The sequence below is a fragment of the Mercenaria mercenaria genome, chromosome 18 (assembly GCF_021730395.1).
Source record: "Mercenaria mercenaria strain notata chromosome 18, MADL_Memer_1, whole genome shotgun sequence".
NCBI classification, from domain to species: domain Eukaryota; kingdom Metazoa; phylum Mollusca; class Bivalvia; order Venerida; family Veneridae; genus Mercenaria; species Mercenaria mercenaria.
In genome coordinates this window covers 32,223,992-32,296,080 of record NC_069378.1, presented here as the reverse complement: position 1 = coordinate 32,296,080, position 72,089 = coordinate 32,223,992, and the positions used below count along the sequence as shown (strand labels likewise).

Sequence of the window (72,089 nt, the reverse complement as noted above, 5' to 3'; positions counted from 1 at the left end):
AATGTTTCATATTCATAACAAAACAAATATGACAGTCATATTACAAAACAATACAATAGAAGTAAGGGCTCAACGTGTATTTCTTACAAACTTATCTCTGTCGAATTTCTTCACTACATTTCTCCGTGCCCATACTCATAAGTTAGTTAAATCTTAAAGGGATACAAAGTCAGAATAGTGAACGAATAGTACAAATCTTTATAAATATTGGGAAATTGATATTTCTTATATGAGCCGCACAATGAGAAAACCAACATAGTGCGTTTGCGACCAGCATGGATCCAGACCCGCAGTCTGGTCAGGATCCATGCTGTCCGCTAACAGTTTCTCTAATTGCAGTAGGCTTTGAAAGCCAAAAGAATGGATCCTGACCAGACTGTGTGGATGCGCAGGTTGGTCTGGATCCATGCTGGTCGCGAACGCACTATGTTGGTTTTCTCAAGGTGCGGCTCATATATTACTGACATACTTTATAAAGATAGAATGATTATTTCTTACTTTCATGACATAAATGCGCAGTTTTCAAAATTTTGCTTAGTTAATACCTAATCTACGTATGTCAGGTTAGAAAAGTACATGAACATTGCTATAAAATGTCATATTTCACTTTTTTTAAAGAATGGAAACCATTTTTACAACAGACAAATTCAAATTATTTTCAGTTAATGATTGGACAATTTATCAAAAGGTAAAGCGACTTGAAATATATCCTTAAGTGACTATTAAATCATAATTTGAAACAGCTTTCTGTTCCTTTAATAGGAAACTATGTCTTGAAAAATTTCCCGTGCATCCCATTAAGACATTATTTTACAAGTTGGGAACATCAAATTTCTATGAATTAAATGTATTTTCTGTCAAAAAGAATACGTCGATGTTCAGTAATTTTCTATTTAATTAAGGTATATTAAGCTAAATGGTTCATTCAAATTAAATTTGAATAAAACGAAATCGAAATCTTCAACAAAAATTCTGGTTTTAGTTTTTTTTTCCTAAGAAGTAGGCTCGGAAAGTCGCAATGGTAAAAGTGCTGCGAGCATGTACATTTCAAATAATTGCATTATTTAACTGAAGGAACAAGAAGTACTTTCAAAATTGCAAAATGCTGCTACAATTCAAATAAGATGTCGGTTATTAGTTTTTTACATGGAGTAATTAGACATGCTAGAAAAAATATGTTATAGTTTGTATTATGAAATGCAGATTAATGCTGCTATAACACGGCAACATATCTAGAAAGTCTCTTCTACCTTTTCCTGAACAATTTAATTTAGTTCATAATAACTTATTTAGCGCGATTGTATTGAAAGCTTCAAACTTATTTGAACTACTCTCGAGTCCGTCTCCTGGAAAAACTAGTACTGGTGTCATATTAGAATGCGTGGTCGTGGTCGTGACCCCTGAATAAGTTTGAATATATTCTGAAGAGAAATGGTCAAATTACTTTTAACCTTATATTTGAAACGTTTTTACAAATCCCTATCAATAATACCATTAGAATATTTGCAAGCGTTGTGGAAATATATCTTTGACTGGTTTGAACAAGTTACGACCGAGAGGGAACCATTATAGGAACGCAGTTTCTATGGCTAACTTCAATGGGAAGGTTGTAACATGCCCGTCTTCATTTGTCTTTTCTACACACTTTGACAAAAGCTACGCCCTATCGTTGACACAGTTGCAGTGTACAAGATAGCAGCCCAGTATGTTTGCTTTCAAGAGGTATTGGGTATAACAATGCATATGTATCTTTAAATTATATATGACGATCTGACTTTACACCAAATGCTGGCAGCGCGACAATCGCGGTAACCAGAATCGCCCCTTATGATATTCGACTAATAAAACATCGAAGCTCGGAATCTCGATTTATATATGAATTTCTTACTACAGATAACTGCTGCATTTCTCGGGTTTACGTGGGTGTTATTGCTTTATCGTAGGCAATTTAACGATTAGACGTTTAAATCTTGTTCTTGCTTTAACATAAATGAAATGGATGCAGGTTAAATATAATACAAAATTTCATGTTATTGAACTTTTTAGATATCGCATTCCAATAAAATTTTCAAGTAGACTGATTATTCCCCTGTATTGTTTTCATTTGAACAAATAACAGAAATCTAATATCACTCTATGCAATCGTGGTTTTAAGACAATATTTTATCTTAAAATATCTTAAGTTGTCTGTTTATCTTATAAACATTTCAAATTGTTTCCCGTTCAAAAACAATTAGTATATCATCAGTCGATCTTAAAATACATGTGAGCCGTGCCATGAGAAAACCAACACAGTGGCTTTGCGACCAGCAAGGATCCAGACCAGCCTGCGCATCCGCGCAGTCTGGTCAAGATCCATGCTGTTCGCTAACAGTTTCTCTAATTCCAATAGGCTCTGAAAGCGAACAGCATGGATCCTGACCAGACTGCGCGGATGTGCAGGCTGGTCTGGATCCATGCTGGTCGCAAAGCCACTATGTTGGTTTTCTCATGGCGTGGCTCATGTAATAAAAATCGCTAATAAAACCTTTAATGTTTATACACAGTGTAAGTGTTATAAACTATAATGAGTGATATTGTAATACTTCATTATTCAAAAATGCTTTGCATTTGGAATCTGATTGACGACACCCGATTTCAATTCTTTTATTGATTATTCAAATTACTAAATTTCACGGAAATACTTAACAGTACAGCTGCGTGATCTTACTAATATACTCCCGTAATGTTTCGAAATTACTTGCACCCCACAGCGACAAGAAGTAAACGTTTACGATGAATTATTTCAACAATGGTGACACAATTCAAAGGAACATATCATCATTTTATAAAAATATAATAAAAGTTAACATGAAATTGAGGCCTATGAAAAATGTTTGTATTTATTGTTATCTAATAAAAAGAATATTCAGTTTTACGCCCCGGTTTGTTTGATGAGCCAAACTAAAAATATCATTTTTACAAAATATGCATATCCGTATTTTTCAATATCGAAATAATTGAAACGTCTACAAAGTTTGACTCTATACGGTCTGTTTACAAATGATTATTACTGATTTTACAACCCGCAAGCTTCCTTACTTTGCAATAGAAAAGTAATGTCAACGCATTTTGCAATTGCATAATTTGGTTACGGATTCGCAGACTCAGAGTAACGGTATGATACGTTTTTGGCATTTAAATCGATCGTTTCAACGTCATGGGGAATCTATGGACAGGTGTACAAACATTCTTGGAGTGTCATGTCCGTAAGTTTCCTATTTCGTACTAAAATTGCTTCACTGAGCCGCTAGATTGATTTCCAGTTCTGGTCGTTTGAATGTTTAGGACGCCTAATATTTGGAACTTTGTCCGAAGACATAGGAAATTAATTTATATAAATCCATTTTTTTTTTCAGATGTATAAAACTAAAATTTCAAATAACGTCATGAAAGTAGATTGCAAAATCTATTATTCTCTTTTGATAATTAACAATTCCATTGATGTTGCCATAGTTAAGAAATTATAGAATATAGACTTACATCTTTTGTCATATTTTCACTATTTGGCACATTCTACCAAAGGCATAAACTCAAATGTCAGTCTGATTCAAAAGGATCTAAACCAAATATTTGAATGGCATTTACGTCTTCTCAAAATTCGGTATAATATTTCCAAATATTATATCTATTTTATCACTTTTGTAGAGCTACTCAGTTCTTAGCATTTACTTTTTTTCTCTTTGTGAAGTAATAACACCAAGAATATGACTGTAGTGTGTTATTTATTTCGAAATATTACAAGGAAATAGTAATAATTTAGCGCGGCGGAACAAAATTCAATTTCTCTGAAAGCATTTATTTCTACCGATGTTTTATATATAAAACATGGCGCGTCCTGTTGGATATAGTTACCTCTTAGGCGTGTTTTTAGCAACAGAGAGCTTTTGCTGCTTTCTGTTGCGTATGGTTGAAAAGATATTTGTATAAAATTTTAAGGTCTTCAAGAGCATTTTCTTAGTAAATTAGATATTTTATACTGGTCTACGGTGTTAAGATAAACAAATACTATATATCAGAAAGGATTCCGCAGGCAATCGGTCAGGAAAATAATAGACATAGAATATGTTAGCAAGTCGGAATTCAGACTGAAAATCCGCCTGAGTAAAATCTTTGTTCAAAATCGAAATTTCAAATAAATGCTGACTTTGAAGCTTGCTAGGTGAAATATTTTTTCTACAAAGCGCGGTAAGGTGTAACATAGGAGCCGAAATGCCTGTATGCAATATTGGAACATCCTACAAGAATTTGCCTTATAAAAGTGTACATACAAGTGCAATTAACAAACCTTATAACAAAACACTTAATGTATTGCCAGTATATGTTACAAGATGCACATTGTTGACAGTTGGTAAACGTTAAGACAATAATCTTGTGATGTCACAGAGAAATTTCATAAATATCTCAGCCATCTTATAATTGACTCATTTTATAACTACGCCCCATTTTTAAAACGTCACAATAAAACACATAATGTTTAAAATTTCTAAACAATTAGATTTAACTTTTACACAAAGACAAATCACATAGCATACAATAACACCGTTAAAACTAGAAAGAAAATTATTTTTAGCATATTTTTGCATCATATAAATCTATTACCTACAAGTCTGTGTCCGTTCAAAATAAAAGTTTGCTTATTTCTCCTACACGCACTCACTTTCGTTTACTGTTGTAAAAAAAATCGTCAAAAGCATGCATTGAAAAATGACAAAAGAAATGATATCCCGTGATAATTACTTGTCAGACATACGCAGATGTTCATTTTATTTATCTTTCCAATAGTGTTTATGGAAGAGTTATCCTACTTTCGAAATATTAAATCCTCAACAGGTTAAAAAATCAGAAGTTCATGTCGAAATACAATAACTCGGATATCACTTTCAAAGATAAAAGATATCTCAAATTTATCACAAATATACCGAAACAAATTATTCATATTTTGTTGTTGTTTTTTTTTTTTCGAAATGGGCAGAGGTATTAAGATAAATCAAATTATTTGATCGTATTAATCAGTTTTGCTTTGACATGTTATTGACAATTGATCTTTTTAAAATGTGCTTAAAACTTCAAAAGTGTTGATTCAGTTATTTAAAAGATATTGGTTGCGTTAGAAGATTTGCTAAGTGTATATTACAGCTCTTGACTCAATGAGCGATGAGACTGTGACTCCAAGAGGGGTAGCAGTCTTCATGCCATCGTTTGCTATTACAAACCTTAATTATCGGTGTGCAGAATTTTGCATTATCGATAGTTTCAACTGCATCCCCATCCTTTGTAACAATTCATACCTTTGATCAAATTTATTTCAAATTCGCTAAAAGCATTGACATTTCAAACGGCAAAGGTTGTTGGTATTAAACTGATCCTTGAAGGAATCAATAGTTATGAATTCAGCCGAATTCGGTGCGGCAAAATGCGTTGAAATGGTGTATATGTTTTGTTTAGGGTCCTAGAATGGGATGATTTTTTTGCTGAAATACGGCAATGTAAATCATGTTGATTTCTATATCGGCAGACTAGTCTGTAAATTGAACTCTCAAACGTAATAATCAAACTAATACTATGGTACGGAATCCTGTTGGGGCCATTTATAATGTCGCCGTCGCGTTTGTGGGATCGACACACGACAACGCGAAGTGACATAGCGACATTACGAAGTGACTCCCGACAATCGCAAACGACGGCGACAATCCGAAACGACAATGTCGCGATATCCACTTTGATATGTCGCCTTTCAAAAGCACGATATATCGCGATGTCACTTCGCGTTGTCGAGCGTCATATCGCATTGTCGCTATGTCACTTCGTAATGTCGCGATGTCACTTCGCGTTGTCGTGTGTCGATTCTGCAAACGCGACGTTGGCATTATCAAACGACATACGATAATCTCAAACGAGGCTCGACAACACGAAGCGACATCTTCTAATGTCGTATCGTATGTCGCGTGTCGCGGGTTTGGGTTAGGGTCGACGCGCGACAACTCCAAACGATACACGACACGCGAAGTGACACTCGACAATACGAAGCGACATTTTCATAATGTCGTATCGCATGTCGCCCGTCTACCGATGAAAAGGTAAAATATTTCCGTACTTTTCCGTACGGAAAATGTCCGTGTTTTTCATTAACTTCAAATAATTGTAGAATGTTCCAAACACAAGATATTTTAATGTAATAACTTTTATATATTAAATTCAAACATTGTCTAAACGGATATGTAACTTGTATAATTTTACCGCCGGCGGTTTCGTCGGAGGACCGTCTCAAAATGTATCAGTTTTCCTCAAAATATGCATACTTCTTCATATATTAAATAGAGGGGTGGTTCTTGTCTTAGAAGCCATATCTTCATAACCTGATGTCCGATTTTAATAAATGATACCTTGTTGCAAAGGACAAGTCATTACCTAGAGCAAAGAGGCCACGTCAGGTTCGAACCCGGTCGGCTAGGGGTCAAGGTCATAGGTCAAATTCCGGTAATATTCTCAAAATATGAACTTGTCAGAGCAGTCAAGATGGTCCTGAAAACCCAAGCACTACATTCACTGTGTCCAATGACACCATTGGAGCAATTCTCACGGCTCCCTTGGTCGGGTCAGCTTAGTCTTGGCCAGCACCCTACCGCATATAACAAGTTAAATCATTTTCTGATACCTGTCCTAAGCTCTGATGGCATCATATGTAAGTAGCTTAAATGTAAAGCCAAGTCATCTACGAACATATTCATATATATATATAGTATAGGTAGGTACCTGGGGTGTAGAGACTCGAACAAGGGTCAAAATCTAACAAAGTGTCATTATCAACTGAAATTCAGTATATATTACAATAATGATAATTTAAAAAAATAGGGCAGGTATCAGAAAATGATCACGGTGGCCAAGACTAAGCTGACCCGGGCCGGGGAGCCGTGAGAATTACTTTAATGGTGTCATTGGTACTTGCTTCTTTAATTTCTAAAGCGTCTAAAATGTTGTGTTGTAATTAAGAAATAATTTATTGCAAAAGAGTGTTTTAACACTATTTATGCACGATGGGCAGTTATACGTCGGGTGTAATAATAAAACGAGGGCGCAGCCCGAGTGAAATTATTTGTACGACGTATTACCGCCCGAGCGTATAAATAGTGTTAAAACACGCCTTTGCTATGAATTATTTTAATTCTAATATGCCCTTAATCTAAAGCAGTAGATAAAATATAGTAGCGCTTTTTCTTGGTCGCAACAAAAACTTTGACGTCATCACACGTTAACGTGACGTCATTCTAGCGTAAGTGTGCTAATCAAATTACTCCCGCTCTGACTGGGCGCGACCTGATGTTTTCCAACCACTTTTTAAAATGCGCGATAGTACCAATTTTGTCTAGGTCAGTGTTAAAATTGTTATTTTTTTAATCAGCCTTTCTAACACGACCAGCAAATAATCTACATACACATAGAAGAAACTCAATCCACGGTTATTTTGCGATAACCCATGCGCGTGCAAACGATTGTTTTGGCTGTTCCGTATACCGCTAAATCCGCGCGTGCAATTCTTTTTATGAGTGAAAGTCAAGTCACGTTTGTAAATACAAGCGTTAAAATCGTGGTATACGCGTACAACAACAACAACAAAGTTCGGCTGCAAAATGGCACAAACGACTAATCTGTTGCATACGGGAACAATCTGCGAGATTCGTCTGGAGGATAATTGACGAAAGGTTTGATGGCCATGTTACACAATGATTTATTGCAATCCTTAAGCAATGGGGAGAATATATGGAGGAAAATTCAACAGCCAAATCCAGGTGCGTAGCACGAAGTGTAGTTCATGTCGTAAATAGTTCCATACTTTAACAGACGCTTGCAGTTTATGGATTATCAAAGCAACCCGCTTATTCTTTTGAACTGTGAATAACAATGTAAAAGAGTGTTTGATAATAAAAATAATTGCCCGATATATTTCCTATGTAGAAAAAACATGCATAAATTTCAATGTACGCCGCCGAAACTGAAATTTTTATCTATACATATGTTTATAGAAGCTGTGACGTCACTGTTCCTCTATAGCCTAATGGTAAGTGTTCTCGCTTCACATTCAAGAGGTCGGGAGTTCAAGCCCTAATGGAATATTTAACTTTTTTAATTTCACCAGTTTTACTTTTTTATGAATCTAACCATGATGAATTTTGCAAATATTGCCAAAAAATCATTTGTGCGAAAACTTGAAAAGGATTTGTTTTGATGTCAGATTCAAAGGTACTTCCTGTACAGTAGTCTGAGTACATCAAACTATAAAAAGGGGTCCAAATTAACAGGCGTGGAATTTTTGAATATATCCTTCTCCTTTCGCATATATTGCACGCATAAATCTTAGAAATCATTGACCAGTGTTTTACACTTGGGATAAAATTGTTGGCTATACAAATGAGAATTAGCACCGAATTTTATATTAATTTAAGTTAAAAAGTTAAGTATTTTGAAATATAAAACGAGTACTAATACAGACACTGAGTCAGGGGACAAAAAGACGCGATCATTTTACTGGAAGCCGCCATATTGGAAGGGAGCTTGAACTTGTTGCATTATCCTAAGACCGGGCATAATTTGCAGTGCGGCACTGTCGCCTGTTTCGCACAGATCTTCTAAAAGATGAATTTCATTTTCAGGCAGAATCTTGATTTTCTTTACAGAAATACATATTTATTTATTTAGCAAAGTTGGTCAGGCGTTATTTCTATTTTCTGATGGTCGCGTCAGTTTACTTTAGAGAGATCCGTAACCGCACATAAACTCTCTGAAGCTGAAATTGTATTGTACTTGCATTGAATGTCTAAAATTAGTAACAGTATTTCTGTGTTAGTTATATAACCTGTATAAAGCTTGTGTTTTGCATTGTACTCGCACTGAATGTCTAAAGAGTAACAAATATTTTTTTATAAAATTTCTAAAATAAGCCACGTCACGAGAAAACCTACATTCTGCATTTTTAAGGTCACTGATTTAACTATAAATAACATCTCTGATAGACGGAAGATGGGAGCCTAGCACTGGTGTTTCCCAGGAATGATGTTTCGGTAAACTGTCTGTCTGTGAAAATAGCTGAAATATTGTTGAAATCTAAAAGTAAACCAAAAATAAAACATATAAAACTAGAAAATTTGTTGCAGGCTATGGTTGGTTAATCTGGTGAACATGATAGGCCCATCATCGATCTTCCGTAAAGTCGCGAACATTCCAAATGTAATAGTATTTTATACCTTTTTAAGTTTAATACATTTAAAATTTAACTGTTACTCGGACCAAAAACATAGTCTCACATCTGATGCGCAATATTCAAGATGACGTCTTGTGATTAATCACAGTATTTTTGTGTTAGTTTGCTATTATATAACCTGTACATTGTTGATATTTTTGTTTTTCACTTGCACTGAATGGGGGTGGTCATATTGGCCAAATTTCCGATTGAATCTTGTTTCATATTGCCCTACAAAGAAGCATGGGCCCTTTATTCCATTTCTTAATAGTTAACCGACGAACCCGTTGAAACTTGATATTTATTATATGATTATTGAATCACTGTGATTTTCATATAGGTCATATAGGTCATCAAAGTTAGTTCGAAATTCAAAGTCACACGGTTGCCTTGATATTAAAAACGATTCTCAACCGCTAGCTTAGTATAGCGTTTTTCTTTCACGATTTGTCCGCAGATGAGTCTTGCATATATGTGTTTTACATAGAGGATATTACATCTGTGTCTTATCATACTGAATTTATTAAACGAGTTAAATAAAATATAAATAGAATATAAAGCCTCCTAGTGAAACCTTTATTCCAGAATACAACAGTCTTTCCCTTGTGTCTATGGTGTCTAGTGATGAAGCAAAAAAAATCCTACTGTGCAGCATTTCTGAGACGACACCACATGATAAAAGCAAGAACATGACACTTGTACTGCAGAAAATGGAAACAATGTTGAAATTAACCTTTATATGCCACTTGTGCACCACCAGAAAACAATGCAAACGAAGGCTTACTGTACTTCATCTAATTGTTAAAATGAGCCCTAGTGTGACTTTTGGTAATCATTTACTTGTTTAACGCCAATGTTCAGTTTTGCTCTGTTTGGTTTGACACTTTTCAGGACAACCATCCTGCAATGCTTTCAGCGCTTTGATTTCTAACACTGTTGTTTTCAAGTATGTCGTGTTAGAATCGAAATAACAAGTTCCCAAGTGTGATTTATCGTAGAATAACCCTATGCGAATAACCTTATGCGAAACAATATATCACTCAGGCCTATAGCCTTCAGGATATAGTCTTACGCATAAGAACTCAAAACACGAGCTATACTACGATAAACCACACTTGGTATTATTTCTTAAATAACCGAGTATCAGCTACTCCTCATTTTTACCTGTAAGTATGTAGCTTATGTAAACGTAGGGTTTGACTTTTGGTAATCATTTACTTGTTTAACGCCAATGTTCAGTTTTGCTCTGTTTGGTTTGACACTTTTCAGGACAACCGTCCTGCAGTGCTTTCAGCGCTTTGATTTCTAACACTGTTGTTTCAAGTATGTCCCGTTAGAATCGAAATAAAAAGTTCCCAAATGTGATTTAATGTAGAATAACCCTATGCGAAACAATATCTCACTCAGGCCTACAGCCTTCGTGATATATTCTTAAACCACACTTGGTATTATTTCTTAAATAACCGAGTATCAGCTACTCCTCCTTTTTACCTGTAAGTATGTAGCTTATGTAAACATGGGGTTTGACTGTGTGAAGCCATCTCAAACAGTTTGTGGACCTACTTAACTTCTCACAATTTCTGAACAATATCCATCTATGACTGATTATTTCATTCGCAGAATGGTTTATATACAGCTTTGATTATGGAATATGATATGTCCAATAACATTGGACATAGGGCTTTATACAGTGCAAATAAAATAATGATAATACCTGTTTATAATTAATTTCTGTGGTATTTGGAAATGTGTTCATAGTCTCATTTGATTAAAAGAATGGCCATATAGCATTTTAAATATTGTATGTGATATGCATTTAATCTGTAAGCATATGGATGCGACTTTAATAAAAAAAAATATTTAAAAACTCTAGGCACCTTCGATGCAATTAAAGCGTTAGAATTACTTGATATAAGAGTTCTTTTATAACAGTACCTTTTAGATTGGGGCGTCACTATCTCCTTAGGTTATCAACTTATCAACACTTCATGGTCAAGTACTTTGAATGTAAGATATAGAACATTACAAGGTGAAAACTTCTTTAACCATTTTATCAAACGCTGAAATGTCAGTCAGTTCCAAATTGATGTGTTTGTTGTTATACACGAGGTCGTAGTGTAGTGTCCAAAATAATTTCAATGTGAGCGGTACAAAACATAAATGCTGTGTTCTGAAACTTTTGTCAAAGCATTATTAACAATAATTTTACCCGTATACAATATATGCATATATTAAGAAAAGTGTAAAAGTACATGAGAAAAAGATACTGTCTCATTGTAACAACGTTGATTTAAGAAATAATTTATAGTAAAACCTTGTTTTAACACTATTTATGCACGACAGGTGGTTATACGTCGGGCGTAAAAATTTCACGAGGGTGCAGTGAAATTATTTGTACGACGTGTTACCGCCCGAGTGTATAAAAAGTGTTAAAACACGGTTTTGCTATAAATTATTTCGATTCTAATATGCCCTTAATCTAAAACAGTAGATAACATAGTAGTGCTCTTTCTTGGCAGCAACAAAAACATTGACGTCTCCGCACGTTAACGTGACGTCATTCTAGCGTAAGAGTGTTTTAATAGAGAAAAGCATATTAGAATTCACTTTAAACTATTATCATGGAATTAATATGGCTTCCAATAATGAAAGGCAACATCTTTGCAATAAATCTGTAAATGTTGCAAAGAATTTGCATAGTTCATATTTTTATTATTCAGTCATCCCAAAAACAATTATTATTGCTTGAAAATTTGTTTTTGAAGTATACATTTAACATGCACTCAAGGACTTTTAAAAAAACGCCCCATCTATGCATTTGGAAAATTTGATCCAAAAAGATGTTCGTAGTGCATATATATTAATGAAATATGCATAATCGATTAGGATATTAATATGTTAATTTGTCTGTGCTTAACGGAGCGTGATAACAACTCATGAAACTCATATTTGGGTAATTTTTATTCGGATAGACAGAAATTCAGTTGTCGACGCTGGATAAGAACCGTTAGAAGATAAACATATTGGCCAGTTTACGCAATGATAAAAGGATAAAAGGAAATTTACGTTGAAACACGCGAACGTAGGGGACGTTGAAGTATTTAAAACAATTTACCAAAAACCACCGTTATCGGATCAAATGTAATGAATTATAAATAGTGAATATAACAATACATACACATGTATACAATGATCGGGGCAGCTGGATATTAAACCGATTGGGCTTAGACCCTCGTGTTCAAATGTCTTCCCATCTTAATTCTGAACCGCTGTATATCAGACACTAACCACATGAATGTCTTGATCCTTTAATTAAAAGCTGCTTTAATCGAGACAGTCTCGATCAGTGTTACATATTAATATATCAAATTGAATGTTTTATAAACGATCGTAATATTTCGCTACACACCTGTGGAGTATCAAATTAAATGCAATTTTGTACTTTCTGCTTACGTTTGCTGATATTATTTTATTCAGTAAATCCTACACAAAGTAATTTAAAACCCACATGAAGTGCTTATATTAAACGAAAATATCTGTAGCCTCGTAACCAAGATGTTATATAAAATACTAATTACAGTTTGAAGTATGTCTTGATTTCATTTTGACCCAGTGTATTACTGCTTTTATTTAGAACTTTACAATCTACAGGTACTTAGTTACGGTAAACTTGTTAAACACAATAGCGCCTTAGAAACAAAGAGAACGGATCGAATAATAATGCATTTTATCATGTGCTATATGCTATATAAATTCTATTTTCACAAGAAAATACATACTGGCAGAAAACAATCCGTATTGTACCTTTTGTATTGTATGTTGCTGGACTGCTTCCATTTAATATGCATGACCTGACCTGTATATACACAGAAACTACATTAAGTTCTACTCTAACATCAATTCGTTTGATAACAAAACAACAAACAAAACGGTGACGGTATATAATAAAAGGGTCATTATTATGGTAGATAGATCTGGGATGCTGTATTCGCCTCTCGTGGATTTTTCCAGGTCGGATCTAATCTGGCAAAATCCGCTCGAGCCGAATACAGCATCCCAGATAAAGTTACTATTATAATAACCTTATTATCTCATTGGCCAATATTATTGGTTTGATTGACAGGTCGGATCCATATTCAATACAAATGTATTGGAATCTAAAGAAAGCTATTTGCTTCTTGTTTATGTCCATCTCGACATGGATCTGTCTCGAGCAAAGGCGCGTTGCATAAAAAAGTGATTTTGCAATGCAAGCCAAATGGAAACGTTTACCATTTTCGTTAAACGACAATGATAAATATAAGGAATAAATAAATTATTAAAATAAACAAAAGTAGAAAAACCTTGAACTTTATTTTTGCATTTTTTGTTATCTAACGATGATGTATCACTGGAGAATCGTTTTTGAAAATATACGTGTTAATGTCTGGTTTGCTTCTTATAATAGCCAATCAAAAGAAAAACAGCCCGTGTCAAAGGTAAAACAATAGGGATTGTCAATTAAGACTGTACTATATAATTAATGAGATGTCGGAGACGACCGAGAATGACCGAATAATGACAACCGTAAAAAGACAAGAGGTATGTATCAACCAATCGAAATTCGCCTAATACGTGCCACGTTGGAAAGCCTCTACTTGCCTTATCTTTAAATGTGCACCATATGTTGAGTAGCTTAATATTGTCAATTATAAACCTTATAGTAAGCCAATAATGTCTAATATTTTATTTCTTTCTTTATTGGTTGCTATAGCAGCCGTTGTTGTTAACTGTGAAGATGGAGAGCTTAAAGTTGAAGTGGTTCATGCCGTAGAAAAATGTGACAGAAAAACGAAAAAGCATGATCTTGTGACTATGCACTACGCTGGATTCCTTGAAAATGGTACACAGTTCGACAGCAGGTGAGTGAACTTTTCTTCTTTTTAAAAGGAAACCAGTTATAGCAGTTTAATATAAATACTTCATTATTTTAGTTAAACGTCGATGAGAGCTTAAGGCATATTTAAGTCGTAAATCGCCGCTAGGTGCAAATCAGTAGCCTATTATTCATATAAAATAATTCTGAAGAAAGGTTAAAACTTGCAATATATACATTTAGTGATTCATTTGATGCACATGTACATCATTCATATAGAAAATATGCAAGGAAATATACTCTTGCGTTATTAACATGTATGCAACGTACCGCTTAATCGTTGTCACGTGATTTACGTTTAAAATACTACGGAATACAACCTGTAACGTGGCATGTCGTTACTGTATAGTAAGTTGAAATAGCATAAATCTTCTTGCTCATCACATCCAGATTATTGTACAAAGGTAGCTTGATGTTTCTTTTGCAAAATGTAGGTTGAGAGTATATGGAATGGTTTATATAGTGTTCGTTTCAGTTAACGCAATACAATACGATACGATACGATACGATACGATACGATACGATACAATACAATACAATACAATACATTACCATACGATACGATACGATACAGACACGATACGATACTATTCGATACGATACGATACGATAAGATCAAACACGGTCCAATCCGATACGATCAGAGACGATACGATACAGTAGAAGTGTACTGCATTAAACATTTTAAACTGCTTATGGCATATAAGTACAACATTATCGGGCTAGTAATAATCATAACTTCAAAAGATGCAATATTTCATCTTCTGTGTACAGTTTATTACAGTATTCAAACTTATCAAAATTGTCATTGATAAAAAAAGAGATTTGAAGGTCAATCGGTAGTAACGTAACAATTAATACTGAGATGCGACATGCTGGCTTTAATGAGATAAGGCGATTATCAATTAACCGCTATACGAAGATTAGATATCAATATCGGGCCAACAATAACAGCTGTGAACACTCTCATAACGCTATAACAAAGGGTTATTGGAGAAGTTAAGGTTTTCATTGTTTAATAAGGATGGCATTTCAATCGTCCTACCGTCCAATTATTTCCTCTATAAAACGATTGTTCCGTGCGCCTTTAGATGTATAGAGTTTTTACTAAATTGTAATATATATCATCTAAGGCTTTCGTTTCCTAATAGTGTTATCATTTCAGCGGTAGTCCTGAATGAAATGATTCTATCAGGTCTTAGACTGATTCAGAATTATTACAAAAGATGAATGCCCAGCGTGCAAAATTCTGAATTCAAAACATAAAAAAGAGGTTATGGAAAGGTCTCCTTTGTAGATAATCACCTATAACGCTCCCATTGTTCCTCTATACAACACGATTGTGATCTTCCGTCAGGCTGATACAGCTTCATCAAAAGACCTACATCAGGCCAAAGTGCATATAAATGATGCAAGCGGTTTTCTTTATCTGTAACTATCCCCTCCCCTCCCCTTGGTCCCCACCCTATCCTCCACCCTCCTCCACGAAGGACCGTATTTTTCGCTGAACGCATTCTTCACATTAGAAAAATACGCGTTTGCCTAATGTGCAGTTGTTATAATGCGTTCGTTTTAATTAATAAGCCTATTTTTGACATAAATCTGCATCTCCACAGCAAGGTCTTATGATAACTTAAGGATTGTTTTGTTGTTGTTGTGTAGGTTTTTTCACTACCATCTGTGACTGGGTTGGGTTGTATGTTCCTAGCTGGATTATCAGATAATAAATAGATAATGCACCCAGAGGGGTTGGAAAAAAGATGTTAGCAACCCCGAGAATAATTACCGAAACTGTTAATTGCTATAGGTACAAGGCATAATTTTAAAGCTCTTTTTCATGAAAAAAACTCTTTGCAACCGTTACGTTCCCTCAGCTAAACGCAGCCAAAGCGGACGTTCCATTCCCATGACACTTAATCGTTGGTCCTACTTACTCATTCAAACGCCTATATGAGCCCCGCAGGACGGTTCACTTTGCAAGAGGAGCATATGCAATACTATAGCTTTAAGATAAATTGGAGACCAGTCTCAGAAAACAGCATTGCTATTGGTCAGATTCAGAATTGTATTAAGAAACAACCAATCAGACGCTTGAACGCTTTGAACGCTTGAATGTTTATGGACTGTGTTCCAGTTTCAGTTTCATAACTTTGGACCCAGGCGTTATTTCTCGTAAAGCGGTTGCAAACATTCTGAATACGTTTAACTGGAATCTTTGATGCTGTAACGATACTGAATTGAATAAGGGCTATCATTAATAAGGGTAAGATTTAATATATGTCCCATCAGACAAAGGATGGTACAAATTAATTGACATATTCTGAAACCTTATAGGCTATTATATTTGTACAAAAGATTGCGTAATTGCGAAATATGCTTTCTTCTTTCCTTTGATGTCTGCATTCTGCTTTCGCATGAAATAAAATAATATATATATATATTTGGTGTAATCAACACCTATTTACAGAAAAAATGTGAACACCAGAATCATCCATCCTGAAGATTGCGTAATAACATAATGTTCTTAATTCTTTTTGATCTGTCTTTTGTTTCTCTTATTTAAGTTTACATATGAAAATGAAATGATGCCATATACTAGTAATTAGTACTTAAGAATTCTCTTTATTATATGACATCTGAAATAATGTTCGCAGGTTTGTTTAATTGTTGACTTATAAGCAAAGTAACAAACTTTGGACTTGCAATTTTTTATGTTACGGGTTATTTAATAAACGATGTTAATACACTGGCGTTCCTCGAATCTTGATGTCTCCAACAAAGCACATTGGTGTTTTGTAGATTGCTTGTCTTCTTCTTCATTATGGGTAAATCCGGTGAAATTAGGACAAATAATAAACTTGGACAATCATTTGTATGTCACTGAGTTTTGATCAACTTTACCTGTACAAAAAACTTTTTACCTAATTTTTGCGCATACTCTACGAAAATATGTAAAAAGACGCGGTGAAAAATTGCTTTTCACAAAATCAAATCGTGCAAATCTTTTTGCAAATAGTCTCTTAAAACAGGTGTTTTTCTGGTTCACAAAGGTATTCAAACAATAAATGTTCAAATGAAGAAAATAATGAAATACTACAGTTTAGCAAGTGTATTTTGATGGGCGAGCTATAGTGTATCTACTTCTCCATTAGTTTTAATTACTGAATTCAATTTTGTTTGGGTCGCTCGAAACCATGGATAACTCGAGCATTTTGCTCATCCCCTAGCGCCCTCAAGCGAGCGTTGTTTTACTGTAATTACTGAAACTTGGTCATAATGTATAACGACCAGTTGGATGTAGATATTTCATTTGCTTGTCTTCGCCACAGCATCACTGAATAACATATTCCTGTTGCGTAAAATCCCTCCGTTAACATGTTAAAAAGATGATTTTAAAAATGTTTGCCGCCTCGACAACGTGATTAGTCGTATGTTGTTGTTGTTGTTGTTTTTTTTTTTTCACAAACTAATTTTTACTGACATATGAGCCGTGCCATGAGAAACTCAACATAGTGGGTTTGCGACCAGCATGCATCCGCGCAGTCTGGTCAGGATCCATGCTGTTCGCTAACAGTTTCTCTATTTGCAATAGGCTTTGAAAGCGAACAGCATGGATCCTGACCAGACTGCGCAGGATGGTCTGGATCCATGCTGGTCGCAAAGTCACTATGTTGGTTTTCCCATGACACGGCTCATATAACTGTTTTCCAGTTTAGCAACTAAGAGGATCACGGAGACAAATCTTGTGAAATAAGAATTATTGCATAATCTACTAATATTTATCAAGCATTTTAAAAAGCGTAAGCCAAAAGGTCAAACACACAGTTAATGGATAGTTTGCCGAACGTTGAGTATAATAAATTTAAGAATGTTCAGCACCGAATATGAAAGTTTGGATGCTGAGGGGAAACACTAGTCTAGGAAATGAAAATATGAATCAAATTGTACAGTTAATATAGCGGTTCTGCTGCGATTCTAGTTACCTCCCCTGACGCTCCGATCTCAGGGCCACAAGCAACGGCTATAACTGATGTACTGCGTTCGACTTGAAGATTTTTTTTTTTCGAACAGGAATTTAAATGAAAGTGATAATTGTACAATAGTTGTACAAGCAAAACTGGTTCCTAAACGATATACGTATAGTACGGCAAAATAACGCGACACGACAAAAACGATGTCAACAAAAGCCATTGAAGTGTAACAATGAAACAGTTGGTTAAAACATCTTAAATTCTTTTTATCTTTGCTGTCCAACTGTAACAGCAACAAGATATTTAACAGACGATTGACAACGTTTGAGACGTAACGCCTAGGGGCAACGTTTGCGTGTTACAACGTTGTAGTATGCTGTAAATTATTACATGCTCGTCTACTATTCTCGGATACGCTTCGGATAAAACCAAGCGTTTTTATATCCCATCTTTCACATTCGATAGACGCTTATCTGAAAAACTCCGTTTGCAACTATTTCGTTCAGTGTCATTCCTTGGAACTGCACATGTACACTTAATACACACCATCTGCGGGTCGTCTGAAATCAAAGAAATAATTGCGCTCTTACTGAAAACTTTCTTACACTGTTAATGAGTAGAAATGTTTAAAAACAGCTGTGACCCAGTGTAAGATTCTCACATACATTACTTGTGAGAAACAGTTTCGGAACTTCAACGCTTTTTAGTCGGTGTTGGCATTTACACAATAACTAAAATTAAACATCCCTGACAAGACCGTTGGGTGCCTCAAGATATCAAACCAATATTATATCAACTTTTTGACAAATCTTATTGACATTGTCATCAGTCATTATAACATGCCCCCTTTTTATGTCAGTCTGGAGGCGACATGAGAACATATTTTTTCAAAGTCATATATAGACTATTTCTTGTATGCACGGTATTATAGCAGTCGTGCATAAATGAGAACGCACGACGCACAGTGCTTCTAAAAATTGCTCATGTCACCTCAAACGCTCCGTACCTTTCTACAGTGATCACTAGCAGAATATATCTTTTGAGTTTAACACAATTACTGCAGAAGTGTGGTCAAGTGTGTATGATTTCAGCAACTTGGTTCGGTTGTCTTGGGTTCAATAAAATAATATAATAAATAATAAAATCATCAAGCCACACTTAGATCTAGGTCTTGACACATTGTATATTACTTGTACATATATTTTGTATACAATGTGTCTTATTTATTTTTAAATGTATTGTATGATTCAAATGCTCTTCACTTATGGAGGAAAGAGAGATATTTATCTCATATGATTTAAGTACGGGGTCCGATGCTAAAAGATTGAATTTTAGTGAGTGAGTGAATTGGATTTTACGGCGAATCGACACAAAGGGCATATATCGCCGAGAAGAAGTTAATATGAAAACGTAAGATTGAATTTTAGGACCACGCAGTCACAAAATGCATCTGTGTAACTGGTCAATTAGCCTGCGCCCAAAACCATCCAATCAGATGCTGGAACTTTGAGACTCTCTGTAGTTTTAATGAAATATTAAAGATATTCAATACGTAACTTTCATTTTATCTACTAACTTTGATTGTGGGAAATTCTTATCAAACAAATTCAACTTGACTAAATATAAACAAACTGTGTTCATAAATCTACTTTCACAGTTAAATGTCATGTGAAACGGTCATTTCTTAAAAGAACTTCCGGTATATTTAGTTGCTTAGCTATAGATCGATGATAGGGTGTTTAATATTCTAAACGTAACTCGCGCAGTCCTGTTTACACACAAATTGTCTATTTAACGTTTACAGAGGCAATGCGATTTCTTTGTTCATATTTTCTAATATGAATTAAGAATGTAATAAATCTTTAATAAAAAATCAAACTTTCGATATAACATTTTGTGATAACGAACTGTGATTTCAGTCAAACGAAATAAAATTCTTTTAAAACGAATAAGTATTTTAAGAAACGATTTCAGTAATAATTCATTATGTCGTGAACTTCGATTTATAGAATTGATAACCATTTCGTTAATATTTCGTACATTTCATTAGAACGATTTAAGATCTATGAACAAACGAGTTGATATTTCGTTCTAACAAAATAGAATCATAAAAAAGAATGAAATCAGAGTTCTCAATAAAAGATAGAAATGAGATTTTGAAGTAGCAAACAAATAAGATTTCGTTGTAAACGAAATAAGAAAAAAGGGTCTCCCCCAGAAAACACTTGTATAGTGTGTTGTCCTGTAAAAAAAGCAACATTGTTTTGTGCTTTGCTTGGAATAAAATGTTTGCATTTTATGATTAAAACACTTAATTTAATTGCCATAGAGCGGCTACTACAAAATTGTCCAATTTAAAAGAAATTTTAATTTATTAAATGCTTTTATCGGATTTATATCGTTGATATGATATTCTGTAACACGGTTATCTTTCATATTTCACCGGATGACCTATAAATTATTCAAAGCACTTAAAGCCATATAAAACGCTCCGGTGAAATTAACACATTTTATAAATTTAATTTTTAAGTAGGAGTAAAAACGTTAACACCGGCAGAAAACTTTTAGAATATTTGATCTTAATAATACAAAGAAGTATTCAATTATATGATATTAATTCCGTACGTTTTTGAATTCAGATTTGCGCAAGCCCAATTTATATTCAATCAGTTTAGGGAAACTGCAAAGTAATCTGTTTATTGTTGTTTTTTTTAACGATTTTTTATTCTAATTAAGTGGCTTTTCACTTTGGTATAAGGGAAACAGGTCATATGTTAATAAACGTGTATTCTTATTGACCCTATAAAAGTCCATAGAGCTGTTGTTATTGGCCCTAGGACGCAAGACGTAAAATTCACACGTTGTGAGAACCAAAATTGGGCCGTGCAATTCGACTGTTAAATAAAGCGCAAGTTGTTTATAATGATGCACATGATGTGCAATTTAGCCTTTTTACAGCATATTCATTAAAATTACGCAGACAAGTTCGGAAATTACACACTAGACCAAAGGGGAACAAATCTTACAAGATAATTTTACTTTGTCCAAACTAGTCTTGCACAATTCTTGCTATCTATGCGAAGTAATTTGAATGTAAAGTCAAACCTGTCTTATCCTTGAGAATACCTTAGAATAAAGACTGTCTCTGAAAAAAGGACCACTTTGCTCTTTAAACCAGCAGTTTTACCGATTTAAATTATTGCCGCGCATCTAACATGAAGATTTTAAACCACCTTATTTCAATACCATTTTTCACGGTCTCAGGAGTGATCCTTATATAGAGGTTTAACTGTATCATCGGCGTGGTTAACGTTTGTCCTATTTCGTATATTTCAGTTTAGAAAGGAATCAGCCGTTCCAGTTTCAGCTCGGTATCGGTCAAGTCATCAAAGGTTGGGAAGACGGGCTGCTGGACATGTGCCCTGGGGAAAAAAGGAAATTGACAATCCCACCAAATCTTGCTTACGGTGATAAAGGAGCAGGTAAGATGAACCTTTTAAGGTGTTCTGCACATTCGGAACATATTTGTTCTTCAGTTCCACCCTCATAATATTCCTGTAATTTAAAAAATCATTTAATTACTATAAATGAATAGAGTTCTTGCTTTCATGATAGACATATTCTCTAAACAAGTTTCGTAACGGGAGTGTATGGGAAAAACACAGTTTTGAGAACAAATTCAAATATAGAAAAGAAATTCTGCAACCAAGATTTTTAGAAACTTCTCACAGTTGTAAATTTGCTTATTTTCTCAAATGACCAATTAAATGTATAGGTGCTTGTCCAGTTTTGAGATATTTACCCATGCTGTAAGAAAAACATTAATTTGAAGGTGATTTAATAACATTTTCTGGAATCATTTCTCGTGCAGTCAGTTTTGTCATTAGAATAATAATAACATTACTAGATTTAGCAGTTAAGGTAGTGGACTCCTAATGCAATTCGGAAATTTTCGTTCGTTTACGTATTCTGTTTCGGCATTTTACGGCAGCAAATGTAGTTCATACGAGCAACGCGTTTCGACGAATGCCGAAACGCACGAGATATTACGTAATCGTCGGAAGTGCCGAATGCCACAGACCACACCTAAACAACAAGGTTTTGCCGTTTATCGTTTCCTAGTTTTATATGCTAGATTATCCGATAAAAACGAAATTCAACCCCCATGTACGGACTCAAATTTTAATAAAATTTAGTCTAGTTTCTAACCAATTTATTAAAAAATATGTTAAGTTATTTATATTTTGATCTTTAAACTACGAATGAGAATCATATTTATGTTAAATTATATAAAAACGAATCAAAATCATCTTTATCTGAAATCATATAAAAAGAATATGTATAAGTTAGATAATACATAAAAGTGTGTTACCGGCTGGTATCATCATGCGCGGGGAATCTCAGAACATTTTGGTAGCAAACAGCTCGTAGAGCAGTTTGCATCAAATTACGTTCCTGAGATCTCCCAAGCATGATGATACTCGCCGTAACACCGCGTATGTATTGTCTAAGATTTATTGCATGATTAAAAACAGTAAACTGAACACATTTTTTTAAATCTTAAATTTAAAATTTTAAAAATATTTCCCTCTTGAGCCTCCCCTAGAAACATTTCAGGGTAAACCCCCACTCCATATAAAAGCCAAAGATTGCGCTTGCAGGCTTTATATAAATTATGCATGCTTCACATCAGATCCTGTTTTCAAATTTTAAAAAACTACTGAAAAAAAAAAGTATAAAAAAGTGCATAAGTACCATGAAACATTCTATACGGTGTAATTGTTTTCAAAACAATAGTTGAAATAGAGTTTCAAAAATAATTTAAACTAACTGTAAAAATTTGAATTTGCGGAGGGGGGGGGGTGGGGGGAGGGGTGGGAGGGGTGGAGCCTAACGAGGTCATGAACCCTAGAGAAATAGGTAATGTAAACAACCCACGTGGCTAATTTTATCAACAAACGTTTCATGTATCGATGAAATTAACACCTAGGCATATTGTAAGCTATGCCTAACGTAATTGAATTTTTAAACTGAAGAATATCATAATCATATTGCAGTTAATTTTTATGTTATTAAAAATCAAGTTTTAATAAAGATGTAAGAACTAAACTACAGAAATACAGTAATAATTATTTCAAATAGCTTATCATTTTCAATACCTTATCAAAAAGCAACACTTGCTAATTTTGTGTATTGTTTTACACCCAGACAGAGAAAACATACGATACTGTGTGTAACGAATTTAGACAGCTAACGTGCGATACCAGAATTTAGAAAACACAAAACTTCAAAGGAAAATGCCGCAGTCATGCAATAATTCTGAAAAGACACTATTCAAAGTGAACGTACAATCATATCTTTGTTGTTTTTAACGTTTTTGAGGTATGATGTTATCAATGTAAACGTTGTGAGTGTTTTATATTCTATCTTGCTTGCACGAATAGAAAATTCGAACTTGCGTATGATTTCAATAACTTCATTTTCACTGACATCCGATATAACTAGTATATGCACGTGATATATTGAAACGTCATGGAGCTCACCATCTTATAATTACAATTTTAGGTGACGCAATTCCTGCAGGTGCTACTCTGGTATTTGAGGTCGAACTTGTCCATACAGCTGACGGTCCAGTACCACCAAATGTTTTCAAGCAGATAGACAAAGATGAGGATGGAGTTTTAACTCATGACGAGGTAAATATGTCAACCCCATAACACAATAGCATGATAAATTGCAGCAAGTTGGCAGTGTGTACATTTGTACTAGTTTAATTGCCTTTGTTTGTTCTTTTTTCATGGTAATCGTTGCAACCCATAGATTTAGATTTCACTAACGCTGATCTGTCTGAGGTGTGCAGTGCCCATTTTTAATGAACAAAACGTCTACGATTTACATTTTTAAAAATATTTCTAGAACTTAAATACAAATCAAGCATATCTTTAATCAAATTGACACTCTTCAAAAAGCAACTCAAAAATAAGGTCCCAATTATAATTTGCAATGGTGGTGTAACACTGACTTAACGTTCCATCTTGGATTCTCGTCATGTACATTTAAGTGCAATTATTGTATGATCTTGAAAAAAGTCTGCCAAATTATCAGACACAAAATGTCAAGTATAGCCATACTATGAACCGGATAAAAGAAAGATAATGCATTGGAATTAAGGAAAATTGCTGTCTTGCAATAAAGAAAGAGCTGTTTTAATCCTCCGGTATTGCGGCGACGTGCTCATTTTTCGCGCATGTAAATATTTAGTGTCGGTATACCGATATAAGTTTTCATTCGATTGTCGCCATCTGTCATGGAGGGCCAACTTAACCAATTTAAAATATAATGATACAGATTTTCTGTTAAACCTGTTCATACAGCCCATCTTTAATAAAAAAAAGATCTTTCATGTTTTGCAGATGTTTTTTTTTTTTTTGTTTGTTGAAGGTTAAAAACACTTCAGTAGTTTAACTAGTTATCTAAGGAACAATATAGACTCTGCCCAAAGTTGGTCGTCAGCACAGGTTAGACTGTAATGTAATGTTTATTTTTACATTAGCAGTCACAGACACTAGCTTATGATATACCTCAATTTCTTTCTTCAGGTATCTGACTATTTAATCGCACAAGCTCAGGAACATGGACAACCGACCGACAAAGATTCTCAGGAACATAAGGAAATGGTACAGACAATTTTTGACCACGAGGATAAAGACAAAGATGGAGTTATCTCCCATAATGAGTTTAGCGGACCTAAACATGACGAGTTATAATACTTGATAAAAGTAGTGCTTTTTTTGAATTTCCATTTTGATAACTTGTATGCTTTTTTATACTATATAACATAAACATTTAAGAAATCAACACTGTTTATGTTTAATAAGCTATTAATTCGCGGACAAATTCACATCTTAAACCTTTTTGGTGACCGAAGATATTTATTCAAAGATAGAAATTAAAATATCTGACATTTGCAAATGGTGCCATTGTATTTAATAAATGCAATGTCTCTCATAACTGTAAATTTCAGCATTTTCAATTTCGTTTTGTCATTAAGAGATATTAATACGCTAGTGCTTTCCTGTTTGTTTACTTAAAGTTATACTATGCTGAATGTGCATAAATGTAATCAACTCATAACATACATATTCTACTTAAAAGACACCGCTTTAGAGTTGTGTAATTTATTGATGCATATCTTTATTTGTTTACTATGAAATCAAAAGCAATAAATTATACAATGTATGCTGTTTGACACTATATTTGCAATTTATCAACACTGACATACAATATATAAACACGAATACATCTGTCATTTATGTGACATAAAAGTTGATGGATTTGAAAAATGTCGTTTCCGTAACAAAACACCCATTGCGGTTAGAATCGTAAACTGCCAATTCTTGATGAAATATTGTTTCTAGATGTGTTCGATAAGTGCTTTTATTAACACGCTGTCATGGTTGGATGTTATTGTCACAATTGTTCTTGTAAAAAATATATATTCATGTCTTTGTATTTCGGGGAAAATGTGTGAGTGTGAAAACCTAGTCAATTACACAAGTTCATTTGTGTATGTACAGTTTTTTATGTTGAAAATGTTGAAAATATGATTTAAATTTGGTTAGCAGATATTTTCAAAAATAAAAAGAAAATACACGTTATATCGTGCCTAGTTATATTATAAAAAGAATATCTAAGATGCTGATTTCTCCTCCTCCTGTCCACCTCCTTTTCTTCTTTCACGGAAGAATGCTGCTACTGCAACTGTTGCTGTTGTTCCTGCTGTTGCTAAGGATGATGATGATGACGACAATTATTATTATTATTATCAACATCATTGTTATCATTATTGTTATTAAATTTCTTATTGTGATCTTCATATGTTTTCGCCTTAACCAAATGATTAACAGTTTCAAGATGGTCTTCGTGGAAAAACAGCTAGTTCTCTTTACGAAAATTAACACTATAGTCTGCTATGTACCAAACAACTGAATTTTATTCATCCCCGACTCAGTCATTTTTTCCACCCTTGACACAGTCATTTTCAACATTCCTAATCATGTAAGAGCCTTTGCTAATTTTATTTTTAATACAAAGATGCTCTGTTAACAGGGATTTAATGTTGTATGTGGGTTTCCACTTGTTACTGCTTTTTATTTTATCGTGTGGAAACCTCTATACTGTAGGTAAACGACTAATACTCATGCCAGATTGGAACAGTTTCAAATCCCGAAGCCAGTTGGCCAACAATTTGCCAGTTATTAAGTGGCCGTCACAGACATGTTTTCTGTAAATTCTTGATCAGATATAAGTAAGCATACATTTCTGTCCTTCTCTTTGGCCACCAGTGAAGTTAAAAAGAACAGAGAAGACATAAATATAAGACGAGTTTCTTTATAGGCAAACGTCTTCTGTGTAATGCACTTTCTTCCCACTAACATTACTAACAATCTGGAGGAGTGACCCATATGGCTTACGTACCGATGGTGACTATAAATAAGCTCAAGAACAGACAAACATGGCTTGCATTTCTTAATTGTTTGGATTTTTTTTTTTGAGGCATTCAAATATCTTAATCACAATTTCAACTTTACAATGCAAGACAGGAGGCAAGTTTAAACACTGCTTAGTAGTAGTTATCTGTAAAAAAACGAAACGATTTTAAAGCTTTTATGAACAATATAAAAACAAAATATATTTGTGTACATGGATATCACATTCAGTGGTATTAATTATAATTATTAATGATGTTCGAGCGGAGCGAGCAGATAAACTTGCATGCCTTTAAATAGTAATTGCGTAGAAAAAAGATGTAAAAAGTATGCCTGATTGACTGAAGTGAGGGAAAACCTTGTTACGCAAAAGGTGGATTCATTTAGATATTAAGGAACGCTTTTTAAGATACCCGAGGAAGGAAAACCAATTACAGAATTATGAAAATATGAAACTTTTTCATATATTTGAATAATTATAACCTTCACTCATTCTTTTTTATGTATGCATCACTTTTGTAATGTCCCGTGCGTTGCAGTTTAGAAAAATGATATATTTCTGAATATACAGTAATATTTTGTAATAATACATATAACCGCTCTGGACAGCAAGGAAAAAGAAAGAAATAAAATCAATTAAATCCTATACTGTACATACCTAATGCACACAAACTATTTCATTTTCATTTTTTTTTTCATTTTGTTTTCTTCTTCGATAATGGCAAGCAGTCATAACTGACTATAACAGCCATGCGTGTGGGGTTAAAAAGAGATAGACTGTCAAGTCTCCCAAGCTACTCAGTCCACCCAGGAGTACAATGACAGTTGTGATAAAAAAATGAGTGCAAAAACCTAAATTAGCCTTAAATTGCCTACATCTGTGCAGCACACTATGTATAAGTTCAAGGAAAAAAGAGTGTTAGTACAGTTAAAAGATAAATGCTCTGTGTATGTCTAAGGGATATGTGGCAATGTAGCCAGTGCTGTCCTAAATGCTGTGGCATTGTCAGCACTGACAACATATACCGGTAGCGAGTTCCAATTAACTATTGTTCTTGGAAACAATGAGTACTTAATTGATGTAATCTGTTGGTGAGTGTAGTATTTGGTATGCAATATGGTGGTAATGGCGTAACTGGCTAGTGTAAGGGATTAAGTAGTGTGTAGATGTAATATCTACAAGCTCATAATGAATTTTATAGAAAACAAGAAATATCTTTAAAAAAAGATGGTCGGCGTGATGTAACTGAAGCACAAGTTATATATGGGCAGAAACCTGTATTTTAAATCTTTTGGCAATGTTGAAAGGGGCCTCTGTGAAGTTTTGTATAAATGAGGACAGTAGTTCTGAAGAAGACTGTGTTTAGAAATTGTGGAGGGACACACGACGGACACCAAACAATCACAAAAGCTCACTTTGTGCCTTTGGTGCTAAAAAGATGGTAACAGTAAGCAAACAATATTGAAATACGTTCTATACTTTATTTCTGGAATTGTTGGAAGCAACATGAACCCTTACCCTACTTCAGCTTATTATCAAATTTGTCTATCATTCAGAATATGTACAGTACTGTTTTCACCGAAAAGATTAATTTAAGATTTAGAGTCTAAAATTTAACAGTATCGGACATGTTGTTGCAGGTTAGTAATGATTTGCACTGGTAAGAAATTGTTCCTGTAATGCAGGGTAAGAGTTAATGACTGTATAAAACAAATAACCTTTTTGTATAAACAAAACCTTATGGAAAGGAAACTTAACAAAACAGAAATAACTTAACAAGAAAACTTAACAAAACAGAAATATGTCCGGATGAGCTCTGTTCAAGTGGTACGCATACAACCCGATGGTGCTGTACTTATAGAGGTAATAGATGACGAACGCGTTGTCATTTCACTCAATGTCACACATGACTCAGAGTGAAGCATTTTCAGCCTTTCCTCCAATCAGCGCCACTCTTACAAAATCTCTCATTACGGCTGAAAATACCGAGAATACCTTACCAAGCAATCCGATTGGTACATTATTCAGGCGGCATAAGGTCATACGAGGTCATAAAATCGTGCTTAATACGGTACGCCGAAAAAGTAAGACGAAAAATGTGTCTTCTACGTTCATATGATTCCCAATGCAGCCGGTTAAAGTATATTTGAACACTTTCTAATTTCTGGATATCTGATACGTGAAGTGGATCCCACACCGATGAGCCGTATATTCCAATTGAAGTCTTACTAGGGTTTTGTGTGCTGCTGCTTTCATTTCAGGCTTTGCCGAATGGAAATTACTCCTCAAAAATCCTAAAGTTTGGCTGGCTTTATAGTTATCTTATTTATATGAGGTGACCAAGAAAGATTTGAAGAGAGTTCTAGTAGGCCAAGATAGGCAGCTTGTTGAACAACAGACAGGGGACTACCATGAATTAAGAGAGTAATTACCCAGTGGGCACAACAACGTTGAAACAACGTCATACTTCAACGTTGAAACAACGTTGAAATATAGTTGGATTTGAAAGGTGAAATGACGTTGAAATTTCAATGTTGAAACAACGTCAGGATTTCAACCATATTTCAACGTTGAAATATGGTTGAAATCCTGACGGTTGGTGGTTGAAATATGGTTGAAATCCCGACGGTTTTTCAAATTTGAAATATGACGCATCATAAAAGACATGTTTGTGATGCATTATAATGATGTCTTTACGACAAGAAAAAATAAGGCATTTATGTCTGTTTTAAATGTGAATTCCAACCATAATCCAACGAATATAAAAGAACTGGTATTTTAGGCATTGTTTTTTTATTTGTCTAGCACTTGTACCCAGTAAACACCTGACGTCGTACCGACGTTGGTTAGACGTTGGATTTTGGTCGCGACGTCGGCGACCTGAATCCAACGTCTAACCAACGTCATATCCACGACGTCTAATAGACGTCAGACTTAGACGTCTAGAAGACGTTGGAATTAGGTTGGATAGAAAGTCTGATAAATGTTTTTAGTTATAAAACTAACTGGTATAATTTTGCTAGTATAGTTTAAAGATATATTTACTTGTTTTCATAAAGGCCTGGACATGCGCTTATTAATAATAATTCATTCTCACAACAAACATTATATTAATTATGTTACGATATCGCATGAGATTGTCTATTTTCAGAGACGGATTTTTTCACGAACTTTAAACTGTTCAAGATAAAATTGCATTCTATACACATGTATAAATTATTCTAAATTCACATAGATCTCTTCTACACATGTTGTCTATTAGTCACACATTCGCGAGATAAGCCTGCATCGGTTTACACAGTCTTCCTGTAATTTGATATTTATTGGAGTAAGATGGAGCAAGTTTATAAATACTTTACACAAAGGGAAGGATCCGCAACGTGAGTAACAGACTTTTAAAAATTATACTTATTTTAAAAGTTATACTGATTTATATTCCGTATTTTTTTAAAAAATGACTTATTTTTGTTTGTTACTTTAAAAATCAATTGCATTTAATTACATTTTACGAAGTTATAGAAAATTTTTACATAGAATTTAAAATATTACATATTTGTTTGGCACGTATTAATTATGCTCTTAGTAATAGCACTAGTATATTTGTATATGTTAAATAATGAAACTGTCAAATTTTATACATTTCAGGTGGAAATGTTGGCGGAGTTGAAGAATCATACAAAAATGACGAAACTTGAAAGTTTCAATTACTGCATTACTTTTTGGACTTACGTCGCCATAATATGAAATAAAGATGATAAAATACATGTGTTGATTACTTGTTTGATTGCAAATTACGTTGAAAATTTGGTCAGATTTTGGTTGAAAAGTGGTTAGATTTAGGTTGGAAAATGGTCGGATTGCGACGTCTAGCCAACGTCAGGATCCGACGTCTAAACGGTTTGCAAATCCAACCAAAATCCAACGTTAATCCGACGTCGGGGTCCGACGTCTATACGACGTCTAACCGACGTCAAATGCCTACTGGGTAATCAGCATGTATATTTTCTGATCTTTATTTCATAGATCTGCGATCGTCTTTTAACTAAATAACATAGTAAGTCCATTAATAGCTTAGTTCTCAAAATCTTCATCACGGCAAAACAACTGGACCTGGTATCACCTGAAATGTATTAAAGGATTTGAGTGTTTTACAATTATCATTTAAAATTTTCATGTAAATTAAATAAAAATGCAAAAACAGTGATGATGAATAAAGTGCTGATAAAACAATTAATGGATGCATTTAAAATATTATTAACATTTTCTGATTAAGCTATATCCCTTCCAAGTTTTTAAGTATGAGTCGATTTTAAAGAAAAATGCAGATTAAAAAAAAACTACTGATATTAAAGTACATACACGTCAGTTTTTTAAATATAATATTATTGATGAATATAATTACTAAGTTATAATAATGTTTAAAGTATTGTACTCACTTCCTCTGCACCACCCTTTTGTACATGATGTATAAACAGCTAGCTTAAACCTCTATCAGACTAACTGAATTAATGTGTAAACTAATACCAGGAAACAGGCGTGACTAATAGATAATATGTGTAGAGAGAGATGGACCTTTGGTTACCATGGTTACAAACGTGTTATAAATTTTCCCAACAAATCCCAGTATAATTATCCCGAATATTTTAAAATGTATGAATATTATTATTAAAAGTAATTAAACCATTTCGAAAAGAGCTAGACAACACCCAAATTACAATAACAATGAGGAACATTTTTCGGGAAGTGCAAAAATATCATCTACAAGTTTTAGTCCATTTTCATCAATTTTGGAACGCTAATAAATACATTGTATTAAATACAATAAAAAAATTGTTTACCTGTTCTATAATGAATTAAGGAAATTATCAAACTTTTGAACCAACATATCTATCTAATTTCATATTTTTTCCCCAACATTTAGATACATGTTCATTTTTTCGTGGAAAATTAAGGTAGATTTCTTATACTACATAGGTATTTGTAGGTGCTATTTGAATTATGTTTTGTTTCAAACAAAAAGAATCGGCAAGACAATGCACATATATATAGCTTATATCTCTGACATTGGACAGATATCAACGATTTTTCAACGTTGAAACAACGTCGTAATTTCGACCATATTTCGACGTTGAAAGATCAACCTTATTTCAACGTTGAAACAACGTTGATTTTCGACAATATCTCTTCGTTGAGAGTTCGACGTTGAATCAACGTTGGATCAACGTTGTTTTATGACCTGACCATATTTCAACGTTGAAATGACGTTGTGTGCCCGCTGGGTAGTTAGGACTGCCTGCTTAGATTTTGTAATGTGCATAATGTGGCACTTGTCTACATTAAAGGACATCCTCCATCTCCTCTCCCACTATTCTAAACTATTCAGATCATCTTGTAATATCTGAGTGTCTATGACTGATTGAATCTCACGAAATACTACGCAGTCATCAGCAAAACGTCGGACACTAGAACGTATTCCTCTTTCTCGTAATTCCAAGCCTTCTCATTGATCTGAGCCTTTGGAAAATTTGCACTTGCAGCTATTTCCTGTTTCTAAATTGTATGCATGTTGTGGCAAATCATGTGACCGTTAAACAAGAATAAAAAGAAAATAGTATTACTCACATTAAAATAGAAATATACACAACAGAAAATTTGCTTATCTAAAATCACGGGGGTAATATCATAACCTTCTTATAGGAAACAGAACCCACTTAGTGTAAAATTTTTTTGTCTGCAAACACAGAATTATATAGTATTATATATATAAAATTTTAAAAAGGAACTTAATTTAGTTTTTGAGAGCTATTACAAATGACCACAAGTCTCGGTTCAACGAGAAAGCATCACTCTTTTGAAACTCATTCTCATTCATCAGATGTTTCAGATGTTCGACATGGTACCCGAGACGAACCGGGGTACCATGGTAGACATCTGGTTTGCGAGAATGTTGAAACTTAACCCTTACCAAAATGAAAACTTAGCGGCGATCTTTCGGCAAACGTTTCGGTGACTTTGCAAACTCACCACATACTTTACTGAATGAAGAGTTTGCCATAACATCGCCAGAAACTTTATCACATGATTTATTAGGTTTGCCGCAAATTTGCCGCAAACTTCATTTGCATAAATTGTTTGCGTCAAATTTAGGCCTACCGCAAACTAATTTTGATGGTAAACGTTTGCCAAAAGAAAGTTTGCGGCAAATTCACCAAAACGTTTGCCGCAATGTCCGCCGGAAGACTGATATTTTGGTAAGGGAAATCTGTTACAGACAAGAACTGTTCAAAATACCGGTTAATGGGCTCCGAATAACGAGAAAAGGGCATACAGTGGTAGGGAGACCATTTATTTTTACAGCGCCTTTCAGCACTTTGTTCAAGTAAATTCACCTACAAAATTTGTATTTTAAGGATAACAAATCGACTATAGACTACACTCTTCCACGCGTTTATACTACATATTAACTCGGTATTGCTAGACAGATCGGTGTAACGGACTAAAATCGGCTACATAGAGAGACACGATTACAACGATGACTTGTATCCAAACGTATTTGTTTTAGACTTACGTCATTTCTATTTCTTGTTACTATAAATAGCCTGACGGGGTTCCAGAGAAAACACCGAAATGAACTGGAAATTTAGCTTTTTCGTTATTTTTACGGTTTTAGTTGTTCTGGGTAATTGAGAAAAATATGTGATTTTTATTTAGTAAATAGCACTTTTAATTAATCATTTTTATACCAGCAATAATTTATAGCAAGATACCCTCTGGCCTGGGCACAGAAATCAGCTGATAGTGATAATTTTTCACAAAATTTGTTACATAGAGAGTATGAGAGCATACTGGATGATTGTTAATACATACAATAGTGCAGATTGGAGTTTTTCAATTTTTTAAACTGCTTTTATCTGTAAATCCTTGTTTTTTTAACACTATCGACTATTTCGTACATTTTTATAGACCTACCTGTATGATAAAAGTATTTGATCACCAAAACTGGAGTAACCGAAGCGAAGACATAGAGGATGTAACCTGAGTAACCAAAGGGATTGAAGGAGTTACAAATGAATGCCTTTGTGCAGAAGTGCACATTCCTGGCCATATCTAATTTCATGGGTGCAAAATTATACACATTGTGAATACAATACAATACAATAAATTTTATTTAAAGTCGGCAAGACATCATAACAGAAAACATAATGTAATAATAATAAACATACTGGTACTGATGATAAACCCGAACAGAAAATGAGGTTTTTTACCTGTAACTTTTTTATTTCTGCAAATTGTAATCAATGGTCGGTATCGAAATAAAGCTTAACCTTTGCTGAAAACTTTACATAATTCAAATTTATATTTATTAAGCAAACTCGCACGAAGTGAGGCCCCGAAAGGGGTATGTAAAATGGGGACTGTATGAACGTTGGCTGATGATAAATTCAAACACTGTCATTTACAAAATTTTCTTGGTATTATTATATTGAAACTTTCCCCAAAAAGCAGCAACTGTCATTCCTGATCAAGTAATGAAAAGTTACCAAATGTCAGGCCTTCATGTTTCAACAGTGAGCATGCGCAAAAAACACCCTCTTCCCCAGTAATTTTGGATAACTATTTTTTATACAAATAAATGTAAGTCATTTATTTATACAGAATATTTACCAATTTTGTTTTTGTTTACACCAGTTGGTGTTGTAAGTGGAAACTATTAGATGGTGTGTTCAATTTTATAAATATTAATATTATTAATATTAAATAACCGATTGGTGTTGTAAGTGGAAACTATTAGATGGTGTGTTAAATTTTATAAATATTAATATTATTAATATTAAATAACCGATTGCAATCGAATATTTCCAAGGTGGTCGACTTTATCATCTGTCCGGGTTTATCATCAATACCAGTATGTGTATTACTTTTATTCTCCTGTCCATTCTACTTTTAAACTTCTTGGCGTGGTGCTGCATGTAACACTCGAAAAGAGGCGTGATGCAGTATATATAGATAGATATAGATAGAAAATATTAAAGCATCTGGATGGTTTGCTTTAGGCATAAAACTTGAAATAACTAAGGAAGTTTCTGTTTGTATGTTCGTATGGTCCCGTCACCTGCGGGCTATTTCACTATTCCTAGGGGAGAGCCGTAGAAGACCCACTTCCATGCAGGTGCCATGCATATTTGTAAGACTGCCGCAAGCCTGTCGTAAGAATTCACAAAACGTTCTTGTGGCCACCCTATGACATGCAGGATTTTGCAAGACAGCTGTATGAATGCCTTAAGTCAGGTGACTATCTGCTCAAGTCAGATTGAAATGAGCCGCGCCATGAGAAAATCAATATAGTGCATTTGCGACCAGCATGGATCCAGACCAGCCTGCGCATCAGCGCAGTCTGGTCAGGATCCATACTGTTCGCTTTCAAACCCTGTTGCAATTAGAGAAACCGTTAGCGAACAGTATGGATCCTGACCAGACTGCGCGAATGCTGGTCGCAAATGCACTATGTTGGTTTTCTCATGGTGCGGCTCAAATTACCAGTAGATGTCAACATGTCAATTTGGGTAGTTGAAGCTAACTTCCTGCTGTAGATAAATGGCTGCTTAATACAGATGGCAGCTAAGGCAACTTTCACTGTTTAGGATCTTGTTTTTAACATTTCTATTTGACATTGTATGGATTATGTCAGTAAATTATCAGCATTTGAATAATTCATAACACTAGATAATATTACTTGCAACAATGTGGAGGATATTGATATTTATCGTCACAAATCAACCATTTTCTGCAAAAGAATACTACTTTGTTTTACAAATGCATCTGTCTGCTAAAAGCATATATGCCATTGAACTTTTCAGGAAATGTCTAGACTTTACGTTTAAGCATGTAAACAAAATTGCTGTAAAACAAAATACGCTTTCACAAGTAAAACAGATTAGTTTTCTGGAGGTCCTGATATGTATATTCAAGGTACAGGTTAATATAGGTAGCTAATGATTCTGGATCCATGAGACAATTTTGCAAAAAAAAACGCAATGTTAAGGTCTGTATAATTTGAATCAAATCAACCTGCAATATGTCCAGTGATTTATAGGGGGCCTCTGTGGTTGAGTGGTTAAGATCGCTGGCTTCAAATTACTTGCCTCTCACCAATGTGGGTTCGAGCCTCACTTGGGGTGTTGAATTCTTCATGTGAGGAAGCCATCCAGCTGGCTTATGGAAGGTTGGTGGTTCTACCAAAGTGCACGCCGGTGAAATACTGCACGGAGGGGCACCTGGGGACTTCCTCCACTGCTAAAGCTGGAAAGTAGCCATATAACCTATAATTGTGTTGGTGCAACATTAAACCCCCGCCCCCCCCCCCCCCCCCAAAAAAAAATGTGATTTGTATAACAAGCTAACGTTTTGAATTGTTACAATGCTAATGTTGCAGAAGACTATTAAATCCAGGAAGAAAAGGTTATACAAAAATGTCTATAGTCGATATTTAATGTATGTACTTGCGAAACTACATTATGTAAACACTTAATTATTAGGGTGCTATTCTTGTAACAGATAGTCCTGTATGTTGACTATATACATCCATCACAAAATATTGTGCAATGCTAAGGGATGTGCGGTATTACCGATATACATGTCTTATGAATTTAGATAGTATACTACATACAAAATTTCCAAAGTGATACACCACGATACAATAGTATTCCCATTCATGTATGCAAAGGTTGTAAAATGCACACATTGAAATGGGGGAAAAATCACTCTGAATCTTAGAATATCACAGACTCTATGTCACGGCTATTTTAAACAGGTTGCATAAATGCTCCACCATTTGACCAGTTTTGTTGCTGTAAATATATGTACTTGTAGTATTTACTGATATAAAACAGTACTTTCAAAGACTGCTAAAAACAGTACATAAAGGACTGTATATGTTATGCAACGTGTGTTTACGTCAAACTGGCAGTTGGAAGAAAAACCATGTTTACGAACAAAACATCGGTAATATTATAAAATTTCATTGCCGGTATTACAGCTGCATTTGTACAGTCTTGAGAGCAAACACTGCATAGTGTGATGTTGTTTGATGCATTACTGAATATTAGGATGTTTGCAACTATAATTCTGTCTTATTATAATTTATAAGGTAGCTATAGTTCAATGGATATTTGTTGTAAATTCCATGTTTATTTGATAGTCTTATACTCTTAGACTAAGCTTAAAATTTAGAATACAATGCTATGGTGCTGATATACCAGACAGACAGAAACTTGTACATTGTTACTTTACTTTGGAGATTATCACTTTTCAGGTAATAATGATATGAGCCGCGCCATGAGAAAACCAACATAGTGGCTTTGCGATCAGCATGGATCCAGACCAGCCTGCATATCCGCGCAGTCTGGTCAGGATCCATGCTGTTCGCTAACAGTTTCTCTAATTGCAATAGGCTTTGAAAGCGAACAGCATTTTTACTTTTCTAAGTCACAGAGGCCGATTTGTGGTATGCAGACAAAACACTCCTTACTTCCAAATACCAGAAACTTCCAAAAACCGGACTTTTCTTCTGGTCCCAAGGGTGTGCGGTTTTCAGAAGTAACACTGTAATTTGCATGATATAACTTTGAAGTGAAATGAACACACATGTCAAACAATTTGCAAAATATTTCCTATTTTCTATGATGTCAGTGACACTTCCTTAGTTGTGAATCTCTTGGGACTCCAACATGTGATATGTAGATTAAGCAGATAGAAGCAGTTTTGAGTCTACAAAAATATTCTTACCAGATAATTTTGCTTACATTTTGTAGCATGGTTAATTGCAAGGAGTGTTTTTGTTGTGTTTCAGAGTTACATTATACAGATGGAGCTAGGGGTGGTAGGTCTGGAGGTGGCTACAGATCATCTAGCTCAAGGTCAAGGTCAAGATCAAGGTCAAGGTAACTATTAATAAGTTAACAACTGAAATATTATTATACCTCCACCATTAAAAATGGGATGGGGGCATTAGTGTTTCCCCTGTCTGTTCATGCACAAATTTTGTCAGGCCTATAACATTGTTGTACTAATTGCTGGATTTTGAAATAACTTTGCATAACAAGATGTCATGTCATATATAAGACCAATACCCCTACTTTAAAGGTCAAGGTCACATTAACATGTCAAAGATTCAAGGTCATATTTTCTGCTCGCTTTGTAACTTTTTTCATGCATGCATGGATATACAAATGATTTAGCAAAAGCATTTGCCATATAACTTTTCTTGTCCACTCTGTAAATTTTGAATGAATGGATGAATTTTTAGCTTGACTTTTCGAAGAAAAAGTAGATCTCTGCTACTATCAAAGCTATTGACTTGAAACTTAAAATAGTTATTTACTATCAAAGGCTACACCAGAACAATCCCCATAACTCTGATTATATATTTGATTGAGTTAAGGACTATGCTATTTCGACAATGCAAAATTCGTATGTAAAACTGAGATTGTCGTAACAACGCGAGAAATGCACGGGGATCAAAAAGAAACTAATAATTATAAGAAAATGTATCTCGAATAAATTATAAAGTATCAATGACACTCAAAAACATGTCCCAACAGTACACTAGAAGAAAATGCATAGAAATTTTCGGGGTAAGTATTTGGTACCGTAAGTCTCTCATATATATACAATATATATATTCTTCAATCAAGCATATGTCAGTGTAAATGAGCTGAGCGTTAGCTTTCTAAGAAAACGCCGTTAAACTATGTTACACGAATCACACGTGCACCGCTCTTTTACAAAACTGTGTCCGCCATGTTTTCTTCAGTGAACGAAATAAAAGGAGTATTTTACCTTAGATTTCCTTATTGTAGAGTACGATTGACTTTCTTATCTAAATAAAACACCACTTTTTATAACATCCCACTGTCCGATCTTTCTGATCACTTAACGATCACTCACAATTACAAAATAAAACCAACGTGTCATCAAAATTATCACTTTACACGGCTTCATGGACATCACGTCCTACTAACATTAAATTTGTAATCATGCGCCAACCAAACAAATGATGAAAGATCGGTACTTTTTCAAAGACATGTTTTATTTCCTGTAATTTTCTGATATTCTAACCTTCAAACAACCGAATTGTATGCACAGAAATAACGAAACATTTATGCAATATAGCTTTTAGTATAAATTTTGGATCTATCTTTTTCAAGCCCAACAACAGACATGTATATGTCACAAACCCGGTCTGTCCTCGAAATCAGTGTCAAAGGTTACTAGAACATAAATACAATAAATAAACAACCGCTTACTATGTTTTTGTAAGTCCTGTAAGATGAAACGGCTCGTGTTTATACATTCATATATATTCCGTATCGGGAACATTGACAATCACAAGTCGATCCTTACCACGAACATGAAAACAGTTACTTTTATGCCTTTGTTTACATTTCAAAAGTAACTATTCACATATACGTTCAAGAACGTAAATTTCGTGCTTTCCGACCCACATGGTCTGTATTTAAAAGTATGGTGTATTCGGCAAACCATTTGTAACTTCCGACGTGGTAAAAGTCATTGTCAGTTATGTTTACGAAATTTAATTGAATATTTATGTTTTATACTTGCAAAAGAAAAACTTGATGGTCATGGTCGCTGGCTTCGAATTCCTCGCCCATCATCGACGTGGGATCAAAAACCCACTTGAGGTGTGAAACTTTTCACGTAAGGAAGCCATCCAACTGAGGTTAGTGTCTCGATCTAGGTACTAGTCTGAGCCTCAAAAAATGTCTGGAGGGACCCCTGGAGCCTTTCACCACCAACAAAACCTGGGAAAAGTTCATTGTGTCGTTTCGGTGTTACTCACAATCAAACAAAATAAACATTGTTCCCGTTTTTGTTTGTTTGTTTTATATAAATGAATATGCAAAAAGGGTTTGTTTGTTTCAGTGTAACGTCAAAATATAATATTACAATTATATATCAACAGTGAATGCCACATGCATTATTTGTTCACGAGGGGTTGTGCTATAATCTTACAGGTAAAACATATTCCTATTGTATAAAGGGTAAAGGTAAATATATATGTATATGTGTGTGTACTCGTGGAATTAAATGTTCAGTGTAAAAAGTATATATTCACACTTCAAATCATCCATGCTAAATAATACGTACAGTATGTTTGCTTTCTCACTGTCTAACATGTTCGAAATGATTTATTCGATTTTTATCATAGAGTTCTAGTTTATTTTTCACCTTAAATTAAATCAAACGTGTTCAATATAATTTTAAACAAACTCTGAAGTTTAGTAGGTTGTAGCATTCTCTAGGTCAATGGTATTTTTATTACCTTCTGTAGTCAGTCATTATCTATTGTAAAAAAAATTCTTTTTAACCAAAGTGGAAAAATTCAGGTACTTGAAAATGCAGCTTTCTAAAGTTGGAATTCTCGATGTCATTTGTCAGACATACCTTGTAAATAAATAATATTATTACAAAATTAATACTGCTACTTCTTTTGTTGCACTTTGCGGACTTATGATAAAGTTATTTATGTGCATCTGTTCACAACGAAGCACTGACCCTGAGGACTATGTATGGGAAAATATAAATGTGAACTAAGTGTTGACTGAAAAAGGGCAATATTTATTTTGCCGAACAATACCTTAACAAATGTATATTTTCACAGATCTGGGCGAAAAATACCGCTTAACAAATATATATTTTCACATATCTGGGCGAAAAACACCACCATTGCAAAACAATACATTAAAAATATATATATATATATTTTCACATGTCTGGGCAGAAAATACCGCCGAAAAATACCTTAACAAATTTATATTTTCACATATCTGGGCGAAACATACCGTCCTTAACAAATAGATATGTTTTCATATCTGAATGGAGTTACAGTCCAATACCATAACAAATATATATATTCACATATTAGGGCGGATATAACCGCCGAAAGCATATCAAGAAATGTAGATGAATTTGCATATTAAGAGAAATCTTTCAAAATTAGAAAATTGTCACTTGAAAGAGGAGGCGGAATGACATGTGGTGGTAAGATAAAACCAGAAATTAGCCAAAATAAAATTAAAGAAAGAAGCGTGCTATTCACTCTTGAATGCTGACGAAGAAGGAAGATGCCGTTTCACGATTGGTTCAACGGTATAAAAGAAATTCATTGATTGGCTTTTACCGTAGTATATAAATTAACATATTTCAGAATAGGACCGATATGCTCCAAATGTACAACAATGACATAAATAATTTTATCTACCTATAAAATTCATATATATATGAGCAGTACAATCCCTGTAAATGAGCACTACGTAAGCGCTCAGGCCACTCTCGCACACCATACCTATAGTTCGGACTTCTTTAATGTGTAAAGGCATGTGCACAAAAATGACAAATTTTGCCAACACCTGGTAAATTGTAATGTGTTTTTTAGAAAAGTAATAAACGGAAATAGAAAAATAGCTCTCAGCTCATTTACACGGATAGTTTAGCTTTATTATGTACGTTATAGTTTTTCGCAGTTATGCACGATGACATAGAATACTTACCCCGAAAATTGTGACACGAACATACTGATAACTTTTCCCACTTTACTTTTTAAATTAAAGTAAGAGTTCAGCACTTCATGGTTTTGATGTATTGTCACATTGGAATAATGTTTGTTTTACAGTAACTTCGAAATTAATCAGAAATAATATCATGTACCCCACCCACCTAATTCATAATTTCAAAATAGCATAGGCCTTAAGCCCCTTTTACTGGCAAAGCTCTAATTCAGAGTCAAAAGTCGAGTGTGCTGTCTTACAGACAGCTCTTGTTAGATAACTTCATTCACCATAACAAAATGATGTGTTTCATTATAAACAGCTACCGGTACATAAAGGTCAAGGTCACACTTAGATCAAAGATCAAAAACTTATATAATTTTTCTTGACCAGTCTATAACTTTTGTTTGAATGGATGGATATATATATTCAAGTACCCAGTGGCATAAACATTTAACTAAACAATGTGATGCATGCAAGGCCTGCACCCCTACATGTACATGTAGTTAAAAGGTCAAGGTCATGGTTAGAGGTCATTCCTTCATTTTTCTTGTCCTTTCTTTAACAAGACATTGATGGATTTTCAAATAAATTGTCACAAAAATTCACTATACTGTAAAATCATTTAATTTCGTGGGCATGAAATTTCGTGGTTTTGGTCAAAACGACAATTCCGTGGGGATATGAGTTCGTGGATTTCAACTTTTGAACATAAAATGAATGGTAATTTTACTTGTTCGTTGGGATTAAATTTTGTGGATTGACTCAACCACGGAATCCACGAAAATTAGTCCCCCACGAATAATAATGATTTCACAGTAATAAGATGATGTGTCAAATGTAAGACTTAGATCTCTAACTTGAAGCAGCGATTCACAGAGGTTAAAGATGTTACCCGATATGTCTTTTCTTGTCGTCTGGCCGGTAACTTTTATATAGTTACATAGAATGATATTCAAATAACTTTGTACAGATTTTCACCATAACAATGGAATGTTGCATTTAATCATTTAATGATGAAATAAATATTGATATTTTTTTCAGTCTTTGGGTTCAATATTTGTGTTCGAAGTACCATTACAGGTCTCATACTCCTGTGTCCCACCACCCGTAGTGGGGACATCCATGTCCTATGGACATATTTTTTTGTTAACATATTTCAAGGCATAAAAAATTGTATCTCCTTTGTATGAACATTTAAAAGACCTACTTTCTGAATTCTCCATATTGAATACATGTAGTACAGTTATTTTCAGCTAGGCTACTCAAAGAATAGGTACCGGGAGAGCCATTGCACTTATCCATTTTCCAGTGTTTGCGTCTGAATTAAGTTTTTGTATGTACAAAGGATGATCAATAATTATGTAGACTGGTCCCATAACTTTTTTCGTAGTGCTTGCAACATGTTGAAAATGGTATCATTTGAAAGAGTAAATCTTTTTCTATTGACTGACTTGATTAGAATAGCATGACTTAGCATAGTACGAAACAACAGGATATAATGCAACCATAGTAATGCGCTACCAGCCCAGGTGATGTTTTGTCATACGCATGCTGAAGAAAAAACTTAATGAAATAAATATCAGCTGCAGAAATTCTAAAAAAATCCGCGATTCTGTTTGACGATGTTTGCGTGACGTTATTTGAAAATATGACGACAGTCGGCTGTTGCATTGTGAAATAAACAACTTCTGCTCTATGACAGTCACGCATGCTATGAATTTAAATATGTCGTCACAGGAACGTTTGGAAATTTGCGCAAACATTAAATTTTGCAAAGTAATAGGCAAAACACCATCGGAAATGTATACTGAAGCAGACACAGGGAGAAAACTGCGTTTGCCGTGCACTGGTATTCAAGTGGTTTTGATGCTTTTCTGATGGCCGACAGTCCCTTGAAGACGATGCAGGTCGTGGACGGAAGTCAACAATCAGACTGCCAGCTGTGACGTCAGTAGAAGACGAACTGAAAGCGGACTGCAGAATGACCGTACGGGAGCTGTCAGAGGCTGCCAATGTCAGCTATGGAACCGCACAGCATTCTGACCTGCAGAAGGTATTTAGCAGTATTCACTTCTCTTGTACAATGATATTTAATATACAGTAGTATAATAATACTTTAATATTGGATGGGGGAATATTCAAATTGCTGCAAATTATTGTGATGAACACTAAAATGTTATAAATTGTCCCAAGTTAAGAAACTGCAAACAGTTATTTTCATCATTTTCAAAATCACAAAATTATATTTTATTATTCTGATAGTTGATGTACATGTATTTGCAGGTGCAAACGCGCTGGGTGCCACGCATCCTGACCAACTTTTAGAGAGACAGGCGCGTGAAGGAGTCGGAGAAGTTTCTACGGCGCATCAGACAGAACAATGACTTTCTGAACTATGTCATCACGACTGATGAGACCTGGCTATATCTGAGAAACCCAGAGACCAAGGCACAGTTGTTTACAATGTTCCGGTGCCTACTTTGAGAAGAAGTGAATTTACAGTCGTAGTAGAGGATAGAACGACGTTTCTATTGATATATTTTTTATTATACACCCGTTTGAAAAACGGGACGTATTATAGGAACGCCCCTGGCTGTGTCCGGAGCATTTCTTCTTCATGCATGGAGGGATTTTGATATAACTTGGCACAAATGTTCACCACCACGAGACGGAGTGTCAATGCCAAGAACCAGGTCCCTAGGTCTAAGGTCAAGGTCACACTTAGAGGCCAAAGGTCAGATACAAGAATGACTTTGTCCGGAGCATTTTTTCTTCATGCATGGAGGGATTTTGATGTAACTTGGCACAATTGTACACCATCATGAGATGGAGTGTCATGCGCAGGTCCCTTCTTTAGAATTTCATCCCTTTGTTGTTACTGTAAAAAGCTTATATTGTAACATTTTCATTACTAGTCGTAGGGAAAAATCGAGACCACTCTTCTGTAGTACAACATGCACGTTACATCCAATTTTGAGGTGTATTTTGACCTATCTCTACCTGGTAAGGACTTTTGTGTGGACTTACAATTTTTGTATTTTTTTTTTTTTTTTCTTTAAAGATTAACTTCCCTTAGTTGTTACTATAAATAACTTATATTGTAACTTTTTTATAATTGACATGATTGACCGTAGGGAAAAACCAAGACCACTTTTCTGTGGTACAAGATAGATGTTACTTTCAAATTTTAGGTGTATTTTAAGGTATCTCTACCTGGTAAGGAGTTTTCTTGTGGAGTTAGAAAAAAAAAGAATTACAGTAATTACTAAACAACCACAAAATTAAAATTCCATTTGCAAATACAGGTGCTAGTGTAAAGAAATTTGCTGTGACGGGCGTATATTGTGACATTCTGGCACTCTTGTTAATGCATGTCTTATACTATTAAAGATATAGAGGCAGTCTACGTAATTATTGATCATCCCACGTAAGCTCATATGTCAGTAACCAGTATGTGGTAATGGATTGAAACTTTGCATACATGTTCACTGTCTGTGTGTGGAGGCCATTAGATCTGAAAAAAGAAACACATTTAAACATCTTCTTCTCATAAACAGCTTTATAGATCTTCATCAAACTTAATCTGTACCATCATTATAAGATCCTGTTCCAAATTTCAGCTCACACGATCACAAAATGCTTGGGTGAGCTATTGTGATCACTCATTGTCCATCCGTCTATCATCTGTCCACACTTTTCTCCAAACAACATCTCTTCTGAAACCGTGAGGTGGAAGTTGATGAAACTTGTTGTTGGTCTTCTTCCTTATTTATTTAAACAGTACAGCCTGGTTGCACATATAGCTGCCAGAGCTAAAAATAGAAAAAATCATCAAACAGCATCATTCATTCTCCTCCTCAACCTCTAGTCTGATTTTGAAATAATTTCAAACAAATGGTCCTTCTGTGACCCTCTAGATCTATCAAGATTGTTTAAATTATTCCACTTAATGTCAAAACCATGGGCACCAGGGGACATGTTCACTTTTCCCTACGTGTATATAGTGGAAACTTTAAAAGTCTTCTTGTACGAAAAAACATGGCCGTCAGGGGGTATGTTCACTTTTCTCATGTATATCAAAGGGGAAATGTTCTTTCTCAGGTTTGAAACTTAGGCACATGCATGCCTCTTTATTTGATATTAGTGTTTTAGAAAGCCAAGGATTGTTACAAAAGCTTCAAAAAGTTCTTCTATTTCTACTTTATAGTACTAGCAGGTCAAGTTCATCAAAGATAAGGAACTATAAAGGTCCTTCATACACAAAGGGGTCATGGAAGACGGCAGCAGCTGTCGGGGTAGTTTTCGGGTTGATGAGCTACAAAAGTAGGCGAATGTACATGAGCTATCCTAATAGAGGTAAGTGTTAACATATTGTTGCCTAGCAACAGTCTCAGTATAAGTCAATTGCACTTAACAACCATACTGTTGCTGAGCATTATATTCAGTTTAGATCGATTGGTATTGTATTGTACACATTATTGTTGCTTGAAGCAACAGTTTATATTTAACCTTTAGCCTGCTAAATTTCTAAAATGGACTGGTCCATCATTCAATTGTTTGGGCAATACCATTTATTATTTGAAGGGGTTTTCACTGAAAATTTACTGACTGGATGTGCAGGCTGATCTTGGTCTGCACTGGTCGCAAAGGCAGAATCACTTGCCGGCAGCAGGCTAAAGGTTAACCCTAACCATGCTGGACACGATTGATTCTGCCTTTGCAACCAGTGTAGACCAAGATCAACCTGCACATCCGTGCAGTCTGATCATGGTCTTCACTGTTCGCTATTCAGTCAGTAAAGTTTCAGTAAACATCCCTTCAAATGATAAATGGTACTGCCCAATTTGGAAGATGGACCAGTTCATTACAGAAATTTAGCATGGTAATGGTTAAAGCTTAGCAACCAGTCATGACTTCAGTCAGTTTCAGATTAAACCTTTACTTAGGCAACCATTCATTCATGTTATAATATGTCCTTGAAGAATAAAAGTTACGACTGTACAAACCTCAGTCTGTTAGTTCCTTCATACTAAAGTTCAAGTGAGTGTAAATTGTAGAGAATGATATCAGATTTACAACGGAACATCTTTTATATAATCTTCAATGTTGGAGATGCTACTAGCTGTTGCAATAGTACCACAGTAAGATGCTACAATATCAGTAGTATTGCAGCAATCCTTTTTGCAAGATCAGTAGTATTGCAATAGTCCTTCGTCAAATGTCACATATATTGCAGAAGTCCATTCCTTTCTGAAATATTAAATATATTGCAATAGTCCATTCTGAAATATCAGTAGTATTGCAATAATCCATTCTGAAATGTGAAATATATTGCGGTAGTCCTGTGTGAAAAATCACATATATTGCATTTGTTATTCTAAAATATTGAATATATTGCAATAGTCCTTTCTGAAATATCGATAGTATTGCAATAGTCCTTCGTGCAGTATCAGTTGTATTGCAATAGTTCTTTGTGCAGTATCAGGTGTATTGCAATAGTCCTTTCTGTAATATCAGTAGTATTGCAATTGTCCTTTGTGCTGTATCAGTTGTATTGCAATAGTCCTTTGTGCAGTAGCGGGTGTATTGCAATAGCCCTTTCTGTAATATCAGTAGTATTGCAATAGTCCTTTGTGCAATATCAGGTGTATTGCAATAGTCCTTTCTGCTATATCAGTTGTATTGCAAATGTCCAATAGTCCTTTCTGCTATATCAGTTGTATTGCAATAGTCCTTTCTGAAATATCAGTAGTATTGCAATAGTCCTTTGTGCAATATCAGTTGTATTGAAATAGCCCTTTCTGCAGTATCAGTAGTATTGCAGTAGTCCTTTGTGCAATATCAGTTGTATTGAAATAGCCCTTTCTTCAGTATCACAGTAGTATTGCAATAGTCCTTTGTGCAATATCAGTTGTATTGAAATAGCTCTTTCTGCAGTATCAATAGTATTGCAATAGTCCTTTGTGCAATATCAGCTATATTGCAATAGCCCTTTCTGCAGTATCAGTGGTATTGCAATAGTTATTTCTGCTGTATCAGTTGTATTGAAATAGCTCTTTCTGCAGTATCAATAGTATTGCAATAGCCCTTTGTGCAATATCAGTTGTATTGAAATAGCTCTTTCTGCAGTATCAATAGTATTGCAATAGCCCTTTGTGCAATATCAGCTGTATTGAAATAGCTCTTTCTGCAGTATCAGTGGTCTTGCATGATTAGTCAAAATAATCTTCATAGTTACCTCTACTTATGGGAATCCATCTTTATTCAACATTTGGGAATTTGATAAACATGATAAAGGGAAATATCATATTTGCAGATGTTATATTTCAGTACTAACGTAAATTGGCTCACAATAATTTAAAATAAATAGAAAATCCCATTATTTTGTTGGTCAATTAATAGATTTTATTTGTATACAAACTTGAAATTGTTACCTCTTGTTTACATATCATTAGAACCCAGGATATGCTTCAATGAAAAGAATCTTCGCAATGGAACGTATGGGTATTTTATATGTCCGGAGGAAGGTCAGAAAGATGACATGGCATACTGCTGTGGAAGTGAGGGTGAACAGAAATGTTGCACGTATACTGACAAGTAAGTGATTGTTTAGTTTAAGATTAGCTGCTACTATACATGGATGATTTGGCAGTCACAACTTGTTTGTTTAGCCCTTACCCTGCTAAATTTCTATAAGGAACTTGTCCATCTTTCAATTTGGACAGTACCATGCACTGTTAAAAGGGGTGCTTACCAAAAAGATACTGAGTGGCGAACAGTGCAGATCTTGATCAGACTGCATGGATGTGCAGGCAGATCATAATCTACACTGGTCACAAAGGCAGAATCAATGGTGTCCATCATGATAAGGGTTAACACTTTAGAGGTCACAATTTTTATTTAAACATTCTGTCTAAATAAAGTTTTTGACAGGTGTGAAACTGGGTTATTCTGGGAAAAAATCGAGATGTCTAGGTCAGATTATAGAGAAACTTGAACATGGACAACCATTTCCAAAGAACCACTTGACCCTGAACTTTGAAACTTTGTAGGATGATTGGACATGCCAAGTAGATGACCCCTATGTGGTCACTCTATTAAAGGTCAAGGTCACAATGGCCAGAACATTGAAAACCTTTTCCGATCAATAACTTGAGAACCACTCTACGCAGAATGTTGATACTTTATGGGATGATTGGACATGCAGAGTAGATGACCCCTCTGATCTTTGGGTCAGTAGGTCAAAGGTCAAGGTCACAGGGGCAAGTACATGCATAACTGTTTCCGATCAATAACTTGAGAACCACTTGACCCAGGACCTTGAAACTTCACTGGATGATTGGACATGCAAAGTAAAAGACCCCTATTGATTTTGGAATCACTCGGTCAAAGTTCAAGGTCGTTGGGGCCAGAACATGGAAAATTGTTTCCGGTCAGTAACTTCAGAAGCACTCTACCCAGAATATTGAAACTTCGTAGGATGATTGGACATGCCAAGTAGATAATCCCTATAGATTTTGGGGTCACCGGCTGAAGTTCATGGTCACAGGGGCAAGAACATGGAAAACCATTTCTGATCAATAACTTGAGAACAACTTGATCCATAAAGCTAAAACTTCATAGGATGATTGGACATGCAGAGTAGATGACCCCTATTGATCTTGGAATCACTCTTTCAAAGGTCAAGGCCACAGGGGCCAGAACATGGAAAACCAATTCTGATTCAATTCTTGAGAACCACTTGACCCAGGACCTTGAAACTTCACTGGATGATTGGACATGCAAAGTAAAAGACCCCTATTGATTTTGGAATCACTCAGTCAAAGTTCAAGGTCGTTGGGGCCAGAACATGGAAAATTATTTCCGGTCAGTAACTTCAGAACCACTCTACCAAGAATGTTGAAACTTCGTAGGATGATTGGACATGCCAAGTAGATAATCCCTATAGATTTTGGGGTCACCGGCTGAAGTTCATGGTCACAGAGGCAAGAACACGGAAAACCATTTCTGATCAATAACTTGAGAACAACTTGATCCATAAAGCTAAAACTTCATAGGATGATTGGACATGCAGAGTAGATGACCCCTATTGATCTTGGAATCACTCTTTCAAAGGTCAAGGCCACAGGGGCCAGAACATGGAAAACCAATTCTGATTCAATTCTTGAGAACCACTTGACCCAGAACCTTGAAACTTCACTGGATGATTGGACATGCAGAGCAGATGATCCCAAATGGTTTTGGGGTCAAAGGTCAAGGACACAGGGCCCTGAAATATGAAAGCTGTTTCCGAACCATTACTTGAGAACCACCTGACCCAGAACCTTGAAACTTCATAGCATGTTTGGACATGCAGAGTGTATGACCCCAATTGATTTTGATTTTTGTAGGTCAAAGGTCAAGCTTACAGGGCCCTGAAGCATGAAAACTGTTTCCAGTCTATAACTTGAGAACCACAGGGACCTGAACAGTGTAAACAGTTTCAATATAGATGACATAGATGATCGCTATTGCATTTCGATTGCTTAGGGAACCATCAGGGTCACTTTGACTTTGGCTCCTGGCTTCAGGAGGATCAATATTGTTTATAGGACTAATAGGCCAAGGGTAAAGGTCACAGTGACTCAGAGACTGAAAATGGTTTCAGGACTCTTAAGTCATAAAGTGTAACAGCTGTAGTTTCCAAACTTTAACAAGATCAAGTACCACTAGAGAGAGATCCCACTTGATATTGGATTCAGTGGCTAAAAGATCAAGGTTGCAGGGACTTGAGTAAATTTCTGGTAATTTTTTCACTTCGGGGCTTTAATATATTAGGTTCAGCATTCAGACTTTATTTGATGACTTAATGCCACTTGAGGATAGGTCAAAGGACTGATAGGTCAAAGGACTGAAAACAGTTTCCACTCAATAGCTAAAGAAAGCTTTTATTATACGCCCAAAGGGACGTATTATGTTATGACACCGGTGTCCGTCTGTCTGCCCGTCCGTCCATTAGCAATTTCGTGTCGGCTCTAACTCTTGAACCCCTTGAAGGATTTGGAAGAAACTTGACACAAATGTTCACCACATCGAGACGACATGCAGAGTGCATGTTTTGGATGGCTCGCTTCAAGGTCAAGGTCACACTTAGGGGTCAAAGTTCGTATGAGTTTGTTTCGTGTCCACTCTGTAACTCTTGAACCCCTTGAAGGATTTTAAAGAAACTTGGCACAAATGTTCACCACATCAAGAGGACTTGCAGAGCACATGTAAGGATGGCTCGCTTCAAGATCAAGGTCACACTTGGGGGTCAAAGGTCGTACCTTCTGGGCATATATTGTGCTCTTGTTTAGCCTATATAAGATGATTGCGTTTGTTCAGTAGAGATCCTCTACTGCTTTTGGGGTCAGTACATCAGAGGTCAAGGTCGCAGTGACCTTCAGACTTAAAATGGTTTTGGTTCAGTAACTTAAAAAGCCTTTGGCCTACTGCCTTCAAACTTCATGCTATAATTGCCTGTGGTCAGTAGGTGACCCCTAATGTTTTGAAAGTTTTTAGGTCTTAGGTCAAGGTCACGTTACATCGAGACTGAAAACAGTTTCCGCTCAGTAAGTGAAGAGCTGTTTGACCTATGCTCGTCCAACTTTATAGGATGATAATGCCTGTGGTCAGAAGATGACCACGTTAATGTGTTTTAGGGATCAGTATATCAAAGCTCAGGATCACAGTTTCTTCTCAATAACTTAAGAATGCTTTGACATACAGTCATTAAACATCATCTGATGATTGCCTGTGGTAAGTACTGTGAAATCATTTTTATTCGCGTAGGACGAATTTTCGCGTATTTTGCGCTAGGACCGATGCGCGAATTTAAGACCGCGCTATTGTTATTTTTATACGCCCGTTTGAAAAACGGGACGTATTATGGGAACGCCCCTGGCGGGCGGGCGGGCGGGTGGCGTCCACAGACCTTGTCCGGAGCATATCTTCTACATGCATGGAGGGATTTTGATGAAACTTGGCACAGTTGTTCACCATTATGAGAAGGAGTGTCATGCGCAAGAACCAGGTCCCTAGGTCTAAGGTCAAGGTCACACTTAGAGGTCAAAGGTCAAATTCAAGAATGACTTTGTCCGGAGCATATCTTCTTCATGCATGGAGGGATTTTGATGAAAGTTGGCACAATTGTTCATCATCATGAGACGGAGTGTCATGCGCAAAAAACAGGTCCCTAGGTCTAAGGTCAAGGTCACACTTAGAGGCCAAAGGATACAAGAGTGAAAAATTCAAGAATGACTTTGTTTGGAGCATATCTTCTTCATGCATGGAAGGATTTTGATGTAGCTTGGCACAGTTGTTCACCATAATGAGAGGGAGTGTCATGCGCAAGAACCAGGTCCCTAGGTCTAAGGTCAAGGTCACACTTAGAGGTCAAGGATACAAGAATGAAACTTTGTCCGGAGCATATCTTCTTCATGCATGAAAGGACTTTGATGTAGCTTGGCACAATTGTTCACCATCATGAGATGGTGTGTCTTGCGCAAGAACCAGGTCCCTAGGGGTAAGGTCAAGGTCACACTTAGAGGTCAAGGATACAAGAATGAAAACTTTGTCCGGAGCATTTTTTCTTCATGCATTGAGGGATTTTGATACAACTTAGCACAAATGTTCACAAGCATGAGACGAGTGTCATGCGCAAGAACCAGGTCCCTAGGTCTAAGGTCAAGGTCACACTTAGAGCCAAAGGTCAGATACAAGAATGACTTTGTCCGGAGCATTTCTACTTCATGCATGGAGGGATTTTGATGTAACTTGGCACAGTTGTACACCATCATGAGACGGAGTGTCATGCACTGGTCCCTTCTTTTGAATTACTTCCTTTGCTGTTTACTATAAATAGCTTATATTGTAACTTTTTCATTACAAGTCGTAGGGAAAATCGAGACCACTTTTCTGTAGTACAACATGCATGTTACATCCAATTCTGAGGTGTATTTTGAGCTATCTCTACCTGGTAAGGATTTTTGTGTGGACTTGTAATTTTTTTTTTTTTTGATTTTTTTTTTTTTTTTTTTTTTTTTTTTTTTCTCTTTAAAGATTAACTTCCCTTAGTTGTTACTATAAATAATTTACATTGTAACTTTTTTTATAATTGACCGTAGGGAAAAACCAAGACCACTTTTCTGTGGTACAACATTGATGTTACTTTCAAATTTTGGGTGTATTTTAAGGTATCTCTACCTGGTAAGGATTTTTTTTGTGGACTTAGAAAAATAAAAGAATTACAATAATTTCTAAAAAAAAACAACATTGTAAACAACTAGAAAATTAAAATTCCATTTGCAAATACAGGTGCTAGTGTAAAGAAATTTGCTGTGACGGGCGTATATTGTGACATTCTGGCACCCTTGTTTGATTATATTTTCCCTTTCTAAAATGGAAAATGCGCGAATTTAAGCCCGCGTGAAACAGTCCTTCTTCACGTTTGCGCGAAATTTCATGCCAGCGAATTTAAATGATCTCACAGTAGATTCCCTATATTTTGTTGTGGATCAATAGGTCAGAGTTGTAGGTCATAGTGATCTTGGTACTGAAAATGGGACAGGCTATTACGGAGGGCATGCATCCTTTATAAACGGTTCTTGTTAAGTGTTGCATCTAAACACTGAACCAGTGGTCAGTGTATAAAATAACTAACATATTGTATATTTGTCTATGTAGATCTGCAGAGGGGCGTATTGCAGGCATTGTGGTGGGCGTGGTTGTTGGTTGTGTAATAATTGGAGTGGTTGTGTATTGTTTCTGTGTAAGGAGGCGTCGGCAACAGCAAGCAAAGGGTGGAGTTATCCTGAGTGATAATACTAAATCAACAGGTTTGCTTATTTCATTTCTTCTCAGTCTAAAAAGTAATAGACTTTGTTCAATCTTCACTTTTTTCTTTTTTTTGCCTTAATGAAACGGTATCATAATAAATTATGCATATATAGGCTTCTATATAATGGTCAAGGCCTTATGTCTGATCTCTGAATTGTAGCTTTGACAGGTATAGAACAGTCTTGACAGTAAATGGCAGAAATGTTTTACTTGATGTTAGAGAGGGCATGTGATATTCAAGAATGCTCAAGGTCTAGGTCATATGCGGAGGTCTAAATTTAAAGTCTAATCTGATCTTTTTCCCATTTTTACCTTCTACATGCATGTAGCAATCTTGAAAGAAATTGGGAGAAATATTTTCCCCAAAGAGGTGGTGATTTTGCACACGGACATTTTCATTAGACTGATCCAGAGGTTAAGTCACCTGTCTGGTCATATCTTTCATTTGATGGAGACACTTGAATAAGAGGTTGGAATAAATTTTATGAATGTTTTGCCTATTTGGGCAGACACTTTATTATTGTTGGGCAATACTTGTAAGGGATTATTTGGGCCTTTTGAAAGCAAATTATTAGGTTTGACATCAAATTCTAGGGGTTTTTAAAAAATTATTGCATGTTTGTTTAAAAAGTTATTTGTTCTGACAAAGTGATATTTTTCTTGCAGTACCAACACCCCTAGTTTTTGTCAGTCATATTTTGTATTGATATTGCTCTGAAAATATATGATAAACATATTTTTGACACAGGGTGAGAAAAATGTGCAGCCAAAAAGGGACTCAAACTAGAGACCTCGGAATTCTGTTCCGATGCTTTACTGACTGAACTACCAGGCCGTCTACACACCTCCCTGATTAAATAACTAAGTCCTATACAATGATATTTCTCCTCACCACTTTGAAATTTGTGCTCGAATTTTAATGAGAACTTTATAAATCAAGCAGTTACAGGCAGCAGAGACTAACCAGTGAAATGCGGTTATGGTCCAGTGTTTGGCACCGAATGACACAGGGTGAGAAAAATGTGCAGCCAGACCGGAACTTTAACCAGGGGCCTCAAAAATAATGTTCCTACTTTACCTATTAACCTACCTGGCCACCTACATACCTCTGCGGTTAAATAATAAAGTCTCATACCATTACATTTAAGAAGTCCAGGTTTGAACTGTATTTGTTTTTGGTTTAACGCAAACAGTATTTCAGTTATGTAACAGTGGGCAACAGGTTCCCGGATTTGTACCAGTACAAATCTGTTCTCCGCAAGGAACTGCCAACTTCCCCACATGAATCAAGGTAGAGGACAAATTATTTCAGACACAATATAAGATTCTTTCACTGGTTGTAGGTGCAGATGGGAATTTCCGGCCTCGAAGGAACCTTGTTACCGCCTAAACAGTTACCCGAGAGCCGGATATTCCTATATGCACCTATAACCAGTGACAGAATCTTTTTCTTGCATACCGATATCAAGAAATAATGATAAAAATAAAGTCAATCGAACGGCTTTCATTTTAGAACTATTTCTTATAGCAGCGTATTTAAACAAAGCGCGGGAAACCAAAGTCCGTAAACAGGAAAGACGTCATGACGTTTCAAAGACAAATAACAATGTTTAGTTCCGGTTTTGTTTTATCAGTTGCAGCGTAACATTATGATTTTTTGATAAAATAACGTGTTTTGAATCGAGAAATATACCGTCAGGAACAAAGAGGAACTGTCAAGGTATTGGATTTTTATTCCGTTTTTCTGAAATAAAATATAAATAACTACATCAGTCTTCCAAATATTTGTAGTTCGTAATGCGTCATTTAAAGCACGAGAGTCATCTTACACCCCGGGGTGTAAGATGGATTTTTCCAGCACCGGTAAAAATACCGGAAATCCCCGTCTGATACGCAAGAATGTCTTTTATCAAATCGTCACTGAGAACATACGCATCACCCAAGGATTGAACTCGCGACCCTGCAACCCATAGATATGCACTCTCCCTATTGAACTCGCGACCCTGCGACCCATAGATATGCACTCTCCCTATTGAGCTAAACAGGCCGACTTAGGTTTGAAGTGTAACCCTTGGATGTTTGCTTACTGTAAGGTGATGTTTTATTTTAGATGTTGGTGGGACGTATATACCAGAGCAGCAGCCTCTCAAATATCAAGATTATAGTAGTAAGTGTTTGCTTGAGTCAAATTTTCATACCTTAAAAGAGTAGGTTTGAAAGATCTTGTTTTGATTTTGAGCGCACCTGGACGCAGATTTCTCAAGGTGAGCTGTTGTGATTTTTCTGTGTCTGTCATCTACAGTTTTACTGATCAGGATTTAGACCCAGTCTTAATATGCGGTCTGTACAGAATTTTATCTCAATAAAATCTTGGATAAATTTGACCCCGGGTTATCTGTGGTCGAAAGTCAAATCAAATGATAGAAAAACTTTGGTAGTGCTCCAAAAGCCACATTTTCACCTTAATAAAGGTGAAACTTGGTTAACACCTTCACTAAGATACAAACTTTCTTGGGTACTCTGTTGAGCATAACAAGGTCTTTCATAGCCATTTCATTTTTTTAACAGTTCTTTCCTTTAATTAGATTATTAGTTATATGAGTAAAAAAAAATTGGCACACACATTTAACTACAGTTTTCTAGAAAGCTTTAATATGGCCTGCTAAATATAAGTATGGAGACAAAAGGAATTTTTGGATTTCATTTTTTGGCATTCTTCTTTTAGTGACTTTTTATAAATCCTAGGAGTCAGAAATTTAAAGTTGGAGCCTTGTTATTCATTTTGGTCATCTTCCCAAAAGTAGAATGGATTTTCCACTTAAGTTCAATTTATAGGCCTTTCTTTTTGAAGTTACCTCCCTTCATTTTCTGGTTTATGTGATACAGGTGGAGGAGGGCAGCAATTTCCTATGCAGTCATACAATACCCAGCCAGGGTTTGGATCTCCACAAGCGTATGATCCAAATGCCCAAGGACTTCCTTACTCTACAAATCCAGGTACGTAAGTTTTTAAAAAATGCCTAAAATCATCAGCTGTATTAAAAGCAAAATATCAAATACTTAATTGTATTTAATTGGATATTGAAAACTCATCATTTCTTCTGAAGTGAAGTTTTCAAAAATCGAGATTTGTATTATAATTAAAGTACAGTTGAAACTTGGTATCTTGAACTTGCTTATCTAAAAATTCCGGCTATCTCGAAGGTATTTTCAAGTCTCATCCCGAAATCACATGCACAAAATATATTCTCGTGTCAGATTTCGGTTAATTCGAAAACACCCAGTGCCTTGGAATTCGAGATACCGAGTTTCAACTATAATTGCCAAAAGCCAGAACTATATTACTATAAAATCATTAATATTTGTGGGTGAATTATTTGCATGCATTTCATGTTGAGGCACTCTCAGAAATTTAATCCGACCAAACAAATAAAATTGCCATTGTAATGTTCAAAAGTTCAAATCAGCAAATTAATTTGCCATTGAAACAGCCATTTTGACCAGAACCACAAAAACTTCTTGCCATTTAGATTTAATGATTTCACAGTATACCATAGTATATGAAACCATGAAATTAAGTCAAAATCTTCATTTTCAGTTGAGTTAAAATAATCTAGATTAAACAGGTCTGACTTCTTTAGTCATGACTGTCGTCTTTAGCCATAAGCATGCAGTGCAATCTACTTGCAATGATATTTCTTTATTTCCAAGGTAATATTTTTGAAGACTGGCAAGTAAACAGATCAAGTCAAAGAAATATGAACTTTATTTCTTCTCCCTTTTAAAATTTGAAAAAAATGGCTGTATGTTTGCATTACTTTAAAAATACCGTAAAATCATTTAATTTTGTGGACTTGAAATTTTGTGGTTTTTTCTAAATTCTTATTTCATGGAGATATAAATTTATGGATCTTGACTTCCAAATATAAAAGAAATGGGAAAATTACTGCTTCATTGAGATTAATTCCTTGCAATGACTCGACCATGAGATCCATGAAAATCCACGAAAATTAGTCCCCCACAATAATTAATGATTTCACAGTATTGTAATAAGCAAATAAGGACTGCTGTTTTGAAAATTTGTCCTTGATCCTTGAAAACGGACCTTAGTAAAGAAAAATAAATATTTCAGGAGTTCCTGGCACAACTTCCTATCCCCCACCAGATGGTCCCGGAGCCTATCCACAAGGACCAAACCCCTATCCACCACCACCAGAACCAAGGTTTGAAGGCCAACCTCCGTATCAAGGGGCTCCAGCTCCTATTGGATTTGCAGGTACAGAAATAAATTTTTTGCCAATCTGTTTGAAATTTTTGATCTGTCGTATCTTTAAAAAAATTTGTCACACTTAATTTTTCTTGTGCTATTGTCACAAATGTTGTGCATGTTAGAATGTTTTTCAGAAACTGAATGCATTTTCTACACTAAAGAATGTCTGATAACAGTATAGTATGTAAGCTAGTGTTATATAGAAATATTAACTTTCGCCCTATTCTTTTCCATTGAAAATTATGTTGTTCATTTCGTATGAACAGCAAAAGGAAAGGCATGAAAGTTAAGTCATCACTGTTTAGTGATAACTGACTGCTGTTTTGATGGCGTCCGCGTATAGTCCGGGTGAACATTCCTTAGATGACGTTGCAGTTGTTCCGTCTTGTTAACAGAATGAACAGAAGCTGATTTTAATGTTAAGTGCCACAAAATATGTGTAATTTATAATATTATTTGTTTACTAATGGAAAGGAAATATAATGTAAATACATGTACAGTCAACATCGTACATGCGACCACCTCTATTAAGCGATTGTTGTATTAAACGACCAGTCAAAATCCCTCCCGAACGTTTTCAGTATATAAATTCATTCCATTAAACGACTTTTTTATTAAACGACTAGCGACCACATTAATGTAGTCCCTACAGGTAAAATATTCGACAAAAGTATCTATTAAGTGACCGGGTACCAAAATTCTACCGGGCATTTCTTCATCTGTGTAATTAGTCAGTGACTGAATGCAATTAACCTTTGTATCAGTCGATCTGACGAAAAATCTAGCCATAAATTTCACGGTGGACTTGGAAAAGTGTTCACGATGTTAAAACAAATTTTGAAACCATACATGTATGTTCATAATAAATACAGTTACATTAACAGTTAAAAATAAATTTCCTTTTCATCAGACTGAAATTCATTAAGAGACCATTCCATTAAGAGACCACTTCTTAGCAGTCCCTTGGGTGGTCTCTTAATACAGTGTCGACTGTATAAGAAATGAAAAAATTTTCGGTGTTCATGTCAAATGAATGACAGCGTAGGATTGTCTAACCGCGATTCATGGATCTGCCAATTCTATTCTGTCATTCATTTTGCATGCACTCCGAAAAAAGTCATTTCATTTCTTAAGGATGTGCTGATATTTTAAGTTAGTTGAACACATTATCCAGCTCATGTTATCAAGTCACACTGATACAATCGATATGTAATAAGATTTGGAAGTTTGAAGGATTTATTAAAAAGTCCCATTTAACCTTCACCCTGCTAAATTTCTATAATGGACTGGTCCATCATTCAATTTGGGCAATACTATTTATTATTCGAAGAGGTGTTAACTGAAAATTTACTGACTGAATAGCAAACAGTGCAGATCATGATCAGACTTTACGGATGTGCAGGCTGATTATGGTCTTCACTGGTCGCAAAGGCAGAATCAATTGCTGGCAGCAGACTAAAGGTTAAAGTCATGTTCCATCAAAGGTTTAAATATTGTTAAAGTTTACTGAGTGTGATTGCGTAGTCAAATATTTAGACCCAAAAAAATCTTTAAATTCCTGTTAAAATTTACAGAAAGTTATAGAACTGATAAATTCAAGTTATTTAAAAAACACCACTTGAAAATAAAGGCAACATATCATTTTAACAATTTGATGATAAGCCTTCTCATCACTCTTGTGGTATTACAGGATCAGAGTCATACCCACAGCCACCTCCAGGCACTAACCCAGAAGGATATCCCCCACCTACAGGTAACGCTCAAAACTGTACTTTAATTATATTTGAGAATGCAAAGCTGGTGTAGTGGCAGAGTGCCCATTCCAAGTGCAGGAACTTTTGCTGTTTCATATCAAAGACATGGAAATCTACTTGTAGCTTCCTCGCTTGCTACCATGAAGTGGGAAGAGGATAGTTCTAAGGACTGGTTGGTCTTGTGTCACTATAATGTGACTGGGTAGGGTAACCTAGGGTTAAGTGTCTAAGGCATGATACTCAAGTCGGGCAGCACCGTTGGGTGAGGCATTGTGCTCTCTGCTACAAGTAGAGACGAACATTTATATATCCAAAAAAATTGTTGAAAAAGAGGCTTAATCCAAACACTACAACCATATTAAATTTTGATGTAAAGGTTTTCTGCATTAGCTTAATTTATGATAAGGTTTAAGGCTTCTTGTAGAATTTATTATTGGATAATGTTATTTTGTTATTGTAAACATAGAAATGATTTTGTGCTTCTGAAATTAGCGAAATTGGCAAGGACACTAAATTTGCAGACTTTGTCATAGAATTGCCACTAGCAAAATAATGCTGTAAGACTACTGTTGGGACATGAATGTTATTATTCATGAATGTTATTGATGGAAAAATGTGAAACATTTCGAAGTTTACAGTACTTTGTACTTAATTAGAATAAACAGATGAGAAAGAAAATAAAATATATAAATTATTTGTTTCTTTAGAAATACCTCTGAATGATATGGAAATAGACAAGTTGCAAAGAATACATCCATGAATGGTGGTTATTGAAGTGATGAATGTTGTAGTTATACAGCATACGATTTACACGGGCAACATCAAGTCAAATGCTTGTGTGCAGGAGGTCGTAGGTTCGATTCCCGGCCGTGTCATACCAAAGACGAGAAAAATGGTAGCAGTAGCTCCCTTGCTTGGTGCTCAGCATTAAAAGGGAAACTGGCCTCTTCTCTCATACCCTAGTGGCGATGGATTCCATTAGGAATGAGGTGTTGATAGTGATTAATATAAGTTGTAGAACCTTCACAATCGACCTTAAATAAATTGTGTATAAACTAAATGCTTGTGTCTTAGTGGGCCTATGCGGCTGAGTCATTTAGGTCACTAGCAAAATCTCTTGCCCCTCCTTAGAACGCCTGATCAGGTCAACATGTTAGAAAGCTGTGCTACCAGCTTGGCATAGATCATTATAGCTCTACCCAGGTGCCTTTTGTCTGAAATGGTGATTGTAGGCTCTGTGGCTGAGTGGTTAAGGTCACTGACTTCAAAATGCTTGCCCCTTACCGATGTGGCTTTAAATCTCCCAGGGGGCATAGAATTCTTCTTGTGGGGAAGTTATTCAGATGTCTTACGGGAGTCAGTGGCTCTGCCCTCTAAAATAATGCTCAGATTGGCATGTTGGTCCCTTGCGCTGTAAAGATAGGAAGTTGGTATATTGTTTTTACCTACATTGTATATTATATTGGTATGACATTATATAGATACCTTATTAGTATTAGTTTGAAATGAAATGCGGCATATTGATGTGTTAACCATTTGATTACTGTCAACTTCATGTGTGTGATATTTCAGGGCCAGAGTCCTACCCCCAGCCACCACCTGGGTCAGAGTCATACCCACAACCACCCCCAGGGTCTTACCCAGGAGGATTTGTGCCACCTACAGGTAATGCACTATATATTTATTTAAACTGTACTTTTATTCTATCTAAAATTAATGTGTATTAGATAACTTTATAATTTTGTCAGGTTTAAGGTGCAAATAATGTCTTCCATGTTGCTTTGCACATAATTAAAGAAAAGTACAAACATTTTTGTCAGTGGGAATGTAGAAATAGGACAAATATTTCAAGTACTGAATAAATAAAGTCATATTTTTTCAACAGGTACAGGTCTACTCTTTTGTTGTTATATTTTATCGTAAGCAAGCTGCTAACTCTGGTACTTAGGGTGAAACAGGGCTCACTAGAACAACTGGAATGTACTCCAGCTGTTTTCCATATATTTTCCATGTCTGGATCGCATTAAACCATGGATAACTGCAGTATTTTCCTCATTTCTTTGTGCCATTTCTAGCAATAGGATTGTTTCTGTATTTTTATAAAATGTATGTATCTGTTATGTTTAAATGTCAGAATTTATAAAACATGTCAATGGTCATATTTTATGCTAGTAATTGGCACAGAGTTTTGCACGAATTTTACCCAGGAAGTGTTTCCAGTTCACACAAAAAAATGCAGACATCTTTAAGTTTCAAAGTTAATTACACAGTACATCCACAAATGGTGGTCGTTTTAACAATGATTGTTATAAAGTCAAAATGCAAGCTTTACTTAGGCAATGTTGGGTATTCTTAAAATGCATTTACCTAATGTGTGATTCCACACAGTCATTTCAGTGTCATAACTCCAGAATTGAGATCAGTATAGCTCACAGGAATTAAATACTGTAAAGGAGTTTTGTCAAGGAGATCTGTTTGGACTGTAAATACTGTGAAATTATTAATATTCGTGGGGGACTAATTTTCGTGGATTTCGTAGTTGAGTCCATCCACGAAATTTAATCCCAACGAACAAGTAAAATTCCCAGTCATTTTATGCTCAAAAGTTGAAATCTACGAATTCATATCCCCACGAAATTGCCGTTTTGACCAAAACCACGAAATTTCATGCCCACGAAATTTAATGATTTCACAGTGTATTTATTCATTTCAGGAACAGTACCGTCAGCGCCTCCACCAAGCTATGATTCTACCAAGTAAATGTCTTACAGAAATCTGTCTTTGGGAAAGAAGTTTTCAAAATCAAAATAGGCCTAAGAGCATCTTTTGATTGTCGGTTAAAACTTGCTTTCACTATAGATGTCCATAAGTTAAACACAGGATGAGTGTATTCTCGTTGCATATGTTTTATTAAGGTAGTGGATCCATGATGAAAGTCGTCAAATTATGTAATCGTTATGCAATCTCGGCATTCTCTGCTTTTATACGAAAAGCCATATGCACTCTGATCTATGTTAACGTCCAAGGAATGCCGAATATCTTAAACGAAAATATGTAATCGCACAGAAGTTGCTGAGTGTCATAACAGATCCGGTACCTTAAATTCATTTTGATAATTTTTAAAAGACTTTATAATATTACAGAAAATTTCTTTACCTGCTTACCCATTTACCCAACTTGACAATGATAATTACTTTTCTCAAGTAAGTGAACAAAATCTGTAGATAATCTGAAAGTATTTAACATGAGTTATGACTATTTATTATAATAAATAATTCAACATACCAGCAAGACTGGTACATTTTATTAAAGAAGGAATGGACACTGAATTTGGGCTCAGGGAAAGCAAGGATTACATACACTTCTTCCCTTTTTAGCTCACCTGTCATAAAGTGACAAGGTGAGCTTTTGTGAACGCGCGGTGTCCGTCATCCGTCGGCTGCAGTACGTACAGTCAAATTTTGCTTACACTTAAGGTCTACATTTTTCATGGGATCTTTATAATGTTTGGTCAGAATGTTCACCTTGTGTATCTAGGTAAAGTTCGAAAACTGGAATGTACATCGTGCCTTTCAAAAACTAGTCAGTAGGTCTAAAATAGAAAACCATGACTCTCTAGATTCCATAATTTCAATGGATCTTCATGAAAATTGTTCAGAATGTTCACTTGATGATATCTAGTTAATGTCGAAATGGAACATGGCCTTCAAAACATAGGTCAGTAGTTCTAAAAATAGTAAAACTTATGACCTCTCTAAGGCCATATATTTCACAAGATCTTCATGAAAATTAGTTAGAAACGTTCACATGATGATATCTAGGTCAAGTTCGAAACTGGTCACGTACCGTCAAACAACTAGGTCAGTCGGTCAAGAATAAAAAACTGTGGACTCTCTAAAGCCATTTTTCATGGATCTGTATAAAGTATTCTGAATGTTCATTTGATGATATCTAGGTCATTAATCCGAAACTGGTCAAGTTGTAAAAACCTAGGTCATAGTCTAAAAATAGAATAACCTGTTGCCTTTTGGAGGCCAATATCACAAGATCTTCATGAAATTTGGTCACAGACATTCACCTTGGAAATACTAGGTCAAGTTGAACTGATCAAGTGCCTTACAAAAACTAGGTGCAAGAAGTCAAATAATAGAAAACCTTTGACCTTCTCTAAGCAATTTTTCATGGATCTGTATGAAGTTGGTCCCTGAATGTTTCATCTTGATGATATTAGGTCGGGTTTCGAATGGTCACGTGCAAGTCAAAACTAGGTCAGTAGTTAAATAGACAACCTTGTGACTCTCTAAGAGCCATATATTTCATGAATCCTCATGAAATGGGTCAAGAATGTTCACCTTGAGATATCGTAAGTCCACAGTTGCTAAGTGTGTACAACGTGCCAATCAAAATAGGTCTGTAGTCAAATATTTAAGAAAACTTGTGACCTCTCTAAGCCCATTTTCCATGGATCATGTATAATACGTTGTCTAGAAGTGTCCCATCTGTAGATATCTGTCAAGTTTTAAAGTGGTCATGACATTTATAAATAGATCAGTATGTCAACATACTAGAAAAACTTGTACCTTCTAATAGCCATATTTTATCAATTGTCTCATGAAAGTTGTGGCTCTGTGTCCTCCTTGCGTCGAGGTTGTCCGGTAAGTGTCATGTGGCGGTCCTAAAACTAGTCAGTAGTGCTTAAAATGAAAACTTGTGACCTCATAAGCATCCCTTGTGAAGGACTCATAAAATTGGTCTGCAATGTTATCTTTGATACTAGGTTCAATTTCGAAAGTATGGGTCACGTGCTTCAAAGTAGTCAGTATGTCAAATATGTAATAAAAACTGACCTCAGCTAAGCCATACTTTTTCATGGATCTATATGACTTGGTCTGAAATAGTTTATCTTGTGATATCTAGGTCAGTTTGAAAACTGATCAAGCGATCAAAAGTAGTTCTGTAGTGCTTGAAATAGAAAAACTTTGACCTCTCTAGAGGCCATACCTTGAATGGATCGTTCATGAAAGTTGGTCAGAATGTTACCTTGATGATATCTAGGCTAAGTTTGAATGAATTGTGCACGTGCCTTAAAAATCATAGTCAATAGTTCAAATAACAGAAAAACCTTTTCTTGAGACATTATTTTTCAATGGTCTTCATGAAAATTGGTCAAATTTTTATCTTGATAAAAATATCTAGTCAAGTTCAAAATGGGCCACATGAGACTAAAAACTAGGTCAACATATGTCTATAAAAAAAAACATGACGTCATACTCCAAGCGGTCATTGGGAAGGAGGGACGATTCAGGACCATCATGGTCCTCTTGTTTAAAAATGTTCCCTTGAAAAGTTACAAATAAAAGCATTAGGACATGATTATTTGCAATCCACAGACAATCTTAATATGAAGAATAGCTACCGTTAAATTAATTATTATTCATCTGGGTTTTATCTTGGCTATCGTTTGTCCAGGATTGAAAATTCCCCTCACCCTTGAAAATGTCACAAAAATCCCGCCTTTGCAGGGCCTAGTCCCATTACCCAAGGTGAAGGGGAGGGTCTCGAATTATCTCAGTTGTCACAAAGCAGTTGCAACTGTATGTATTTGGAGTTGAATTATAATTCCATTATTCCATTTAAAATTCCTTTATAACTGCTTTCTTAGAATTTTTAGCTCGACTATTCAAAGAATAGTCTAGCTATTCTACTCACCCTGGTGTCGGCGTCGGCGTCACACCTTGGTTAAGTTTTTGCATGCAAGTACATACAGCCCTCAATTAAAGGCATATAGATTTGAAACTTATTTTTTCTTTTTCTAGGTCAATTACCAACCTCTCTGGGTCAAGTCCCATAACTCTGACATGTATTTTGAGCAAATTATGCCCCCTTTTGGACTTAGAAAATTTTGGTTAAAGTTTTACATGCAAGTTACTATCTCCAAAACTAATGCAGATATTGATTTGAAACTTCACATGTGTCTTCGGGGTTATAAAACTAGTTGATAGCAGCAAGTCCCATAACTCTGACTTTCATTTTGGCCAATAGCCCATTGGATTAGAAAATTCGTAGTTGCTGCAAGTACTACACTATTCTAAAGGATATAGTTGAACTTATTTCTTTTAGATCAATTACCACCTCATGGTCAGACCATAACTTGACAGTATTTGACAATTGCCCTTTTAGATAGAATTCTGTTAAGTTTACTCAAGTCTATCTCAAAACTAATGCAGGTATTGATTTGAAACTTAACATGTGTCTTCGGGGTTATAAAACTAGTTGATAGCAGCAAGTCCTATAACTCTGACCTTCATTTTGGCCAAATTATGCCCCCTTTTGGACTTAGAAAATTCTGGTTAAAGTTTTGCGTGCAAGTACATACAGCTATTTCTAAAAGGCATATAGATTTGAAACTTATATTTTCTTTTTCAAGATCAGTTACCAACCTCACTGGGTCAAGTCCCATAACTCTGGCATGTATTTTGGGCAAATTATGCCCCCTTTTGGACTTTGAAAATTCTGGTTAAAGTTTTACATGCAAGTTTCTATCTCCAAAACTAATGCAGATATTGAATTGAAACTTCACATGTGCCTTCGGGGTTATAAAACTAGTTGATAGCAGCAAGTCCCATAACTGATATGCATTTTGGTCAAATTATTTCCCCTTTTGAACTTAAAACTCTTTTGATATTTAACCTTTTTGGGTAATATTTTCCTGCTTCTGGGACAATATTTCGAATAGTCGAGCTTGGCTGTCTTACGGACAGCTCTTGTTTATATATTTTATACAAGATTTCGTTTTTAATCTTCATTCATTTCAAGGCCTATTTATATATAAATGCTCTAAGTGGATTTCGTAAAATGTTTCTCAAACCTTTCAGAAATTTTAAGAATGAAGCAATTTTTCAGTGTTGTGATTTTTGTATGAATATTTTTATACTTTTATTTTTAAGCAATATTCATGGTGATCTTTATATTTTTAAGAGTTTCAGCTTTACAGGATACATGCCTTACCGCATCATTTGTTTTACACTTTAGTTTTTTTTTTGGTTTAGACATTTTTGATACGACCAAAAAGTACAATTACTTTTGGAACATAGCTCTTTGTTTAGTGCCACCAAGCTGTAGGGAAAGTTGTGGATGTTTATTATTTTGATGCCAGGTTTACAATTTATTTTTTAAAGATTTTTTTTTAAGTTTTGACGTAAGAACAACTACATTTGTATTTTATGTTTCAATCATTTTGTATTGTTATGTCAGATACTTCGTCATAGAGCCTGAAATGTTGTGCAATTTTTTGCCATATCTTTTAAAATTGTTTCTTTTAAGGCAATTATAACTTGGGTACATTGTATACTTTCCACTGGTCAGATCTATAGGTATATTTGAGGGTTTGTTGAAATGCTAGATAAGTTGAAAGTTGACATTTTGTTGAAATGCTGAATAAGTTGAAAGTTGACATTTTGTTGAAATCCTAGATAAGTTAAAAGTTGACGTTTTCAGGTAAAATTTAGCATAAGATGAAAAAATTATTTTTGGTAAAGTTCCAGCTAGAAAAAAAAGACAAACATAACACCTGTCTTATAAACAGATCTTGAAAGAAACCAATGATTTTATGGATATGGTTGGGACCCTGTCTTATAAGTGATCCTCCTTATAGGCGAGAAAACACAGTAAATATTAAGTCTCTTTAGATTTGTCCTTGGAACAGGTTGAATGTAAGTTTAGAACGTTTATATTTTTTAGGGATGCGTTGAGTAATCATGGCATTGACAGATCATGGTTAAGTTGTGTATGACTTGATCATTGAGGAAAAATTTTCATTGTTGACAAAATTGGACTTCCTAATACATGTAATTCCCCCAAAATAATTATTGTCATAACTATTAAGGTAGTGGACCGTAGTGACAATCGGCAGTTTGTCATTATGGGTCCAGTACCTTAAAGGGATAATATTTTTTCAAGACATAGATTCATAATTTATCTGTACTAAGTTACTCATCCAATTATACTATTGCCCAAAATCGAAAAGTTTAGTTTTTCATCCGAGTTTTGCCAGATTTGTTACATCTGATTTTAGTCATAATTAACCAACAATCTGGCATATATTTAATTGATCAATCATCGTGGAAATTTTGAGTGATTTCCAACACAAATATTTTATATACATTTTTTATGTCTGAAATAGAAAAAATTATAAATGTACAAGAAAGTTGTAGATTTTAAGACATGTACATGTATGCTCATGTGTAAAAAGCAAATTATGAAGAAAAAATTCTACAGAATATTGTCAAAAATGTTTAAACAACTTGTCTACACTTTGTAAGCATCAGTTTTTTGGCGTTACATGAATATTTTGATTGTGTGTGATGAAGTTTTGTTAAAATTGCAATGTTCCAGATTTTGACATTTGAGAAAGAATGAAATTCCCATAATACTTGTACAATTATAAAATCTTCTCAAAAAGTTTCTTGTATCTTCTCAGGTTATATACAATATAATTTACTTTTTCTCTCTCTGTGTAGACAGTATATGCATTTATAAAGTATCATATCTATATATCTGTTACAATTTTATCAGTTGCATTTTTTTCTAAGTTAATTGTATTTTTTGAATATTTATTATTTTACTACATAGAGTATATTAAGCCACTTGTACCGTATTTACTAGATTCATGTTTTACTGTTCTTAATATGAGCCGCGCCATGAGAAAACCAACATAGTGGTTTTGCGACCAGCATGGATCCAGACCAGCCTGCGCATCCACGCAGTCTGGTCAGGATCCATGCTGTTCGCTTTTAAAGCCTAATGCAATTAGAGAAACCATTAGCGAACAGCATGGATCCTGACCAGACTGCGCGGATGGTCTGGATCCATACTGGTCGCAAAGCCACTATGTTGGTTTTCCCATGGCACGGCTCAGTTATTAGTTAATCAGATGTTACTGTGTTCAAGTTGTTCATTTTTATATTTCACTTTATATTTTCACTGTGCAGGCTGATCTTTGTCTGCACTGGCCGCAAAGGCAGAATCACTTGCCGCCAGCAGGCTAAAGGTTAAATTGTAACCAATGTATGTTATGAATTCAGACACAATCTTATTTATCTATGATTGTCGTATGGAAGATCTGTCTGAAATTATTCGTCTCCCACCTCTGATTCATGTGGAGAAGTTGGCAGTTACTTGTGAAGAATAGGTAAGTACTGGAAAAGAATAGAGCAACACTGGATAGGTTGACTGCCCTCCATACATTATTCTGAAATACTGTTGAAAAATGGCGCTAAACCCAAAATAAACAGACACTGTTTTCAATCAGGGATGTACCTGCCTTGGGGCTTTTCAGATACAGGCCTACATCTTGCTCCGAGGCCTGAAAAATGTAATAAAAATGTAGGGTAAAGAAGCTGTTAGTGGTGTAAATGACATACAGTCTGTAGTGTCCTTTTTTTCTGCTGCTGGAATATATATACACTTAAAAGCGAGAATACATAGTTTATTTATATCACATCTGAGAAAAAATTATTTTGCATGATACCCATATGCCTAATTCTATCACTGACAGAAAATTGAAACTTGTACATGTGTTAGATCTGTGCATTTTGAGCAATTATGGTCCATTTTAAATTTTGTGACCAGCTAGAATTTAGTGCTTACATGTATGAGATGTTTTTACCATGTTTAGTTGTTGTTGTGCTTTTATACATATGATATGTCAGTTGGATGGCAACATTAGATGTGATATAACTACCATAATGCTCCTTCCATTTCTATGACAATTTGATGACCCCTTTCTTGAAACAGTTTCATTTTTAGCTCGACTATTCATAGAATAGTGAGCTATTGCACTCGCCCATGCGTCGGCGTCGGCGTCTGCATCCGCGTCCCGATTTTGGTTAAGGTTTTGTATGTAAGCTGGTATCTCAGTAACCACTTGTGGGAATGGATTGAAACTTCACACACTTATTCACTGTGACAAACTGACTTACATTGCACAGGTTCCATAACTCTATTTTGCTTTTTTACAAAATTATGCCCCTTTTTCGACTTAGAAATTTTTGGTTAAGGTTTTGTATGTAAGCTGGTAACTCAGTAACCACTTGTGGGAATGGATTGAAACTTCACACACTTATTCACTGTGATGAACTGATCTACATTGCACAGGTTCCATAACTCTATTTTGCTTTTTTACAAAATTATGCCCCTTTTTCGACTTAGAAATTTTTGGTTAAGGTTTTGTATGTAAGCTGGTATCTCAGTACTTACTAATGGGAATGGATTGAAACTTCACATACTTGTTCACTATCATGATCTGACATGCACTAAGCAAGTCCCATAACTCTACTCTCTTTTTTTTCAAAATTATGCCCCTTTTTCGACTTAGCAGTTTTTGGTTAATTTTTTGTATGTAATCTGATATCTCAATATCCACTAATTGGAATGGATTGAAACTTCACACACATGTTCACTGTCATGATCTAACATGCACTGTGAAGGTCCCATAACTCTACTTGGCATTTTTACAAAATTATGCCCCTTTGACGTAGCAGTTTTTTGTTAAGTTTTTGTATGTAAGCTGGTATCTCAGTATCCACAAATTGGAAAAGATTGAAACTTCACACACTTGTTCACTGTCATGATATGACATGCAGTACAGAGGTTCAATACCTCTACTTTGCATTTTACAAAGTTATGCCCCTTTTTCAACTTTTGTATTCATTCAATTGACAAGGCTGTTGAATAGTCGAGCGTTGCTGTCCTCCGACAGCTCTTGTTTTAATGAACACTCGCCCTCAAAAGACTAGATAATGCTGGCTGCCATTCAGTGGTTCGCAGACCTACAGCCACCAGTTTCCCATGCCTCCTCAGGGCATGTTTGTACCGGATGGCTGCGGAAGTTTCTTTTGCTGATCTTGTAAAGTAGCTTGCCTATCTGTTTATTATGTTGTCTCCCACTGATGTGAAAATTATTAAAGTCAGTGATACATGTACAATATATGTGTATTTTATTAGTAATACTCTTAGACTATCTTGTATATTTAGGTGTAATTTGTATATAGTTGTAAATTTTACAGCAAGTCTTCAAGTTGGCCCTTTAAACTTCTGTTTTCAATTGATATGTGTATCTAGTGGTTGTTGATTATTTTTTATTATATTTTGCATTGTAAAGTTAGTTATCTTTGACATTGACAAGTTTGTTCTATTTAGCATTTGAATAGTGATATAAAGGGTTATTGTGAATGACCTTGACTTTTAGTGTAGCTTATTAAATAGGTATACATTAGACAATACAAGTCTCTGTTCAACCGTTTACCTCAGTGTCAACAGTGTGTCTGTATTTAAAGTTAATGATTGGTATGTCAAAACAGTTTCTTGACAATGTTTTTTTTTCAAATGCTTCTTTAATTAAAAGTGAAGTCAATGAAGCAAGTTAAAGCTTACTAACATAAAATACCATCTTTCAAAGATTTTGGTTTTGGTAGTTTGTGAATTCTTGTACCACATATTCCCTTATTAAGACTCAGGGGGTGTTACATTTTGAAGGAGGGGAGGGGGAGGGGGAGAGGATTAAGGCTTTAAATCTTTTTAATAACACTTCTTGATTGATTAAATATAAACTATGAATTACACTTGTAATAGCACAACCATACTGCTGGTATTCGCTTATGGCCAAAATAAATACATTTTTAGCTCGACTATACACAGTATGGAGAGCTATCCTACTCGACCCGGCTTTGGCGTCCTTCCTCGTCCGCACTTTGGTTAAAGTTTTTAAGCACTTTCTCTTTATCTTTGTTATTACTTGATGGATTTAGTTCGAACTTAAAACAGTTGTTCCTAATCATCATCCACATCATATGGCACAAGGGTCATAACTCTGGCACCAATATTTCATTAATTATTCCCCTTTTTACTTAGAATTTCAGGTTAAAGTTTTGGTGCATTTTAACTTTATCTCAGTTATTACTAAATGGATTTGATTCAAACTTAAACTAGTTGTTCAAAATCATCACCCACATCATATGGCACAAGGGTCATAACTCTGGCACCAATATTTCATGAATTATCCCCCCTTTTTACTTAGAATTTCAGGTTAAAGTTTTAGTGCACTTTTACTTTATCTCAATTATTACTTAGTGGATTTGATTCAGACTTAAAAAAGTTCTTCAACATCATCATTCACATCATATGACACAAGGGCCGTAACTCTTGCACCAGTATTTCATGATTTATCCCCCCTTTTTACTTAGAATTTCAGGTTAAAGTTTTGGTGCACTTTCACTCTATCTCAGTTATTACTAAATGGATTTGACTCAGACTTGAAATAGTTGTTCAACGTCATCACTCGCATCATATGATACAAGGGCCATAACTCTTGCATCATTATTTCATGAATTATCTGCCCTTTTTATTTACAATTTCAGGTTGAAGTTTTGATGCACTTTCACTCTCACTCAGTTATTACTGAATTAATTTGATTCTAACTTAAAATAGTTGTTCCACATTATCACCCATATCATATGATGCAAGGTCTATAACTCTGGCACCAGTTTTTCATTTATTATGCCCCTTTTACTTAGAATTAAAGATTAATTTTGATGCATTTTCACTATATCTCAAGTTATTACAAAATGGATTGGATTCAACATGACACAAGGTGCATCACTGTTGCACCAATATTTTATGAATTATGCCCCCTTTTTGCTAAGAATTATAATACTTAATATTTAATGTTTTGATACACTTGATCCTTATCTTTCTTATTACTTATTACTTTTGATACAAACTCTAGCTATTATCCAATAGTTCATCCATGTTGCAGTCATTAAACACTCTATTGTCAGCTCCGGCTTCGTCAAGTGTGCCCATGCAGTTTCACTATCCAGCATCGAAATAGTCGAGCACGCTGTCTCCTGTGACAGCTCTTGTTGGAAAATGGGGGTTGGGAGGGCGTTTATAAGGGAATATATGTGGGTTTTTTTCTCTTTAAGAAT

The 72,089-nt window shown here is 35.2% G+C and overlaps 2 protein-coding genes across 4 annotated transcripts; both read left to right on the top strand.

The window, feature by feature from the left end:
- The first annotated feature begins 13,897 nt into the window (after positions 1-13,897).
- On the top strand, positions 13,898-25,821 carry LOC123538911 (uncharacterized). The gene is made up of 4 exons (XM_045323322.2): positions 13,898-14,178; positions 21,500-21,645; positions 23,729-23,859; positions 24,763-25,821. The coding sequence occupies exons 1-4, from the start codon at positions 13,991-13,993 to the stop codon at positions 24,928-24,930; spliced, it is 633 nt and encodes a 210-aa protein (XP_045179257.1). The 5' UTR covers positions 13,898-13,990; the 3' UTR covers positions 24,931-25,821.
- Positions 25,822-33,246: 7,425 nt separating this feature from the next.
- On the top strand, positions 33,247-62,534 carry LOC123538087 (cuticle collagen dpy-13-like). 3 transcript variants are annotated; one of them, XM_045322053.2, is made up of 12 exons: positions 33,277-33,332; positions 34,792-34,942; positions 37,503-37,593; positions 45,431-45,579; positions 47,679-47,820; positions 52,927-53,078; positions 55,190-55,246; positions 55,966-56,076; positions 57,212-57,355; positions 59,040-59,102; positions 60,676-60,768; positions 61,817-62,534. In XM_045322053.2, the coding sequence occupies exons 2-12, from the start codon at positions 34,900-34,902 to the stop codon at positions 61,861-61,863; spliced, it is 1,092 nt and encodes a 363-aa protein (XP_045177988.2). In that variant the 5' UTR covers positions 33,277-33,332; positions 34,792-34,899; the 3' UTR covers positions 61,864-62,534. The 3 variants fall into 3 exon arrangements, with proteins under 3 accessions (XP_053385505.1, XP_053385506.1, XP_045177988.2); XM_053529530.1 differs by lacking the exon at positions 34,792-34,942 and having other exon boundaries at positions 33,247-33,332; XM_053529531.1 differs by lacking the exons at positions 34,792-34,942; positions 60,676-60,768; positions 61,817-62,534 and adding an exon at positions 59,811-60,664 and having other exon boundaries at positions 33,247-33,332.
- The last annotated feature ends 9,555 nt before the right edge of the window (positions 62,535-72,089 follow it).

Bases quoted from the DNA above. Each gene is read 5' to 3' on its own strand.
- LOC123538087 (XM_053529530.1), top strand. From the start codon at position 33,281: ATGAACTGGAAATTTAGCTTTTTCGTTATTTTTACGGTTTTAGTTGTT. The intron at 55,247-55,965 runs GTAAGTGTTTGC...TATGTGATACAG, and splicing joins CAAATATCAAGATTATAGTA to GTGGAGGAGGGCAGCAATTT. The intron at 56,077-57,211 runs GTACGTAAGTTT...TAAATATTTCAG, and splicing joins TCCTTACTCTACAAATCCAG to GAGTTCCTGGCACAACTTCC.
- LOC123538911 (XM_045323322.2), top strand. From the start codon at position 13,991: ATGTCTAATATTTTATTTCTTTCTTTATTGGTTGCTATAGCAGCCGTT. The intron at 14,179-21,499 runs GTGAGTGAACTT...CGTATATTTCAG, and splicing joins GGTACACAGTTCGACAGCAG to TTTAGAAAGGAATCAGCCGT. The intron at 21,646-23,728 runs GTAAGATGAACC...TTACAATTTTAG, and splicing joins TTACGGTGATAAAGGAGCAG to GTGACGCAATTCCTGCAGGT.